Source organism: Poecilia reticulata, chromosome 7 (genome assembly GCF_904066995.2).
Source record: "Poecilia reticulata chromosome 7, P_reticulata-male-v2, whole genome shotgun sequence".
Classification (NCBI taxonomy): Eukaryota; Metazoa; Chordata; class Actinopteri; order Cyprinodontiformes; family Poeciliidae; genus Poecilia; species Poecilia reticulata.
Window position 1 is genome coordinate 31,506,308 of NC_088836.1, and position 72,089 is coordinate 31,578,396.

Here is a 72,089-nt window from a genome sequence, read left to right on the forward strand (position 1 = left end):
GCATCATTCATTCATCGTTAATCCACATTTGCATGCAAACACATAAGCAAACTTACAGAATAAACACATGTTTAGTATTTTTTATGTTTATTGAAGAAAATCTTAAAACTTCCCAGCTGGATCTCTTGGATTGTCGCAATTTCTCAGAAACAGACAAAGTAAAAACAAGAAAAAAAATAAAAACAAATTAAAATCAGGTAATTTTACATTGTTAGACGGAAGCAGGTAGAAGACACCAGATCTTCTGATTTTCTGCACCTCTTATACTTTGGGGTTGTATTTTTACTAAATTATGTCTAAATTGATCCTAATTGCATATATTCTGATCAGATTGTGTATTTCTGTGTGACGGTTTCACCCATGTTTGTCATATATCTTTTAAATTATACAATCTCCTCCTTTTTCACTGACTTTAAATCAAAAACACATCATGAATGCCCTGTCGCTTTAACTTCATTTCTATTTTTAAATCTCTTTCAAATGTCTTCTTTCATTGTTTCTGCTCTTCTGTGAATATATTGTTTCATTCATAGTAAATGGGTCAATTTGTAAGTAATTTCTTTTTCCAGATAAAAATGACAAAGATAAAACATAATGCTTAAAAACCACAGGGATCCAGCAGTGAGTTTTAATTAAGCAAAACGTTGTCAATATTCTACTCATGTCGAAAAACACAATTTAGCGAATGTGGTGTTTCCATTAAATGAGAAACGCAATTAAAATCCAATGTGAATAAGTTTGTTCACCCATTAAAAAACATCCCCCAGTCACTTCCTGTTGTCTTCTTCTTCGTGGTTTCAGTGGCAGCATTCGGTTGTTGATCATGTGACTCCTGTGATGCAAATTAAGTGTTTTCATTGCAGCTGTGTGAAATAAACTAATTTTGACATCACCAAAAAAAAACACACATCATCCAAGCACCAAAACTTTAATTGCCGCTAGAAAATCAGCGTGTTTCCATTAAGCTAATTTAATTTTGAAAAGTCAAATTATGTAATGATGTAGTCGATGGAAATGCAGCTAGTGAAAGAGAAAAAGGAGCTCAAACATTGAGGGAGAGGTGGAAATGACACATGGGACCAGAGGAGCTAATTACAGGTGAGCGGATGCAGCTGGGGAAATAATAAACATAATTGCAGGCTGAAGGGAGAAAGAAATGAAAGATAAATAAAAGACAAAGAAAAGGGAGGAAAGAAACTTGAACCTACAACAAACCTATGAGGAAACTAACTTTGAAATAATAAACACTTAATAATCATAACACTTTATAGGTCCAGTAGACCCCAATGTAATGTGGGCATTTTTAAAAGTTTCATATTAGTAAATATGTAAATATGTGATAATATACAGATTTAGGCCAAGTGGCCTCAATCTGGTTTAAATCGTCTGAACCTTTAACTTTAATTCCCTGTGTTAAACCTCTAAGAACTGTTTTCCTTTCTGTCTTATTACCTTTAATATGGGATTTTATGCAACGATAGACCAAAACAAAGTAGTGCTTTATTGTGAAGTGGAAGGGAAATTAGGTTTTGCATTCACTTTCACTGCAACTACTTATAAGTTCTGATAAATGTCTATTCTTTGAATTTTTGTTGTCATTTACATAAAACCACCAAATTATTCCTGCTGTATTTCTAGACAAAACACATTTGCAAAAAGACAATTGATATATTTTATTCTCTGGAGTATTATATATATTAAAGCAAAAAAAAGAAATGCATTTCAGTTTGTTTTATGAAAAAATAAAAAATTCCAATAGTCTGTCATATTCATCAGTTTCAAGACAAATGACGTGTTAATCTTTAAATAAATATTCAAACCCATAGATTTTACAGCTGCATTGCAAAAAATCTGATGAGATCCAGCCTTTCTGGAAAGATCGGAGAAAAGCCGATATGAGGGAACAAATTTATGCTAAATGGATGCAGATGATGAATTATTAGGCTGAGTTATGACCTGTGACTCCACAGTGGGTGGAAAAAAATATTAAATCCAGCAACATATGAGGGCATTCCTGGAAAAGAATTTGCTGAGCCCAAGGCGGCGTGCTGACATCAGCACGCCGCTTGACCCTGAGACAAGACGTCAGCACCTTCAGAGTGGGAGGCCGCTCTCCGTCTCCAACCAATGACCCACCAGGAGAAGCACAACAAAACCGGCACAAACACAAACATACGGCTGAGATTTCTGATTAAAAAGATGATGAATAAAGCTCTGCTTTCTTTATTCCTGTTTTCTTCTTCTGTGGTACACATCCTGATTCATTATCTCTCTTCCTGTGTCAGTATCAGTGATTTGCTGCATCATATTTTGGTGAATATTTACGCAGTTTGACGGGGATGCGCACGTTAGACGACACCGTATCTGACGACAGTGCCGTAAGCAGCGACTGTTTGTGTTAGCGCTCCTCACCAGACCATCTGCTGACTGGCAGAAACAGAGAGAAGCACGGCAAGCAAACAGAATGCAGAATCAAAGAGGAAAAGAACTGGACCGGGTCCAGCAGGCAGAAATAAACTGGCCAGGCTGCCCTACGTTCACTTCAGAAGCCATAAAAACAGCCTTATTAGGCTTTTACTGCAATGTACCAACAGAAGAACACGTCACATCAATTTCATTTTCTTATTATTATTTTCAGAAGCCAGTTTTAGGTAATTTTCCATTCGTTTGTGCATGTGGAACGTATAATGAAACGTATAATGAGCTTTGTGGGCAAGACTATAAAAACTATGGAAATGAAGAAGTCGTGATCAGCAAAAAGCCCCACATATCTCACTGTCAATATGTTTCTATAATTTGGTGTGAATAAGCAGAAGCTTATAGGGCCAGGGTGTTCAAAGTAAGGCCTGGGGGCCATTTGCGGCCCCTAGACTGACTTTTTGTGGCCACAATTCAGGAATAAATTTATATATTAGGGTAAAACTATGGCTTTTAAATCAAAATCTACTAAAAAATGCTAGACGTAACTCAGTAATCAACTTTTTCTTCTTGCTTCCTTCTGTTTTCATGTTATTTAGAACTACATCGGCTCATTAACATATTCTCTAAAGTTCATGTTGGTGACCCAAATCTGCTTTTAATTGGTGTATTAAAATTTGGCTGAATACAGAAAGTGTTTTCAAATGAAGACTGACATAGATCCTGCTTTTATTGCTGAGAATAGAAGAAATATACCTTGAGTTTGCTTCAAATCAAGTTTGCTTCAATCTGGAGGCCTTTTATTAACAAGGAAAAACCATTCAGTGTTTTGGATCTATGACCCAGTTCCCACAAAAAAGATTCAACTTTTTTGTTTAGAATGGTTGATGCTTAGTTTGTAAGTGGATAAAACACAAATCACAACATTTTCAATGATTTTAGTTTTTAAAGATAAAATTATTTTTGGCCCCTTGACAAAAGGTTTGGACGTCCCTGTTAGAGTTTTTTTGGAAATTGTTGAAACACATCTTGCTTTTTCCTGTTTTTAACGATATTTGTCTACAATAAATCATATCATATGTTTATATTCAGACATGACATTACAGAAGCTGTTTTATTCAACTAAATGTTTATAGATTCAGTATAAAAAGTAAGTTTTTTTCTCTCTTTAATGTCTAGCAGTAAATCAGACTAAATGTTTCCTATTTTGAGTCAAAGACATTTTCAAAAACAATTCATATTTGCTAAATGACAAAATAATAATACCTAGTTTTAGTTAGATTTTATATTACTTTTATTTTGATTTATCTTTTTTTGTGACGAAGGTCACGATGGTCAAACACCTTATTGTTGTTTCATTAGAGTCTTGGCTCCCATGTGGAAGTCCAGATTTTAGTCTGCCTTTTAATTTTATCTTTGGAGTGATGGCGTCTTCGTAATCTGAGTGGTCTTTCAGTCCATGTTCCCTATAAACATAACTCTCTTACCAACTTCAGGAAAGTGTCTCCACAAACTTTTCTTTTTGTTTTTCTTTCAACTGCAAAGAAAAAAAAAACCCGCTGTCTTTTTTGGAGGGGGTCACAGAACCTGTTAAAAATATTCAAATTGGTATTAATACTATTATAAGTGGTAGTAGGCATGTTATATATACTTCCACCATTTTTACCACTAAGTTTGGATTTTTAGACCAATTAACTTTTTGTATTTCCACAATACATTATCAATACTGTTATTATTTATGTATATTATTATTATTATTATTATTATTATTATTATTATTATTATTATTATTATTATGGTTTTTCAAATGTATTGTAAGCTTCATCACAGAATCTCCATGTAAATATCTCATTTTTCTGATAAACATATATTGTAATTCGGCGCCCATAGTATTAGCGTTTTGTGGTAAATACACTTAAGTAAATAAAATGAGTAAAATGTACGGTACCTATATTTATATATTATTATAGTTCTCTGGAATATTTTTCTTTCAGCATCAATGCATTCACTACATTTTAGCTATATTTACATGAATATCCACCTGCTTTATTTATTTGTTTGCCACCAAGATTCCCAGTTAAATGACTCAACCATTCACAGTGAATGAACTTCCGCATTGCCATGCCTCCTAAACGTGACCGATATCACACATGTGACAACATACCGACCAATGGGCTTGTCCGCCTCAGAAACACGCTTGAGTTCAGTTTGGTTGGGCTGGTGTTGCCTTTATTAACATGGGAATTATTAGATGTTTTGAATAAGTCGCAGATATTAATGCTCAAGGAACTAAAAACAGACGGTCAGATGGACAGATAAAACATATTTTGCTCAATTAGTATTCACGATAGTGTTTCTTCATATTTTTTCTTAAAATAACAGCTTTAACCGACAAAATAATGACATTTTTACAAAGCTGTTTAACATTTAAAAGCTAAATTATGTACATAAACTTGATTATTCAATATTGAATGAATACGATTTCATATTTGTTCTTATTTTCTATATTTTATTCTTAAACGTGGTGTGTTGAGTGGAGACAGGATTAGTAAATCCGTTGGTTTACGTAAAAACCCTTGGACAGTGAACGCAACATGAAGCCGGCGTATATATTGCTCCGAACATGCGCAGTGGCTTCATCTGTTATGAAACGCGGTACAATAGTAGGGCACAGGAGGAACACGGAGGGATTCTCAGGCGGAGACTGCTGGCACGTACCCGGTACACATCGCTGATTCGCACTCCTACGGGACCGAAGAAATGCTTCTTTCTCTGGGCTTGACATAAACATCACTCCCGGGGAGCCAGCACAAGGTATGGTGAGGCTTTATTCGCGCCTTGTGTGTTTTATTTTAATCTAAAGTGGTAGAAACAGGTTACATAAACTCCGCTCCGGTGACCCCGTTTTGGTCTTTCCCAGCAGACAAGTAAACTTCCTCCTGCTTAAATGTACATCTGTCTTCAACTACTTGAAGCCAAAATGAGAAATTAAGTATTTATATATGCTTAACGTTATATAAATACTAATTTTTGAGTTCATATGAGGTGTTCTGCAGCATTTCTGGCCCCATTCAGACAGTCGATGTGACCTAATTTCCATCTGGAGGAGTCGCAGTCGCTGACCTCATACTTTAGAAAGAAAGCGTCTGTTTTTATAAGCAGAACTCAGCTTTTTGACTTTTATAGGATATAATAACCATTTAAAGTAATTATAACCAAACTATTACAATAGAATATACTGTATAGGGTTTTACTGCAATACCTTTTGATAGAAATAATCCCTAATATATATTTCAAGATTAGATTTTCAATTAGTATTGAATAGATAATAAAATGTGAATTTTTTTTAAATAACTTTTTATCAGCCACCTGTTTTCAGTATAAAAAACAACAGTTAAGGATAAACAAAATGTTTTTCTTTTTTTATTAGCTTTGAACATAATATTGTGGTAAAATTGTTTGTTATGGTTTATTAAATGTAGTTAAGTGTTTGCTATTAAGGTGCTCCATTGTCTTGTTATTTTAAATTGTAACATAATTGATTAAATTGCATATATTTTATTGAATCTGTATTTATCTAAACTGCATTGGAGTAATGTGGATTTAAAAGAACAAAGTTGCATTTAATTTGATTTGAATCTGAATCTAATTGTGTTGCACTGAAATAAAATGGATGAAATTGGATGTGAACTGGTTATAGTACCGTAAATTGAATTGTGTCCAAAATAAATCTAATTGGATATATTTGCAAAACTATGATTTATTATTGGATTTTGGCCAGATTAGACTGATTTGGAATAAGTTGGATTGATTATTTAGACCTGGATATGAATGTGACTGCGTTGTATTGAATTCAATGGATTCAATACATTTGGTGTGAGGAGAACAAGTTGATTTAAAGTGAATTTAATTTAATTCCCATCCATTTTTCGGCTGCTTTCTCTCACGAAGTGTCTTGGAATTTCTTTTTTGTCAAAAGTGTGGAGTGTGGCTGTGTGGATCCTCACAGAATCCCATGTTTTCCTCTTGTTAGCATACGAACGCATCAATCCGCCATCACTTACTCACTGGAAATGACTGAATGGGTGATAGCAGGAAAGCTAAAACATTATGATTATGATGAGTTATGATTGCTGGTGTATGAATAATAAATGAAAAGGTTAGCTCATGGGTTCATTAGGGGGAATGTCGTGTAAATGTGACTTTCTGCAGTTTTTTTTACCTGAAACTTTCTGAACTAAATTCTGTCGTTTCAGTAATTTTGGAGTTTGTACCTTAACAGTAGGAGTTAACTTAAATAGGAGTATAAGTTTTTATATTTGAGTGTGTTTAGTGACAAACCATGAAGCAAGATGGTAGTTTTTACATTAAAAAAAAGATCATGGATGAATTATTGGATTAAACTCATCAAGCATAGAGTGTGTGTGATCTAGTTTAATAGTTTAGACACCAAATACACCTTAACGTACCTTAAAACGTCGAGTGGAAACCATCTTGACACAGAAGCTAACATGTATGGTTTTCCATATCGCCACGGTTACAGCCAATCGGGGACAAGGAAAATGGATGAGGCTCCTGGTGATTGGTCTCCTAATTTAGACACAGGACAAACAACCATGCAGACTTAAAGTTAATTTAGAATATTTTATAACCCAAAGTCATATTATAGGAAGCTGGAGAAAACACATTCATGCATCCGGAGAACATCTTTATGCACGCTGGGATTTGAACCCACAACTTTTTTGTGCAGCTTAAAAATGGCTCCCATTGTGAAAAAAATAAACAGTCAGTGAATGAATTAACTGTGTATTCTTTATAAAATGGCTTAAAACGGTGATATTTTTGCTACCATAATATGGGAATCTAGTTCTGTAAATCCACTTAACGCTCCGGTTCTTTTTGGCTCCTGCTAGAGTAAAAATAGCAACCAGATCTCAAAGAGCGATGAGCATATGGTTCTTCTTCTAGCTGTCAGTGGGTGATTTTCTGATCCTTCCATTCAGAAAACAAGCCGGTGAAAGAGGCTGGAGGCGCGCCAAGCGGCAGCTTGCTCTGCAGCGGATGAGCCTCCTCTAATTAGCAGCCGTTCGTCTGCCACGGACGCTCTGCTCTGCTCGTCTTCCTTCAGCTGTTCAGCGTCCGGTTTCCACGCTGGAGGCTGGAACCTTTTGGTCAAACAAAAAAAATAACAGCTTGAGTTCTGGCTGTGTTCAGAGATGCATTCAGAAAAAGGCGGAGGTGACCCATCTTTGTGTTTGTATGGAAGCCAGCCGAGTGAATGAACGGCTTTCCTACGCCTGTCGTCCTCCGCCAACAGAAAGTTTTAGGAGAACATTTTGGATCTGCAGCCAAGTTTAAGTTCTTATTTTAGTAACTTATCTTCCACCTAAGCCTGTCATGATCATTTTGCTGGATGATAAATTGTGCCAGACGTTATTGTGATAAACAGTAACATCGTTTTGAGATCATTTTCAAGTAATATACAGGGAATGGCATAAAGATGCAAGAACACATTCTCAAACTTTTCTCAAGTAGAAATGATTAAGTTTTAATTTATAATGTGATTAATTTATTGCTTATTCTGAAAGGCCTACTTGCACTTTTGTTTTCTGGACAAATAATTTCCCAAATTCCCAGCCAATCAGAAGGAGAACTGATGACAGGAAGAGATTTTCTGCGGTTCTTGCAGAACCTCAACGTGTCCCGGACGTTTTCTGGGACGGAGGCGACATTTTTTCTGTCCTGCTCGTCTCTGGCTTTGTGTGCAGCTGCAGCTCTCACAGAACCACCTTATGATCCAGAAAACTGCAGTTTGGACGCAAAATAATGAGTCCTAGTTAAAACCTGCATTCAAATCCAGATTGTATGTCCTGAAAGTACTACTTTCTGTTTACTTTCTGTTTGCCCTTTGCAGAATACGATGGCCCCAAATTCCATCCACTGGTTCCGTAAGGGGCTGCGCCTCCACGACAATCCGGCCCTCCGGGAGGCGGTGCGGGGGGCCGGCACCGTGCGCTGCGTTTACTTCCTGGACCCGTGGTTCGCAGGCTCGTCTAACGTCGGGGTCAACAGGTGGAGGTAAGACGATTTGTCTGAGTTTGGCTCCGAACTATTCACTCTGTAGCTCCTCGCTGAGGAATGAAGGAAAGATGAGCAAGTTTCACTCACTGCGAATGTTTTTATTTGTGCTTTTAAATGTTAAGATAAGAAACGGAAGTGAAGCACCATCAACTCTGGATGGAAAACGGATCAAGTTTCCCTTCCATTGCTAACACGTGATTGGTGTAAATGAGGAAATCGGTCTAGTCAAATCAAAGTTCTGTCCGTTAGGAAAGTTAGAATCAATAATTTCAGTTTTGTTTTGTACGGTCAAGAGAAACGACTGTCCCTCTGGACTCTTTGGGGTCACCTGGTTGGTTCAGGAATATCTGACCAGTGGGAGTTTTCTTCAAATCAGAAACAGGAATAAAATGTTCAGTATTTATAAAGATGTAAAACTTTAAATTGGTTCTTTTGTCATTCTCTGATTTCTGGTTGTTTCAGGTCTGATCTGCTGATTCTGATTTTCTCTTCAAAGGTTACCAACAATTATAAACTCACTAGTGTAAAATGTTCTTAATTCAACTAATTTAATTGATCTAATTCATCAGAGGTAAAAATAAAACCCAAGTGGGGATTTCAGGATTTTTCCAGTTCCAAATCATGATTTTGGTTTCAAAAAACTCAAAGTGAATGAAATTATATTCAGTTTTTACAAACTGAAACAAATAATGTGTAAAAAATATATTTTTTTGTTAGCTGTTGATTTGCAGTCAGAGCATTATTAACACTTTTTATTGTTTTGGTTCATTAAACAAAGATTGTAGCTTCACTCTCAGTTTCGTGTTATTAATGTTATCATTGCTCCTCTTAGCTGGAACCAAACGTTGAGATGACTTTTGCTCTGACTGGGTGCGAAAACAACGACTGATAATCTAAATAATCTGATCTGGGAATCACAAACAGGAGGACTTTCCTCCAGGCAGCTGCAGTTCTGCACTCTGCAGCATGATGTCAGCATTTCTCCGCTTTTAAAGCTTCGTTTCACTCATTTCCAGAGATCTAAAACAAATCTGTGAAGTTTACTTTTTGCCTAAATTACTGAAATTAATATTTTAGATCTGTACTTGCTTTTAGTGATTTAGGTATGGCGGATTTTTTTTAAGATAAGCATGTTTTCAGAACACAGATTTTTCTAGTTTCATCCAATTTTTATTTGCAAAATGTGCAAAAATAATAGTCAAAGTTAAGAGTTGTGAGCTGGAGGAGAGCAGTCAGTGGTTCCACAGCCACAAGGTGCCCTTTGGTTTAAATCTGCTTTCCCATAATCCCCCTGGTGCAGGTCAGTCTGCAGGCGGACATGAGGCTCAGTGTCTGGCTGCGCCTGCCGTTCAGGGTCGATGGGAACTCGCCTGAGTCCAGTTGTTTGAAGAGCTGCGTCTCTTTGGGCCGAGTTCAGGGGTCACTGGCCTGCTTTGGTCCGTTTCCCTCCTCCTGTCTGTTTTTAGCTCATTACAGAAGCAATCAATGCAGAGAGCTTTTCACTCGGCGCTCGTCTGGGTCTAAAAATGCTCAAGTGTCGCCGGCGGTTCCTGCAGGAAACGCAGGTTTTCAATAACACTTAAGATTCAAATGCATTTATTTTAGGTTTCAACTCCAGTAATTATAAAGAAATCAGCAGTTACGTTAAATATGACCTTACATTTTCATATTATTAGCAGCAACGCATGTTTATCCTCTTATGATGGCGTATGAGCCAATATTAATATCTGGATCAGTCCCGATATTGGATAAAACTCTAGATCAGGTATTAGTGACAATTTTTCTGATCCATAAGGGTGGATCTATTCAGTCTAACTCTATACTTTTATTATTCATTTATTTTACATTATATTTAGAGTAATTAATTGCACTTTCTGAACCATTTCAAAGAAGGTTTGTTGCAGTTTATTTTGACATGTTTTTACCAGTTTTTTACTCTCCTTGGTTGCAGTCACTGAGCAAATTAAAGTTGGGCTGTTTTTCCATGTTTGTGAAGAGATTTTGTGTATTTAAGGGGGCTGTACTGGTGCACAGGTGTCAAATACATCAGTATTTCAGTACATTTGTTTAAACAAATAAACATTTACAGCCAGGTCAGCTGTTTTTCGGTATCGGCTGATTCTAAACCTCAGATATCAGAAGTGGAAAAAGTGGATGAGTGCATCCCTAACTTTGTCCCAGTAGAGAACAGATCTTTCCTGACACGTGTTTCAGACTCACAGAGCAGCTTTAAAAGTAAGTACACCCTCTGAAACGTGCACAGCTGCCCTGACACCTGGCAAACCGTCATCCAATTAACTCTGTTTCCAGCTTGAGGGTTAAAGATGGGACCAGGTTTTATCTGGCCACTTTGTTTTGAATGAAAACGTCTTATTTAATGTCATCCTCATGAAATCAGACGTCTTTGACATGGAGGCTTTCCTGATAACCCCGCTGATACCTGCACATGCTTATCCAGCAGCTTCTCAAATGTCGCATTGTTCTGAAAAACAGAACTCAAGCACATAACAGGAAACTGATCTGCAGGGTCATAATGGCCAGATGGAGGTTTTACCCTGCGCTACCTCTCTGGTGACATCTATCATTCTAACATAAGGTCCATTAATTCCACACCTGAAGTGTAAATAATTAGACGTTTTTCCAATAAAAGGAGAAATGTAGGTGAAATCTTTGAAGGTAATTTAGGTCAGTGTGTCAGCGCAGGAAGCCGTTATGTGATCGTGACCTACTTGTGGCGAGATCTTCCTGTGTGGCCGTTACCCAACCGGTATTGCTTGAGGTGGAGGCGCAGAAAAAAGCAGCTATGGCTCAGCGAGCTGCTCCTAGCTAACGCTAGCACAAAGAAAAACATGTCGCCATTCATCATCAGCAGGAACGCAGGGCTGCGTTCTCGGTTTAAAGAGCAACGGGTCGTCTTCGGGAATCAGGTTTCAGTTCATCCAGGGAGCCAGAATCAGAAGTTTAGATAAAATACCTCTACGTTTCTTTCCTTTACACTTTTATCCCCTTTTTTGTGTTATTTAAACTTTTCAGATAATTGTTTTGCTTGTTAAAATTAAAAATCTACCGAACCAAACCAGGCTTGTCTAGTCAAGTTTATTTGTATAACACGTTTCAGCAATAAAGCAGGTCAAAGTGCTTTACGTCATAAAAACGTCATAAACTCACCAATTATGAAACAAAAAATAAATATTACATTGTACTGTTGGGTGGATCATTTCCACAGGAGTTGATTTTGTATGGTCTCTAAAAAAACAAGGTTTTCTTTTTTATAATCAGGTTTTCTTTGCTTTAAATCTCTTTACAATTATTGCAAAAAAAAAAGTTATTTAGATTATTTATTGTTTATTTGAAATATGACCCAAAACTGAGCTTCCCATCCCACAATAGGGCCTCGACCGTTACTTTCACAACCACTGAACGTCTTTCTACTTTTGCTAAATAAATGTTTTTTTTCATGACTTTTAATTTTAATGTTAACTATTTTAAAACAGCTTTAGTCGTTTGGAACTTTCTGTAGACAAAGCTGCTTTATGCTAAGCTTTTCTTTGCTTCTGTTAGTTTAAATGTTTTTGTTTTTCTGAAAGATTTAAGTGATTATAGTTGAAATGACATGAACATGTTGTTAGGAAGCCTGAAACCAAAACCTTCCAGTTACTCAGTCATTGTTCAGTCGGCTCTGAAACACCCGGCAGTGAGAGAGCGATTCAAATCTGACTTTGGCCTTCTCAGGGTGTGTGTGTGTGTGTGTGTGTGTGTGTGTGTGTGTGTGTTTGTGTGTGTGTGTGTGTGTGTGTGTGTGTGTGTGTGTGTGTGTGTGTGTGTGTGTGTGTGTGTGTGTGTGTGTGTGTGTGTGTGTGTGTGTGTGTGTGTGCGTCCGCTGCAACAGATGTAGACCATAGTGGTTATATAAGGTGGAAACAAAACTGCACACACACATTAAAAACACAGAAATCCGTTGAACTGGGAAGCTTAAACGCTCCTGAGCGTCAACATTAACGCCGTATGTTTCTGCAGCCGTGCAAAAACTCTAGAAACCAGGTAGACACAGATGCATCCCTGTAATTCATGATTACATGTCTGCTCACAAGAACTGATTTTTTTGTTGTTTTTTTTAAGAAAAATGCCTAAAATATTTTTATTTCCCTTCATAACACATTTATTTACTTATTTATTTGTTTGTAGAATGAGGTCATGCTTTTCCTGCTCATTCAATGCATCAGACAGAGAAGAATCTGTAAAGTTCTGCTCTTTAAACCGATTTTATTTGCTTTGTTTCGAACAGAATAAAAATTAAAATGAAGGTTTTATTTTTTAGCAGAATTTTAAAATCCCTTCTTTTCTGTCTGGGTCAAAACTACGAACAAAATCTACTTTAATGGTTTCTATTTGGGGAAATTAGATATTGTTAATAACTGTCGTTAGCTACGTTTCCTCAGAGCGTAGATAATGACCCAGTTACTGTGTAGAATAGAAAAAGCTCAACGCCAGTCATGTTTAAATGCTAATGACTTAGCTAGTGCAGCTCATGAAGGTAATTAACGCTTGACAGAAAATGACATGAAATCAAATACCTTTGATTTGCTGAACAGCCTTTTTGAGTTTAAGCGCAGTTTTTAAGAATTTCCCTACTCTTGTTTTTGTCTTGGGCTGCACAGTGGCGCAGTTGGTAGAGCTGTTGCCTTGCAGCAAGAAGGTTCTGGGTTCGATTCCCGGCCCCGGTCTTTCTGCATGGAGTCTCCATGTTCTCCCTGTGCATGGTGGGTTTTCTCCAGGTACTCCGGTTTCCTCCCACAGTCCAAAAACATGACTGTCAGGTTAATTGGCCTCTCCAAATTTCCCCTAGGTGTGAGTGTGTGTGTGTGCATGGTTGTGTGTCTCTGTGTTTCCCTGCGACAGACTGGCGACCTGTCCAGGTGACCCCGCCTCTCGCCCGGAATGTTAGCTGGAGAGGAACCAACAACCCTCCTGACGCCACTGAGGGACAAGGGTGTAAAGAAAATGGATGGATGGATGTTATTGTCCTGTTCTCTTTGTGTTTTTTGATTGACCACCTGGGTTTGGTCTTCTAGGGGCATTTGGGTTTTTTTTAGTACTTTGGAAAACTAAATTGGGTCAAGTGAGTCTCCAGAATGGAGTGAGAGTTTATTTTGACTGCCAGGCTCTCCTGATGAGGTCCCTCAGGGCCCTGTTGTTGAACTTTTTCTTTCTTTCCTCATACATGCTGCAACTTGGAGTTGTTTGTCATAAAAACTGAACATGCAAATGACTGTTTTACTGGCATCTTGTCCTCTGAAGCACATTGCTAGCTTCTTACCTGAGCCTCTTGTTGTTTGCCTGTTCCAGGCACATTCAGCCACTGGTTTTAAACAGTATTACGCTGTTTTTAACCTCTAGTGTTCAACGTTTAATTTGATGGTGTGCTTTTAAACTCGGGGCTGCACAGTGGTGCAGTTGGTAGAGCTGTTGCCTTGCAGCAAGAAGGTTCTGGGTTCGATTCCCGGCCCCGGTCTTTCTGCATGGAGTCTCCATGTTCTCCCTGTGCATGGTGGGTTTTCTCCAGGTACTCCGGTTTCCTCCCACAGTCCAAAAACATGACTGTCAGGTTAATTGGCCTCTCCAAATTTCCCCTAGGTGTGAGTGTGTGTGTGTGCATGGTTGTGTGTCTCTGTGTTTCCCTGCGACAGACTGGCGACCTGTCCAGGTGACCCCGCCTCTCGCCCGGAATGTTAGCTGGAGAGGAACCAACAACCCTCCTGACGCCACTGAGGGACAAGGGTGTAAAGAAAATGGATGGATGGATGTTATTGTCCTGTTCTCTTTGTGTTTTTTGATTGACCACCTGGGTTTGGTCTTCTAGGGGCATTTGGGTTTTTTTTAGTACTTTGGAAAACTAAATTGGGTCAAGTGAGTCTCCAGAATGGAGTGAGAGTTTATTTTGACTGCCAGGCTCTCCTGATGAGGTCCCTCAGGGCCCTGTTGTTGAACTTTTTCTTTCTTTCCTCATACATGCTGCAACTTGGAGTTGTTTGTCATAAAAACTGAACATGCAAATGACTGTTTTACTGGCATCTTGTCCTCTGAAGCACATTGCTAGCTTCTTACCTGAGCCTCTTGTTGTTTGCCTGTTCCAGGCACATTCAGCCACTGGTTTTAAACAGTATTACGCTGTTTTTAACCTCTAGTGTTCAACGTTTAATTTGATGGTGTGCTTTTAAACTCGGGGCTGCACAGTGGTGCAGTTGGTAGAGCTGTTGCCTTGCAGCAAGAAGGTTCTGGGTTCGATTCCCGGCCCCGGTCTTTCTGCATGGAGTCTCCATGTTCTCCCTGTGCATGGTGGGTTTTCTCTGGGTACTCCGGTTTCCTCCCACAGTCCAAAAACATGACTGTCAGGTTAATTGGTCTCTCCAAATTGTTCCTAGGTGTGAGTGTGTGTGTGCATGGTTGTGTGTCTCTGTGTTTCCCTGCGACAGACTGGCGACCTGTCCAGGTGACCTGTCCAGGGTGACCCCGCCTCTCGCCCGGAATGTTAGCTGGAGAGGAACCAGCACCCCTCCTGACCCCACTGAGGGATAAGGGTGTTAAAAAAATGGATGGATGGATGGATGGCTTTTAAATTCAGACTTGTTTTTTAGTCTTGATTTAAAGGAACTCAGGGTTTCGGCTGTTTTGCAGTTTTCTGGAAGTTTGCTCCAGATTTGTGTTGCGTAGAATCTGAATGCTGCTTCTCCATGTTTGAAGACCTGAGAGGTCTGGAAGGTTGATGCATCAACAGCAGATCTTTAAAGTGATTTATAAACTCTTCTGTATCGAGGTTCTTTGTGTGCTTGTTTGCTTTGGTGCAGCCATAAAACCATTTGCTTCAACGCTCTGAATCAACTGATGCAGACAGCGAGTATCCTGTCCTACAAAGCAGAGGTTTCTAGGTTAGCGTCAGAGCAAGGTTTTACTTTTTCACATCACTGTTGCGTCTAAATTACAAAACCTAAAGCTCTTGTATATGAATACGTAATATCAGTTTTATTAGGGTAGATTCTCGACGTGAATGGCCATTTTTGAAAGCTTTGTCTGCTGCCCTAAATGGTGAGCGGACAGGCTGTCTGCCGGCTCATGAACAGGCTGGCACGTGCCTTATTGTGTGCACTGCTTTGTCTCGCAGCTCTGTCTGTCTGCGTGAGGATTGGGAACAAGCGGAGCTTTAGCTGAGAGCTGCGGCTGCTCAGGTTCAGTGATTAGCCAGGAGTTGGACAGAAGCCGCAGAAGTTAGCTGAACGCCCTGCAGCTGCCGGCTCCGTTTGGACCGCAGGTCGGTCCAAACGGCTAACCGGTTTAACCTCAGAGCTGGGTAGTAACCAGTTACATTCACTCAGTTAAATTTACTTCAGTAACTTTCTTGAAACATTGTACTTTGAGGAGTATTTTTACTACACTGTACTTTTTACTTTTCCTTGAGTAAAGATATGTTGAAGTATTGCGAGTACGACGTTTGGGTCCCACCTCTGTGTATAAAATAACTCGAGTACAATAGCTGTAGAGATGGACAACCAGTTGGTCTCACTGTAAAAATAAAATCACTTCTTGTCTAGTTTTTAGTGTAACTGTCTTAGTACTAGTACTTCATCAATAGTAAGGAATTGTTAACTTAAAACAAGCTCTTAAAAGTTAGTTTTGTTTTATTACAAGTGTACTAACATAGAAAGATGAGAAATGCTTGATGAGATTTTGCTTTTTGCCGTTTTCAAGGTTCAGTTTTCCGTGATCTTCTTGACTCTGCCGGCATTTTGTGTTTTAATTTAGTTTAAACTGGAGCAGAGGATGTGAATCTACAGAGAAATGTTTTGGGCCCAGTCAGATTCCTGGAAACCTTCATCCTCCGTCCCAGTAGCCATGACCCCTGTCGCCGTGCGGCGCTGCAGGATGGGAACGGCTTTCACTGATGTGACGCTCCTCTAACCTGAGCAGCAACGTTTGCACACAATGAAATGAGTTGATAATCAGCTGAAATGCTCCACTTTTAAAACGAAAACTCTTTCAGGTCAAACTCAGAAATACTTTAAGGAAAATTAAATGTGCTGTTGGTTTCCATCACTTTAACAACCTTTATTACCATTCAGCAAACTCTAAACAAATCCTTCCTTTTACCTCAAATGTTACTGAGCAGCAGGGGTGTCCAAGCTGTGGCTCGTGGGCCATTTGTGGCCCTTGGATTGGTTTTGTGTGGCCCCTGACTGCAATTCAAGAATGTTATAAATTTGGCCATCCAACACTTTTTGTAATGTTTTTTGGGGATATTTTAGATATAAAGTTTATATCTTCTTAAATGGAAAATGTTAAGTACAAAACAAAAATATTTATTTCGATAGCCTTTTTATTATCATCATGTTAAACATCCAGCAGATTTTAGCACACCTCTCCATCACATTTGGCTAAATGCAAAGGTTGTAAAAGAAAAGTCTTTCTTTTGTGGCTGGAAATAAATTAAGAACATTTTATAGGGTTATAAAATGGAAAATAATGAGTCACATTTTACCGTTTCCACCGTTTTCAGTGAACTTTAGCATCTCAGCCACTAAAAGGTTAAAGGTCAAAGAGAGCAACAAACTTTTGTTGGTTAAAATGTGCTTATTGCTGCTTTTCTTTATTCAAAATAACACTTTTGGTTGCAGAGCAGTCCAGAAGTTTTACCTTGATGTTTACACCTATTTAACTTTTTGGATTTGATCAAAATGAGATTCAAAGCTGTTTTATCTTCTTAGAAATCCCACACCTGTAAAAACACCTGTGACCTAAAAAGCCTCTTCTTTCCCAACCGACATGTGGAGATTGCAGCATTTCTGAGTTTACTCTGACAATTTCATCGAGCGGCAGCAGCTATTTTCTGGTGCTCTGTTGGAGAGCGGTGAATTATTTTTGCAGGTAGAGCGTTTTATTTTTTATTTTTTCAGGTTTCAGAGCTGCAGCTCACGTTGCCCTCCGTCGCGCCGCTCAGCTCTAGATGCTGCTTCCTGGCGCTTTGCGGCGTCCGTGATTTCTCGCACAGTTCCCTGACCTGAAGCTGACGCCGGGAGCGCGCCTCACAGTCAGCCTTCAGCAGCCTTTCACGCAGGTTTAGATCATCCTTCCTGTTGTTAATGAAATGTTTTTCCTCTCCAGGTTTCTGCTGCAATGCTTGGAGGATTTGGACGCAAGTCTCCGAAAACTCAACTCCCGCCTTTTTGTCATCCGGGGCCAACCAGCAAACGTTTTCCCGCGCCTCTTCAAGGTCGGCACAGAGACGCAAACGGCGCTTCTTCACTAATGCCAACACAGACGTTTTGTCACATCGACCAAAATTGTTGAGTCAAAAAAAAAAAAAAAAATCAGGCAAATAAAGTATCCCAATTTTATTTTATTTTTTCTCAAATCTGGTTATTTTGAGACTTTTTTATGCTTGTGTGCTAGGGCCATTGTAGATGTAAAATTATAGTAAAAAATGTTATTTTTACCAAAGAAACTCAGAAATTGAAATTCAGCAAAGAGGTTTTCTGGAAAAAAAAAAAAAAGTCAAATTTTCTATTTTGGGAATTTTTCTGAATTTCAAAAGTTTAATATTTAAAATTTTTGAAACTCATAAATTCCCATGTTTTTTTGTTCAAATGTGCAAAATTATTTCTTTAGGGCTCGATTGAACAAATGTATTTTCAGTAGTAAAGAAAAAGATGTGTTAGTAAATAAATAGAAGCTAATTTGGGTGTTTCATAAACACAATTTTATCTTGATTTTAGCTCGGTTATAAAAAGACAAACCCTTAGTGTTGTACTTTACATTTCATACTGTAAGAAAATTTGAAATTAAAACTCTCCATCTGCATCAACGGGCCAAATTTGGACCAGTCCAAGGGCCATCAATGGCCCTCGGACCGCACTTTGGACACCCCTGCTCTAACACATTCTTGCATGTAAACCCACAGTTTGTTCTGGTTTTGGTTCGACTAACACACACACACACACACACACACACACACACAGAGAGAGAGTTTATTGACATGATTTTCTGTAACTTGTGACCTCAGGAGTGGAAGATTTCCCGGCTGACGTTTGAGTACGACTCGGAGCCGTTCGGGAAGGAGCGGGACGCCGCCATCAAGAAGCTGGCCATGGAGGCGGGGGTGGAGGTCATCGTCAAGATATCGCACACACTCTACGACCTGGACAAGTGAGACCTCGCTAAGAAATTTGTCATTTTTCTAATAAAGCCTCAACCTTTCAGGTTATTTATACATCTGTAATAAAACATTAATGTGGCTAAATATCAAGTGTTCAAATTTAGTCATATTTAAAAAAAATAAGACATCCGATGACGGCCTGTGTTCTTTTTTTATTTTTTTTCACATATGCAGATTTAATATTGAGTTTAACAATAGTGGAAAATGTCGAACAATATAAACAAACAAAATTAAAATGTTCTGTTAAATGCAATAAACTGAAATTGTGGTGCAGAAATTGCACATATTTTAATCCTATTTAAAAGGGGATTAAAATATTTAAATAATCTCAAATATCATTAAATATTTCTTTGAAAAGCCCAAATTTTCTTAGATTTTGAAATGAGCCATTCTACGGACACCCATGAATCGGTTTGTGTGAAATAATCTCTTAAATAAACTTAGTTTGAACCAGACCTTTGTTCTGCAACATGAAAAAAATCAAAAACATCCTGAAAAAAATCCAAATAAAAACAGAAGATCCTTGGCCTAGTCAAATCCTAGATGTTGATGCTATGGAACAAGTTGAAACGTTCTGAACAGAAATCTCCCAGCTGACAGTGAGGAGTCGGGGAACACGTTCCTGTGATTTCTTTTGCTTAATGGATAAAAAACGTTTATTTTAGTTTTTTAAAAGCGGTAAAATGACTGTATTTTTGAATAAATAAAGTCGAATATGTGAGCAGAACTTTTTAAAGCAGGTTTTATAACTCCTGTGCCATAACTGGCTCTAAATCAGTTCATCCTTGTTTTTCTTCGTTTCTACGTCTGAAGGATCATCGAGCTGAACGGCGGTCAGCCTCCTCTCACCTACAAGCGTTTCCAGACGCTGATAAGCCGGCTGGACCCGCCCGAGATGCCGGTGGAGACGCTGTCGGACGCGCTGATGGGCGGCTGCGTCACGCCCGTCGCTGAGGACCACGGCGAAAAGTACGGTGTCCCGTCGCTGGAGGAGCTGGGTGAGGAAACCAACGGTTTCATTCTCCTCATTCATTTTTAATTCCATCAAAGGAATCACATTTATTTACTGACTTCTACCGAGAAATGTTTCAGGAAACCCAAATCTGCCTTTACTGATGAAATTTTGCTTGAAACGGAAAGCAGCTTTAAAGAGACAGTGACCCAAATCTGGTTGTTACTGCTGAGAATCAACAGCATGTTTCTATTTTTTCACCTGAGCCCGAAAGAACTTGCAAACCTCATTTCTTTCTTTTAACACAATTTTGTTGTACTATCAGAATTTTTTTTTCTACCTAATTTGATGATTTTTTTCCATAAAGTTTGAACACTGCTGATTCTCTATGTTGTATATATTTATTTACTAAACATTTAAGAGGAAAAACTGGGAGCAATAACAACAAAACGTCTCTTAATAAAAGCATTAAGCGCTTTCAGTCCCGTTTCTCTATTTCAAGCCTTTTCCTATTGGATTATTTAGGCTCAGCTGCTTAGAGGAACCTTCCAGATGCCTGCTTTCCATTCACAGACCTTCAGTTCATTCATATATTTAGCCGGTCTGCAGCCATCTGCAGTTTACACCTGCTCAACCCGACTCTTTCACTGATCCACCAGCCGCTTAAGCTTCAGCTGGACTGTGTCTCTGTGCAGGTTTCAACCTCATAGGCTGTGATTTATCCCAGAAATGAACCAGAGGCCACGTTTAGCCTGCTTATCCCCACTCCGTCCAGACGTTAAGTTTTCCGTTCAGAGTGCCAGGATCCTGGCACCATCTGATGGCTGCAGCTGCGCTGCGGGGGAAACGGCGCCCTCTGCTGGCTGCAGCTGCGCTGCGGGGGAAACAGCGCCCTCTGCTGCTCAGAACCGTTTGCGGTTTATTTCTAACCCAGAATGTAGCTCCAAACTCCGTTTGTTCTGTAGATGATTCATTTGGGAGTGCAATGTTGCAGCAATAAACGACCAAGCCTTGCTACGCCCGGATGCTTTCACAGAAAGAAGACACTTTATTTCAGTTTTTTTTATTCGTAGTGACGTAGTTCAGTGTTTTCCACAGAATTTATCCATCTATTTCAATGAAAGTTAGAAAAATTGGAATTTCATTGTGGGAAAATGTTTGTATTCTCAGCTGGACTAAAATCTGATTTTCTCAGTTTAAGGTTTGTTTTGCATTGATTTATATCTAAATAACTTCCTTTATCTTTGATTTTTCACACAACATTTTCTGCTTTTGTCCAACTCTTTAAGCGTTTTGGTCTCCAGACAACCTGAGATCAGGCAGTAAAACTCGTTTGTTTCCTAATGGATCCAATTTAAATACCAAACCACACAAAATACAGTCTTCAAAAAACACAAACTGTCATTTAAATGATCAATTGTGTTTAATTTAATGTAGTTTTGTTTATTTAACGAAACGAAATTCTGTTTACTGACATTTGAATGCTGGATTTAAAGGTGATTTAAATGACTATTTTTCAGGTTTCGACACCGAGGGCCTCCCTTCAGCTGTGTGGCCTGGAGGAGAGACTGAAGCTCTGACTAGGATAGAGCGCCACCTGGAGAGAAAAGTCAGTATTACACCCTCATGTTAGGATTACAGAGCCTTTATGATTAATTATCCTTTATTTATTTTAACAAGATAATGTGACATTCTCTCTCCAGGTGATGAAAACACTTCCTGTTAAATATATAAATTGGTTTCTAACAGAAAACTTTTCTTCAAAGAAAAATTTCTACTACTTTTCTATTTCTGTATTGGTTTTGTCCTGTTTTTTTATTATTTCTTTTGCATTTTCGTTTTGGGTTTTTTCAGCACTGCAGGATATTTTTTTGTCATGAAAAGGTTAAACTTTTTCTTGTTGTTTCATAGACATAACAATAAGCTGTCATGCATATACAATGGTGTAAAGTAGAAAAATTTGTGAGAAAAAAAACTTTGATTTTTAAATTAATGTGAAAAATGTCATTTTTTTTCTCACAATTTTTCGAACTCAGAAATTTCCTCTTGAAAGTTTTTGAGATTAGTCTCAACATTACTGAGAATGTACTCCCGTTTTCTGTCTGTAACCGTCACACCTGCTTTATCAGACGTTTGACGTTTTCATGGATTTAATCAAACAGTAAACAGAAATTTCTCAATTTTAGAAACAATCGTTTTAAGAGATTTTGCCAGATGTTGACCAAACATCTTAATGTCTGTTCATCTCGTCTCTGTGAACCAGGCGTGGGTGGCGAACTTCGAGCGTCCCCGGATGAACGCCAACTCGCTGCTGGCCAGCCCCACCGGCCTCAGCCCCTACCTGCGCTTCGGCTGCCTCTCCTGCCGCCTCTTCTACTTCAAACTCACCGACCTCTACCGCAAGGTCGGCCCCTTAAACTCACATCACGACCGATTCAACCTAAATACATCGATAAAACCCACCAGCAAACTGTTAGAATACTGACAAGCAGCTGTCAGCAGTTTGTCTTTAAATTAAATGATATTGAGCATCTTTTCAAATCGATCAGTCCGTCCAGGGTTTCACGATTGTTTTTGTGATTCTTTTGCATTCGGAATAACTAATTTTATATTTGCAAGGAGTTTTTCTTAAAAACGGAATAGAATAGAAAAATCCTTTATTGTCAACACGGTGGGGAAATTTCTTTGCAGCAGCAGCAAATCAATCAATCAATCAATCAATCAATCAAATTTTATTTGTATAGCACATTTCAGCAGCAAGTGCTTTACATAATTAAAATAAAACAGCATGTGACATTGAATAAACGGTGAGAAAGAGAATTAAAAAAAGAAAGTAAAAATAAAAACTAACATTTAAAACTTCTTTACATAAAAAACAGTGACAGCAAATTACTCACAAAAATTTTATATACAATATTTATAAAAACAGAACAAATAAATAAAAATACTGTGTAGTAAGAGGAAAAATTACAATAAATGTCACTTTTGTTAGTGTGCGGATGAATCACAGACTGTAACTTTATTTAAATTAAGGATAAGGCAGCAATAAGAAATACTGCCACCTGCAGGTGGGAGTTAGAATCACTTAAACCCTTTTTTTTTTTTACTATTTTGCAGAAATTAGACAGTGGCTGATGATGCTTTAGTGCTAAAAAAAATTAAATAAATCTCTTGATTTTTTGCATGAATTTTGTTTTGTTTGTTTTTTTAGCAGCAAGAACAATATTTTTTCACTCTTGCTTTATTTTGCCAAGTTTATTAAACGGCCCTTGTATGAATTTTAGTTAGAGCCACTGAATGTTTTTGATCCATATTACTAATAAATTAAATTAGGGAACATTTCCTTATTTTTAAATGTGTATCGCCATCAACAGTAATCAATGGCCACCTAAAATTGTTCCGAGCTGCTTTAAATGGACCTAAAATCAACGTTAAGCTGCAGGAAACAAAGTGGCATTAATAACCTGTTTTCCTCCATGTCTGTGTTCAAACGGCTCCAGGTAAAAAAGAACAGCTCTCCTCCGCTCTCGCTGTACGGACAGCTGCTGTGGCGCGAGTTCTTCTACACCGCGGCTACCAGCAACCCGCGCTTCGACAAGATGGAGGGAAACCCCATCTGCGTCCGCATCCCGTGGGACAAGAACCCCGAGGCTCTCGCCAAGTGGGCCGAGGCCAAGACCGGCTTCCCCTGGATAGACGCCATCATGACGCAGCTGAGGCAGGAGGGCTGGATCCATCACCTGGCCCGGCACGCCGTGGCCTGCTTCCTCACCAGAGGAGACCTGTGGATCAGCTGGGAGGAAGGCATGAAGGTGAGCAAAACGCCAGCTACATTTTCACTGAACTATTTTGATACAGAAGGAAGAGCTTCAGTCCTTAACGTTAGAAATGTAGCAAACATTGAACTTAACTCCGGGAGCCCAAAGTACCAGGAGAAGAAATCAATCCAGACAAATGAAATACATTAATATCGCATATCGACATAACAGATAGAGGAGCACTGATTGCAGTTTACTGGCCGATTACAAGCTTTAAAAAGCTGAATTTGCCGATTCCGATTTAGAAAGAGAGCAATTTTTTTTGTCTGAAATGTTGCTAAACATGGCTGCACAGTGGCGCAGTTGGTAGAGCTGTTGCCTTGCAGCAAGAAGGTTCTGGGTTCGATTCCCTGCCCCGGTCTTTCTGCATGGAGTCTCCATGTTCTCCCTGTGCATGGTGGGTTTTCTCCAGGTACTCCGGTTTCCTCCCACAGTCCAAAAACATGACTGTCAGGTTAATTGGTCTCTCTAAATTGTCCCTAGGTGTGAGTGTGTGTGTGCATGGTTGTGTGTCTCTGTGTTGCCCTGCGACAGACTGGCGACCTGTCCAGGTGACCCTGCCTCTCACCCGGAACGTTAGCTGGAGAGGAACCAGCACCTCCTGACCCACTGAGGGACAAGGGTGTAAAGAAAATGGATGGATGGATGGATGGATGTTGCTAAACATTTAAATAATTTCCCTCACCAAAACTTTTACGCTTCATTGTTTTTGCATGATATTTGTCTTTAGACACCCCCCTCCCCCCATTTTTCACCGTGTGTCACATTTACTTTCTCTCTCAGCCAGATGTGTTGATTTTTATATTTTTAGAGCATTTTCTGGAGTGCTTCCTTTATCGTGATGCCAGAACCATTCAAAAAAACCTTGTAGTTCCTGGGATAAACTCAGAAATGTTAATAAGACATTTTGCTGCCTCAGGTTTTCGAGGAGCTGCTTCTGGACGCAGACTGGAGTGTGAACGCGGGCAGCTGGATGTGGCTGTCCTGCAGTTCATTCTTCCAGCAGTTTTTCCACTGCTACTGCCCCGTGGGCTTCGGCCGGCGCACCGACCCCAACGGGGACTTCATCAGGTGGGTACCTTTCCTGTCATCGCCCATTGGTGCCAACAACCGATTCCCACCGCATGGATGCTGCCCTCCTTCCCTCCGTCCCTCTCTCTCCATAAACCAGATATTATTAGGCTACTGAAAGGACCTTAAACATGATCCAGGAAGTAGCTCATATTAATAGATTTATTTAAAGTTTTCCAGACTTGCTTTTTTATCTTTAGTTTATAAAATGAGGCTCAGATCAGGCAACCATTCAGCTGCACAGGCCAGACTAAAGCAGGTAACGAGAGAGAGATGGGGGGTAAATGCGGCGCCTCCAGATCTCTGGGTAAGTGATGAGATAGAATAAGACTCCTTATACGTTTTCCTATTTTCTTGTTTTGCCATCTTTCCATCTGTTCCAACTTCAGTACTGTAGTCTCTGGGATGTCAGGCATGTCTTTTCTAACAACCTCAGTGTAATCTTTAATTGTCTGTGAATGTTGGTGATTGTGAACACGCATACATCAGTAGGTTTATACCTGTTGCTAGCAGACGACTCACTGCAGAGACGTAGATTATTTCCTCTCTTTTTTTCTGGATGTAGCTCTGTGTTTGTGTTTTTGGCTCATCTGTTTTTTTATGGGGGGGATCGGAGGAAAAGTTCAGCTGTCCCTCTCCCCTGTTTAGATTGTAGCTGATTGCTTTTAAGTTGATTGGCCGTTCTCCAGCCCCCTCCTTCCACCCAGGCGCAGTCTGGGCCGCCCGGCTCCAGACCGCCCGGGGTAGAAGTTGGAAATCCAGCTGAGAAATCGGTGGCCGTTTTGTTCTGATTCTACCTGTGCAACCCTGAGGGACGGGCCTTGCTCACGCCCCAGCGGCGCCATCTGGGCAGGTTTGTGACTCGGTAGCGTCTCATTTCGTCAAAAGGGACTCTGACTGCTTGGTAGGGAAATGCAAACGCCTTGCCTGCGTTCGGTAGGTAGAGCTCTGTGAAGCATTTCCCAGAGGGTAGCGAGGAGAGGCGTTGGACCAGCTGTAGCTCTGCCATCGCGGTGTTGCACGGGTGGCGCTGGTACTCGTTACCTGCGCGGTGCCACGCGAGCCGGTCCGTTGTCCAGGCGCTGGGCAAAGCCCCTCGTCCGGCCCTTTGTGAAATGTTCAGTGGTGCTCTGCTTGGGTGAATGCAGCCTTGTTGGTTCCGGTGGGCCTGGAGCAGCGGCTGGCTTTACGCTGAAAAACAGCCATGGGTTAGCTAGTTCACACTGTGGTACCGCCCCAAATGAAGTAAAAATTAATCATATTTCAAGTACTGGAATTGTTTTTAATGCAATACATGCAGAAAAGTCCTCATTTATACCCAAAAACACAAGAAAAACAAACATTAAGCACCTTAAATAGTAACTTGAACATGAGATAGTTGTTACATTTATATGTAATAATTATAAGAATGTTTCTTTTTCGTATCACGGCTTATTCAGTTATATCCTAAAAACACAAGGAAAACAAACATTAACTGCTTGTAAATTAGGAGATGCTCGATGTGCCAAACGTCTTCAAAGTTTGCAAACATGCTAAAGTGCTAAACAAACAATTAGCTCTGCAGAGCAAATGTGCAGAGTAAAACTACTGCAACATGTTTTTACTAAAGTAAAGGTGAAAGAAATTACTCAAGCACAGAGTAACTGATCAAATTATCAATCATTTAATATTTAAAAACTACATAATCAGGTGGACCAAAATATAAAGTTAAGTTGAAATTTTGGTATTTTAATGATGGAAATGACAATAATTCACATAAATAACTAAATCGGGCTAAAGAAAATGTTTCCAAATCAGTTTCTTTCAATAAAAAAACTTATAAAACTTTAACAAATACTCCAGGTGTGTGTCAGTTATTTGTGAATTTTTGGTAAAAACATGTTTTTCATTCAGTGGTAAAGTAAAAGAAGTTTTAATCAAGTACAATAAAATCACTGTAGAAGTACAGCGTAGCAAAAATACTCCTAAAAGTATTTTATTTAAGTTACTCGTGTAAATAGTTACTACCCTACAGCCATTGTGTTTCTGTTAAAAACTTAAGCTAATTATTGGATACAAAAAGTATTTCAGCTGAAACAGTAGGAGTAAATCTCTCAGCTTTGTGCCACAGTGTGCAGAAGGTTTGGCTCCGCCCCCGACGCCACCCGCTGGTCCCTTCCAGGACTGCTCGCTACTAGCAGGTCGCGGATCTTCCTTTCAAAAGGGTTGTGGTCCTTTTTGGTGAAATGAGGGGGCTCCCTAGTGGGCCGGCCCAGAGTGTGGCGCTGTGGCCGTGGGGAGGAGACAGTCAGCAGGGGGGCTATGGGCCCGCTGACCACTTAAAAGGTAACCGCCACAGTCTGGGGGATGGGGAGCATGTGTGAGCTCTTTTCTCAGTCCACCACTGTCTGATCATGGGGGATGAAGGTTGGAGGGAGGGAGGGCGGGTGGGCGGGGGCCTGGAGCTGCGAGGTATAATGGGAAACTTCTGTCATCAAGTTTGGAGCATATTTCCTCTAACGACAGGCAGAGTTTTAGATGCTTTATTAAAAAAGAATATTAGGGTTGCACCGATTTTATCGGCCAGCCGATTCATCGGAGCCGACTTCCTGAATTTTGGGAGATCGGTGATGGGCCGATACGTACTTGCATGTGAAGCCGATCAGCAAAGGTGTGAAAATCAGCTGCTGTCTTCTTCTTCTCTCCTGTTAGAGAGGTTTTCTGTTAGCCCCGCCCACCAGGTGACATCCGCACGTTTCCAGTTAACAGCAGTCGCCCACTGGTACCAACTCAGCGATTTATCGCCACTTCAGACAAAAAAAATTTGGTATGAGGCTTTTTAAGAGATTGGTAATCGGTGATCGGCCAGGAAACTGCAATCAGTGCACCTCTAAAGCACATTCCTCAGAAACGTGTAGACATGGCAGATGGATAAATCTGAGTTTAAACCCCAAAGGAATCAAGCAAACTTTTATCTTCAGCGAGAAAACAGTTTTCTTTTTTTTCTTTTTTTTGATGGCAGAATTTTCCCAGCATACACCTGCTCCGGTCGGGGTGGGCAGCGGCCAGGGGGGGGGGTCAATGCTCTCTGCTTTCTAACCGCGTGTTACTGTAGACGTCTCCTAGCATCTTCTACTCAATCGGCAGTGGTCTTTCTCTCTCTCTCTCGAGTGATGGTGCGATCTCCGTAGCGAGCGGAGCGTCGTCCGTCACGTGCGTGCGTGTCGGCCCACTGGGCCGGACCACACCAGCCCCCACCCCTCTCTGCGCACTCGCCCCCCCTCCTTCTGTCCTGTCAGTCTCCCCTCCTGGGAATAGGTAAGGTTGGACCGAGTCCAGTAGGTAGGTGGCCTCTCTTTGTCACACTGAGCGACTCCTGGCAGCTCAGTTGTGAGAAGTTGATTTTTTTTTTGGTTTCATCTCTTGGAGGATTATACTTTTCCTATTGTCAGTGGTGTGGCTGTTGTCACGGTAACTTACAGTAAACGTGCTCAGGACCACAGCCCCTCGTTTTCCATCAGGTTTGGAGCTTTAGTTCTCTCTCTGCACTGTCATCGTATCTCACTGCAGTGCCAGAAATGCTCAAAAATGAGTTTCACAATGGAAGGAAAAAGATTTCCTGCTTGAGCTCTCGTACCGTAGCATTACTGCGCAGTGTTGTGGTTGTACCTCACATTTTGTAGCAGCTATTTTCCATAGAGCCTGTAAGCATGGTGGCCAGCCTGCTCCCATTAATTAGAACACAATGATGGGCGGCAACATAAAACACAAATTTTCTGATGAGTAGAAAACTGTATTCATACATTTTCACAGCTATAAAACGTAAATTAAAACACATGTTTGTTAACTATTAAGTAAGATTCTTCCCATTTGGCAAAAGCAAGAGCATCTAATGTCGTCTTGTGCTTCCAGGCGATACTTACCTGTCCTCCGAGGTTTCCCCGCAAAGTTCATCTACGACCCCTGGAACGCCCCCGAGTCCGTTCAGGCGGCAGCCAAGTGCATCATCGGAGTCCATTACCCGAAACCCATGGTGCACCACGCGGAGGCCAGCCGGCTCAACATCGAGAGGATGAAGCAGATCTACCAGCAGCTGAGCCGATACAGAGGCCTGGGTGAGGAAATGAAGTCAAGGCGTTGCTGTCATCGTAAAAACTAAATCAAAAAAGCATCACACACAACAAATAGCACAATATCTTTCACATGCAGATACAAGAACCCAGATTTGTACGGATGTTTTTAGGGGGAAAAAGCCCTGAAAAATTCAAGATGGCGGCCACATTTATTGCAAATTAACTAACACTTTTAGTAACGTATCACTTAATTCAACCTACTGATCATTTTCAAACGGTTGTCATGTAAAATCAATTTTAGAACTAAAATCACCATTTATGAATGTCAAATCCTACATATTTTGAACCACAGAAATCTTTTGTTTTTCTTGATCTTGTTTTCTTTTTCTGGTAGACATTTTTCAAAATGGCCGCCATGTTTGTAATGGAGAATATATGCTTGCTCTAAAATTGGCTGGCAGTAGCTTTTTGGCTAGCTGTGATGAGCACAGCTAGCCAAAAAGCTACAGGACTCTTAGCTCTGCTAAAAAAGTTAGCGGAAGATAACGCTAACCATTATGTACAGCCATCTTAAAGTATCTCACACAACAAACTGTACAATATCCTTTACATACAAGAACTTAATTTGGTACAAATTCTGGGGGGGAGAACCCCTGAAAAATTAAAGATGGCCGCCGTCGTGGTTGTATAGGAACATTTATTTTTGCATTAAAAGTGCCAATGTTTACCACAGAGGAATCCTTGTAGTGTCTAATCGACTTAATTAAATCCATACAAATCATATTTACTGATCATTTTTAGATTTTTTAAGATGCAACAAGAATCTAATATTAAACACATAAAAATAATTAGCGGGCGCTAACGCTAACCATGGTACAAAAAGTATCACCCACAACAAATAACACGATGTTCTGGTATATGGAGAAATGTGTGGATCGGATATTACCAGAAATGCTTGTTTGTAAATTTTGATATGTTAGTTCATCTCAGTTTAATATAAAAATGAAAAACATGGGAATATTTTTGTGTTTTATGTAATTGTGTTATAATTTTCACGCTTTAATAGTTGCCCAATAATTCAACACACACAGATATTCTCCAAAAAAACTAAACTTTTTGAAATATTTCCTAAATATTCCAGATAATCAGGAATGTGTGTTTATGTTGTCCAGGTCTATTAGCTTCTGTCCCGTCCACAAACGGGAACGGAAACGGAGGAATGATGGCCTACTCTCCTGGAGAGCAGCAGTCAGGGACCAACAACAACAATTCACATTGTAAGAGATCAAGGAACAAAACATAACTTGTGCAGAGTTTTTATCTCTGATTAGGGTCCATCTGACGACATTTTCCTCTTATTTTAGTGCCTGGAGTGTCGGGAAGCTCGGTGACCACCGGGAACGGCAGCATTTTATTTAACTTTGGCAACGAAGAACAGACGGGGCCCAGCAGCGTTGGACAACAGCAACAGCAGCGACTTCACACACTGCCACAGAACCAACATCAGCAGCAACATGGTAAGAACACTTCTGACATTAATGTTTCTTCGTAAATATCACAGTTTATCCTTTATTTGTCTGAATGAAGGACTAAAGGTGGCAGAAAATGTGGCAGCTTGCTGAAAATTTCCCAAAATACAGCAGAAAAAATGTGCTGAATTCTGATAAAAGCAAACATTTTGGCAGAAGGTTTGTCTGATACAAAACAATGCAACACAAAACCCGCTGTGAGGCATGGAGGTGGCAGCATTATGATAAGGAGGGGAGTGTGAGTCCAAATCATCAAAACGAGATTTCACCAGAGGAAAAATCAGAGAAACCTACAGATCTAAATAACTGAAGTAAACTGGATCAGATATTCTATAAATCAAGATCTGGGAGGTAGAAACGCACCGATCCACTTTTGGTATCGGCCGAAACTGGAAAAACAGCTGAAGTGAGTTAAAAAGTTTCTCTTTTTAAACACAGACAGTAAATTATACATTTGAAAACTGCAGCACATTTAAACAGCTTCACAAGGTCAAACATGTAGAAACAACTAAATGCACTGACATGTTCAGTCAGTGCATTTAGGAGTAAAACAGCCCGTGAAAAATAAATGATAAAGATGGTCAAACACGTAAAGTACAAACTTTCCTTAAAACGGTTCAGAAAGTGAAATTGTTTCTGTGCAGCTTTTATTTAACCAAACGTGTCTCACTGAGGTCAAAACTCTTTTTCAAGAAATGCCTGGCCAAATTAATAATAAATAATAACAACACATAGAATTAGACTGAATAGATCTGCCCTTAGGGATTATCGCCATCTAGAATTTATTTCAGTATCGGGACCGATTCAGATATTGATATCGGATCGGTGCAGCTCTACTTCTAGCTAGGAAGAAAGGATTGAATCATAAAGTGTTTAAAAGTTTCAGGTGCAAACCTTTTCAAGAATATCTGTTATTTATATCGATAAATAATAGATATTTTGCCTCCTGACAGATTTGTTGGGTTTTTCTGTTAATTTGTGCAGAAGCCACATTTATGGGGGAAAAGTGTCTTTTCATTACACAAGCCTGGATTTTGATGATTGTTTTCACCTTTTATGTCCTAATCTAGATTATTTCTGAATTTATACATCAAAATGAATCAACTTCATGTTGTGAATTAAGCACAAACTGTGTTGTGTCTCCAGCAGGATACCACTCAGTGCCAGACGCCAGCCAGAACATCACCAGCAGCCGACTCTATCATGAGTTTGCTGTGCCTCAACACCCAGGTGAGAGCAGATGCCATTTTCTTCATGTAATAATCAAAAATAAGAAGAAAAACTCATTATTATTCCAATGCAAGTACTCATCTCTGCCACAAGGGGGCGATGCATTTACAGTAGCAGCTTGTTCCTGCGTGTTTTCTGTGTGTTCATGCTTCAACACGCCAAATTTGAATGAGTGGGTCAGTAAAAGGCCTCCGTAGAACCTAATGACTCACTGATCAGCTGTTGAAACTATTTGAAACCTGGAGCTGCTGAAACTCCTGTCTCTGTTTACTCCAGTTCATTCCTCTCATGTCCGTTTCTCTGCTTGCCCTCGGCGACTTTCAGGCCTCCTGCTGCACACCAAGGGCAGCGGCATCACCGGAAAACGAGAGCGCGAGTCAGAACGGGAAGGGTCCGGGGAAGAGGAGCCGGCGTCCTGCTCTGTCAACAAAATGCAGAGACAGAGTGCAGAGGTCAGCCCTCAAAGTGCTGAAGAACTCGGCACTTCTTTTCCTTCAAAATACGAGAAACATCTGCAGGCTGCAATTAATGCATCTAAAATTAAGGCCTTAAAATGTCTTAAAGTCATTTAATAAAAGTAAGTCAGGGGTGCAATTCAAAAATGATCCAAATTTGACCCACTGATGCAGATGGAGACTTTTAATTTGTAATTTTCTTACAAAATAAAATGTAAAGTGTTTATCTTTATATAACTGAGCTTTAGCAAAAGGTGAAATCCTCATGTTTAGTCAGACACTTTTGCACCCAAATCAGCTTTTATTTAATTTATTGAACTTGGCTAAATGTAGCAAGGGGGAAAAAATTTTATAAAATAAATGTGTTCAATCGACCTCAAAAGAAACTGAAAACTAGATGTTTTTCTTTTAATACAGCAAACGTGCAAAACCTACGATGACGTGTTAAGGCCATTGTAGATTAGGAAGAAAAAAAAAGTAGCAAATTTACACCAATGAAACTGAGATCAATCCCAGAAATTTTCTACAAAAATTTGTGAATTTCTGAGTTTCAAATGTTGAAAAAATGTTGAAACTCAGAAAAATTCCAAAAAATCAAAAATTTTAAAATGTTTTTCTAGAACATTTATTTATTTATTTATTTATTTATTTATTTAGTTAGTTCTTCAGTGGAGTTTTACTTTTTTTTTGTCTACAATGCCATAACACACAATCATAAAAATCCCTAAAAAAAAGTTTTGGAACTACAATAAATATCCATTCTGAAAAACATTATTTGGCTACTTTTAGGTTATTTGGGGTTTTTGGACACCCCTGAAATAAGCAGATTCTCATTTTAGTGATTCTTGACACGACGATTTAATCGTGTATTTTTCTTTATCAGGACGTTTCTACCATTTAAAGGTTTGCGTTGCATCAGACGCCTCCACTGCCTGTGACTCACTTTTAACAAGGAATGAACTGGAATTGATTCAGACTTTGACTTTCGTTTTTATGAAGGAACCTGCAGTTAATTCTTTCCTGTACCGTGTTATTGACACAAAATAATTCACATAAACGTCACCTCAAGGCACTTCAGGAGAAAACTGAAAATAAATGGGCTGGTGTGACGTAAACAGAAACCATTTTCAACCAGGAAAAACTTTTTCTGATTGAAAGATGATTAGTTTTCTCAGATACCCAAGCAGTCATTCATAATTTACGTGCTTGTGGCTGGTTTTGTAATTTAGACTTCTTTTAAAACAGGTTCAGGTCTCCTTTTTATGTCATCAGATTTTCCTCGCAAAGGTTGCAAGTTTGGCTGCTGCTAAATTATTTTTAGTAATTGATCATTCTGACGAGTAATCGATTAGTCACATTTAAAAATTTGCCACATTCTCCAGGATTCTCATTTTGCCTCTTGCACCTTTTTATACAATGTTAGTGATAAAAGATGCAAACGCACTAATAACTAAATTTAAGTAAGAAAACATTTTAATCCCTTGAATGCATCAACAACTTTTAGTGAACATTTAATCATTTGTAGCAAATAAAGCATGTGCAGCTAAAAAATAAATTATAACATCAGCATGTGAAAAACTCAGGCCTTTAACATGAATAGTGTACGGCTAATATTTATATTTATATAATATAAGAACATTATATAAATGATTGAATCGGAAAAGAAACTTTATAGGAGATTATTTTGCAGAGGTTGAACCAAGTGAAGGTAAAACTTAAACTTGAGGAGTTTTCTGTGTATTTATATATTAATTAGTGCTTTGAGTGTGTTGTTCTTTCAGCAAATGGCATTTTGAGTCATTGACGATGATTATTTTTAATAATCAATTGATCATGATTAATTGATTAATCATTTCAGTCCTTGTTGAGAGCCTGGATTTCAATAGGAAATACAGGATCAACTTTTCAATTTGTCAAAAACTGAGTAATTGTGCAAAAGCTGTAAACTAAATTCATATGGGGATATAATGATGCCAAATGTCGCTCTTTGATGCAGTTAAAGGTTTTGTCCTGCCGCTCTGTGTGGAGCAGACAGATGAACTTTTGTCCTCACCCAGCCTTGTTTGTTTGCATTATTTTAACGTTTTTAGCATTATGTAAAGCATGTTTTAGTTCTGACTGGACATATTTGATCAGGTTCTGGAGGGAAAACTCTTTGCCTGGAGACATTTCCTGACTCATAAAAATTAACTCTTCTTAAAGTTTTATTTACATTTTTGGCTCATTTGCTGAGGCACATGCAGCCCATGTGGAAATTTCATTTAGCTTAGTGATTACATAGAATATATGTTGTAGTTGTCCTGTCTATGTATATATTAGAAACAAAACACAAATCTGGTTTATAACAGAGTTACAACTTTATTTTGCTTTTGAATTGTAATTCAAGACAGTGAAAAATAGCTTTATTTGCAGGAAAACAGCAATTTCTATGAACCAACTTTTAACTATTTCTATGGTAAAACTGAATTCAAAGAGTTTGATCATAATTTTACTTTTAAAAAATCAAAATTTCTAAATATTTTGCAGCACATTTTAGGAAAACACAATGAAACCTATGTTATGTTTTCTTTTTTTAAACCGACACATGATCATTTACAGCCTTTTTTAATAACAATTTCAGTAGATTTTCCATAAATATTGTCTGAATTATGATTTAGTGCTAAACACATTTACTGATTTCTGAACATTTTTATCCAACAAAAATAAGAAATTGACGACACTTTATCTCAGATCTGTTTATGTTTCGTGGGAAACTAAATATCTGAATATATTTAATAAATTATAAATGTTATCAACTTGCTGTATATGTCAGAGTTAAACATAACCTTTGGAAAAGGCCCTGCGACTGTGAATGTTTTTTTTTGTTTTGTTTTTTTTATCCTTTGCATAACCATCAGTGAGCCAAAGGCACAACAAATAGTGACTGTTTGTATGATGTGAACTTTCCTCTCCCACTTCAAAGCAAATATATTCCATTATTTGCAGTGTGTTCGCAGCGCAGAGTCGTCATCTATGCAAATGTCAGACCTGTCATGAAGCTGCTCACAATAAAAAATACAAAGCAGATGTTTGTATGCAGGAGCTCCAGTATGGAAAACAATGATTCACATAATGGGCGAAAGCCGTGGAAGTGGGAGTGCAGGAAAAAAGTCATTTCGAAAATGAAAGATAAGATAAGATAAGATAAATCTTTATTGTCATTGTCACAAGAACAACGAAATTTAAAAATTGCCGTAAGTCAGTGCATATGCTAAAAAAAAAGAAAACTTGTGTCACACTTTACATATACTGTAAGAAATACATAACAAGTAGGTGATAAAATAAAACTAATAAATAAGAATCACCACATTCTCACACACATCATTCATAATGATTAATGGTTATTTGATTGCATTTAGTTTTGTTATTGCTGTAGGATAAAAACTGTCTCTGAATCGGTTGGTTCTTGTTCTGATTGCTCTGTATCGTCTGCCTGAAGGCATCAGTGTAAACAGAGAATATCCGGGGTGAGAAGTGTCCTTTGATGGTAAAACCATGAAGATTATGTAATGTCCGGTTTGGAGGACAAATCAGTTTGTATTTACATTTCAGCTAAAACAAAAATACCTACAGTCTTCTCCATAATCGGTGCTAAAACCTTTTTTTAGCTATAAAAAGTTTATTTTTTTTGTTCATCTCTTGAGTTGAACACCAAATGTGTGAAAAAGGAATGCCTCCTTGCCATCACCCTAATCTTTAAGCACCCACAGATTCTCTATCAGATTTAAATCGCATTTAGAGCATTAACATTACGTCCAGTCAGAAACATTAAATTAAAGGATTACTGTTAATCGAACTGCAAAAGCACATCACCAACTACTTTTGTTCTAGTTCCTAGTGCAAAGGCAGACTCTGCAGTCAGACTGCAAAAGAGGAAGAGTGTTGTTGGTCTCCAGATAGCAGGTTAGCTGCTTATTAACCAGACTGGACTGGAGAAACTGAGCCTGGAGTAGCTGAGTCTGTATCTATAGTGATATATTTACTGCACTGCAGGAATTCACAGGTTTCTAGAGTCAGATCAAACAGATATGGGATACATTTGGACCCAAACTATTCAGATTTACACTCCAAAAACACAAAACATTACCAGTTAATTTTGGTCTAGTTCCCAGTTCAACGTCTTAGTGCACTTAGAAATAAGATAAAAGTAACTTTTCAACAAGAAATATGAGCTTGTTTTAAGCCAATAACGTCTTAAAAGTGATGAAAAAGTATTATTATTATTTCACTTACAACAAAACATTTTACTCATATTATTGGTAAAATAATCTGCCAATAAAATTAGAACTTTTTCATCAATATTAATGTAAAACAAGCACCTATATTTTGCTGACTTTTTAGTTTGTTTTGTCTTATTTGTATCCTTGCTTGTATTGCAGCACTTTCAGTGTTAAATGATTTAAAATATGTCATCAATAAAGAGAAATAGGTTGGATTTGTGGTCGATTAACATCCTAATCAGCAGATTTACCAATGATCTTTTAGGAGAAACGCCTGACATCCAGTTTATTTGTGTAGAACATTTAACCAATTATTAAACGAGCAATAAACATTACATTTTGTCAAACGCAAAATCTATTGATCAGCGTTTCAGTAATGATTAATCAAAAGCAACTCTAAACTCGTGGGGTTTTAGCTTTGATAACTTTGTCCCCCAAATGGGCAATTTGCTTTCCAGTCAGCTGGACAATTACAGATAAATACATAACATAAAGAAAAAACCAATAATGAAAATACACCACAGCATCCATATGGAACAATAATTTACCACCACAGACGTTTAGGCTTTGAGGTCGACACTCGCCTACATGAACATTTATACCTCCTCTGGAGTTTTTCTGTTTTCTGGAAGTTTGTCCTAGATTTGTGGTGCATAGAAGCTGAATGCTGCTTCTCCTTGCGTGGCTCTGGTTCTGGATGTAGAGCAGACCAGAACCAGAACCTGGCAGGTCTGAAAGGCTGATCCAGCAGCAGCAGCAGATTTTTAATGTGTTTTGGTGCCAAGCAGTGGTTTATAAACTTACAGAAGTATATAGTCTACTCCCAGAGAGCCAGTGGAAGGACTTTGAAAACATGCGTCTTTGGACATGTACAACGTTTTCCGGTCTTAATTAGATCCAATCCTATTGCTATGCTAGCAGTTCTTATCCGTATATATCCTGATGACACCATTTTGTTCGCATCTAGTCCAACTTGAACTGCTGCCTTCTCTAAGCTTCACTTTCTTTTAAATCCAAAGGCATTTACATCTCTGTCTTTACAAATCACCTTTCGCTCAACGCACAACCTTCCTAGCTTAGACTACAGTGGCCTTATCCACAGAAACGCCTCCACAACTTTCCCCGTAAACCGGATGTCTTCTGCTTTACTGCAGTCCAATTTGTCCCGGGTTCTTTCTTCTCCATGGTAATCAGTTACCAACTGAGCACCACCCCATTTGGAGCAGGTTACAAGTTAATTGTTGAAAAACTGATGGGCTGTTAAGCTGATTATTAATTTGGTGTGGAAGTAGTGAATCAGCGTCTTTCTCTGAATGAGAGACATGGTTGCCTCAGTAACAAAATATTTGAGTGATTGTTTGGGACATCTGAAGACAAACTGGACCAAAAGTCCAGACGTTACCATTTCTGAAAAGCCGTGTCAAACAAGTAAATGTCAGCAAACTTCAATTAATCAAAGCTTTATTAAAAGGCTGAACTGGAACTCCTGTTCGTGTGAGTTTTTATTTATTAAACAGGGTCATTTACAGTGTTCCTTCTTGAATATAACCCAAGAACTAAATAATTGTTCTTTTTTTAAAGCAGTGTTTAATATCTCCATGTCGTCTCTGGTCTCTCCTGCAGACATCTTAGGCCTGGTGGAGACGAGGCGGCTTGAAAACACGTCAGCATCGCCGTCCGGTCGGATGTTTGGGGAACCGTCGCCTCCTGAGCTCCATCCGGACACGACGACCTGCCCGTCGATCTCAACGCACCAAAACTGTGTGTCTTTGTTTTGTTTTTCAAAACTCCCAGAGGTATAAACACAAAGGTGAAAATGGGATGATTTGTTTAATCCAACGACAAAATTTGTTTGTTTTTTTTAAAGTTAATTGGTTCTTTCAGGTGGGACAGCATGAAAAGAATGTGCAAAACGCCTCAAACCTACGTCTTGGTTAAAATGTTTGCAAAAAAAATAAGTTTAATTAACAAGAAAAGTAAAAAAAATCACTTGATTGTCTTAAAACTGCTGCCACCAGCCAATATAAACTGTACTGATACTGAATTGCAGCTATAATTGTGGTAATAGATTTTATTTTTTCCCCTCTTACAGTAAAACTACCTAAGACACTAAATCCGACCCATCAGTTTTACATCTTCACAGCAAAATAATGCAGTTTTTATATTTGTTTTATGCACCGGAGCAAAAAATTGTGTATTTTATTTAATGAAAATGTGGACAGATTTCATTATTCTGAGGTTTTTCTTTCCTTGAATCAATAAAAGTAACTCAAAGTGTCGTTTTGACAGTGACAACCAGCCAGGTACTTTCAGGGACTTTATAGAAATAATCCAAGTACTTTCTCAGTTCACCTGTTGCTAGTTTGTGTGTAAATACAGTTTCCATTCATTTGAGGTCCAACTGGTCGTGTTTTTGTTTTGTTTTGTTAAGTCTGCCGCTGCCTGCTGGGGTGTAGGAGGTTGTTTGTTGGCAGCTAGTGACTGAAGGTTTATTTTGTTTGGAGGTTTTACGACACAAAGCACAGGAATCTAATTACACAATGTGTAACAAAGCACCTCAGACCAGCTCCATTCTCCATCTTGGATTGTTTTTACAGTGCGTTACTACAGATGACTTTGAAGATTGCTTTTAACTTGGTTGTTTATGCTGTAAAAAAAGAAAAACTGTCGTTCCTTTACTTTTATTTTTTTATTTATTCTCATAGACGTCATGGTGAGTCCACCCACATCACAAACAATAACTATAATGGATACACTGATACACTGATAATGGATTATTTCAAAGCACTTTAAAAAGCTATTCAAATTAAAAACCTGGCAGCCATTTTAATTATACCTCTAATCAGTTCTCCTTTTCACCATATTATCCTCACATCTGTCTTCATGTTGCCACTTTCTCCAAATCTCTCCTCATAGCAGCTGTAAACTTTCTTTTTCTCCTGCAGCTGTCTCTTGCATCACCTCTGAAACTCTTTCCCTCCACTTCCCCCACCTGCACTCACCGTTCACCAGCTTTGAATCCTCCAGCAGCCTGTTAAAACTCATCCTTTTTTTGTCCCTCTCCTCTCGTCTTCCTCCCATTCGGGCAGATTAATTTTGCCCTGGTGCCACTGGATTTCATTCTCCTTCCTCCTGTTTTCTGAACTCTCCCAAAAAAATCACAATATCATCGGCAAACGCCACAATGTCATACTATTAATATATAAAAATGCACGTCCTCGTCTGTTTTTAGTTTGCTTTCACTGATTTATGTGAGGTTACCAGTGGTGTGGAAAACTATTTTATCTGAAATCTCACCCAACAGTCAACAAAATACATCAGAACCTTCTGCAAACCTTCACTGTATATTCCTGCAGATATTTCTGCAGGAATATGCAGAGATATCTGAATATTCCTGCAGAGAATATGCAGGAATATTCTACATATTCCTGCATATTCTCAACACATCCATTGCCTGCTTCATCTCCCTGACTTTCATTCTTCTTCCTCCTGTTTTCTGGACTCCCCCCAAAAAATTACAACATCATCTGCAAACATAATCATCATATTGAGAATATACAGAAACGTAATTGGGTTCATCTAATTTTTTTGTTTATTTACAGTGATTTACATTAACTTAAAAGTAACGTGGTGAAACACTTTTATCACCTGAAATCACTGTAAATGGAGACCAAAATACATAATGGCTGTCAAACGTCACTTTTCATATCTCTGCCATCCTTCATGTCTGAAATTCTTTAACTAAATTCTTAAACTCTTCCATTTTCTGTGTCTCTGCTCCCATTCATTCAAACACATTAATTCTGTTTGCTTTCGCTGATTTATTATTTTTCACCTGCTTTCTGGACTCTTACAAAAAAACAAATATCATCTGCAAATGTGATAATCATGATGCTGGGAACACACAGGCACCTTGGGAATTCTCTGTTTCCTTACATGTGATCTTACTGGTGACATGGGGAAAATGTTTGCGTCATCTGAAATCAACAAACCGACATAAAACTGAGGTCAGACGACCTGCGACTCGAGTTTCTACAAGTCAAAAAATGCTTGAAGCTGCAGATTAAAGTCAAATTCGATAGGACGTTTCTGTACTTACATTTTCCACAGATCGGTCGACATTGTCCTACAGTTAACATCCTGCTCTCACTTTTGTTTTTGATGTGAAACTATTTTAGGGTTAAATTAGAGTTTATTGCATTTTAGACTTTTTAGCTGTTTAAATAAACAGTTGAATTGTCACTGGTCCTGTTTTCGTAGCGCCGTTCTGAGGAACCTTAGAATAAATCAAACCCTGTCTGTGGTTCATGTGGTTCAGTTGAATATTATCGCCCTGCACTCTGATTTTACCACATTGCAGATTTTCTTTCTTCTATTCTTATTGTTTGTGGTGTGGACGCCCACTAATGGCAGAAAAATGAGTCACAGCTTCTCCACCTTTTGCTTTTTGTTTGTTTTGAAGGAAAGTGTTTGGACTCGGCTGTAAATATTAATCAGCTTTAATCTTTGCTGTCCCAGTTAATCAGACACATGCAGTCTGTTCTGTTTGACCATCTGCATATTTAACATTATTATTCACAAACCCATTGTCTCTGTGGTTTTTCCACCTCTAGGTAATGTTGTTACAGTGTCGGTGATTTAATGTTTCAAAGATTTTTATTTAAACTTACACGACCAAATATGCAATAAAAATTAAGAATTTTATTGAGTCAGTAACATTTTCACCTTTTTGTTTCTCCCTCCAAAATCTCAATTTGTTTAAAAATAACAACTTCAGAGGATTTCGACTTTACAGTTATAAATCAGTCAATCAGAGACGAGCAGTCTCTTCACAGAAATTGCTACTTTTTTTTAAAGATTTGATATAAAACTAAAAACTCGATGAACAAAAAGATTGAAGCAGTAAGCTGAGCTAAAATAAAATAAGTGACTGCGTTTAAATGAGCTTAATTCTGTCAGAAAAGCAGAAACCGACATTCCTTAGAATAAACCAAACGCCGTCTCTGAAGGATTTCTACTACCAGAGAAGAAGTTCAACCACATATGAACACATGGCTGCTTGTCACATTGTGGAACTGAGAATCGTCCAGAATTGTACAAAACTGTTCATTTAAAACATAAAGGCAGAAAATTGTTGTTAAACTTTAGAAAGATGCAGCTGGTCTCATTCAGGTTCTGCATTCGCCATCATTTATTTACGTCTGTTGTTGTAAACAGAAAATGTACCCAACCCATTCTCTGTGAAAGATACCTCTCAATTATAGAAATCCAAACCTATTCACTGTAATCTATAAACAAAACACGAAGGTTTTAAGAATTAAATCTCACTGGAAACATGAAGCTGAGTGGAGAACACGAGCGTCTGGAGAACAAGTTCGGTTTGCGTGCAGCAACATTCAAAATGCATATTATATTACTAACTCTGATGACAACTCTAGTACGTCAGCCCCCATTATTCTGGCAAATGTGCAATGCCCCCTATGACATTTTAAGTTTTCAACCCACACACGTGACTGTAAGCATCTTGGATTACATCACATGATGCCTCCCACACAACTTCAAAGTAAAGAAATAAATGCAGAAAGTTGCATTTTTGTCATGTTTAGACAGGAGAAAACGGATCATGTCCCAACCTGACACCCATACCGGTTTTGTTTAGCACAAAATATGGGACTAATAAAAGCAAAAGAGTCAAGTTACTTTGGATTGGCTCTGTTCAAATAAACCGTGCTCTCCTGGCTCTGAACTGAACCGGATCTGAACCAAAAGCACCAACCAACGTTTGCACATTCCAGGCATCCTGATAAAAACTTAAACGTTTCATTGATGGGTGAAGTGAAGCGTTTGTTGCAGCCAAAGTCTTCATGATGAAGCTCTGGTGGCTCGTGTCTGTACAGTTCTTGATATTTGTTCATCTGTGATCATTCAGGAGTAACATAGAGGGGGGGGGTGTAAAGATGTAGTGTTTCTGTATTATAATTCTGTATGTCCTCAAAAGGATTTAAACATTATTAGGTTTTTGTAGTTTTTATCACAATAGTGAAAGCAAGTTGAACCAAGTTTTTATTCCTGATTTTATTTCCCATTATTATTATTAATGTTGTCTTTTTGTTCCTTTCTGTGACATGAAGGTGAAAAATGCACCTTCTGTCATCTCTGTAAGTACTTTGTTCTCTCTGTTTCTCCTTGTACCGTGAAAGGCTTTTTCTGTGCTTGATCGACTTCATGATGGGGAATTAAAACTGCTACAACTTGACGCTGTCCTCCATGTTTTGTGTTTTATTTGCATCGATGCAGGTAATCTCATCTGAAACTGAGACTGAAGCCTCGTTACTTTCCTACGGAGTTCATCAAAGACAAACGAACCAAACTTATCTTGAACATGACTCGTCTCACACCAGAGTAAACCGAGTTTCAGGTTACGGTGGAACCTGCTCTGTTTTTAAATACAATTTTGCTCATATTGCAAAAAAAAGTTATATTTTGGTGTTTGTAATGTGAGGCACAAATCTGAAAAGTAGCAGCAAGCAGGAAAGATACTGTAGATGTCATTATTTTTAAAAATGTCCATTTTCATTACAAACCCAAAAACCAAACAATTAAATCGCAACATAACGGTGAGCTGAAATCTTAAATCTTTTCTCTACAGTTTCTCTACAGCAATAATAATGGAAATTAAAATAAAGGAAAGATATTCTTCATACTGTTTTTAATAATAAAAATTAAATACCACAGCTGTGACACTTCTGATGAAGACAGAAGCACAAAATCGAAACATGTCGTTTGAATAACTGTATAAAAACAAAAGAATCTTTAAGACAAAATTATTCAATTTGTACTTTTCTATTCTTCTCAAGTTGCTTAAAAATAAGACTCTGTTCCCTTAAACTGAACTGTTTAAACCGCCTGCTGCTCAAGTCCTTGTCACTTATTTCCAAAAACATAAAACATGCATAAAGTAGAGATCTGGCCTAAAAAATCCAACCCCACGATGTCCGTAGGCATTGCATCTGAGCGACTAATTAACTTCAATATTCGACTTGAGCCCAAAGTAAATACAACATATTATTTTAAGATTTACTGCTTTCCTTATTAGACTACCATTTATTTAGCTTTTTGTTTAATGTCTTCCAGCTCCATATTGTTGCTTGTTGTAACTGCAGGGTGAGTCAAGCGCAAATCTTCTGGGATGTGTGACTGACGGGAGCGGAACCGCACACATGCAGTGCGCTGCGCTTGTTACAGTCTGATATTATAAACCTCAACAGGTTAAACCATCTACTCCTCTATTTACATTAAATAATGAGAAGTTTAGTTAATTACTTATCTGTTTTCCAGCCATTTCATAACAGAATCAAGTAGCCTTTATATGACTTAAAATAAATTTGACTTTGTAATTGAATGCTTTGAAATGGGGCCTCTGTCTCTTTAAGAAACTCCACCTTCCGAAAGTCATCACAACATGGCTCCTCTATTAATTAACACTTTAACAACATTTTTACCAGCGTTTCACTGAGAAGTAGCTCCAATAATGAGCTCAGATGTGTAGTTCCACCAGGTGTTTGCTAATTGCTGCTGGCTAGTCTGAAGGAGCAGAGTGGGGGAGTTGCTGTGGAAGGCTGCTATGTGAGGTGGAAGCAACCAACCAGCAGAACCACCTAGCACCAACCAGGACACACACAGCCAGCCCACCGCAGCAACCGTGACTGTAAAGAACCAAGGTAGGGAGGCATATTAAGGTCCCGGTGCTCCTGGAAGATCAAGACAAACGCCAAACCAAAGGATCTCCCCAATGATGCCTTCAGAGAGCCTGGCCCTTCTTTGGCCCCGGGAAGAAGGGCCAGGCTGTGCCTAAAATGAGACGCACTGCATAACACACGAGCCTGTGCTGGTATGACCTTTCCGTCTTCTGGATTATTGTTGTGGGTGTGAGGTGTGGTTTGTTTTCAAGGTAAGTGTGTGGGCAGTACATATGCTTATTTGTCACCTGGAACGGTTGGGGTTATTGTATGAGAGGGGTTTTAACATTGCACCCAAAAACAACAGTAAGGGACAGGTAGCCTCAGCCTGATACTGAGGTAGGGAAATGAAAATCGGTATCCGTCCTGGACTCTGCCGGGTTCCCACAGGTCCTTTAAATACTTCAATGTTTAAGAATTTGAAATACTACTACATGAACTCACTTTGCACGGTCTGTTGCTTTTTGTGTCCATGTGACATACGAGACCCTGGATACGTGCTGGGAAAGGGAAATTTCGTTAAAAAGGCAGGTGGGTAGGGGTGCTGTGGTGGTGCAGGGGCAAAGCACAACCCACGTATTGAGGCCCTAGTCCTCATGGCGGTGGTCGCAGGTTCGATTCCCAGCCTGGCGACATTTGCCGCATGTCTTCCCCTCTCTGATTGCCCTCTTTCCTGTCGAACTACCTTCAAATAAAGGCCACTAAAGCCAACAAAACCTGGAAAAAAAAGGCAGGTGGGTGCAAAACCTAAATTATCTGGATCTGGTTCGGGTTTAACCTCTTCCAGTCTTAGCGTGACGCTCAGGAGGCGTGCAGCAGATGTCACGGTCAGACAGCAGGGAAGCGTCGTTTAAAGGCGCACGAGGGATCGGTGCGCCAGCACGCGCACGTTGTAAAGCTGGCTGGGTCCCACGGACCCCGCTTCTTAATCCTCCTGGCATGATGCTCAGGAGGAACACAGCAGATGTCACGGTTGGGGCGAGGTGACGGCCTTTCTGAAACCACAAAAAGAAAACCTCATAAAAGCGCACATGGGCTCAGTGGAACCCCATCGGACCGTCGTGCACAAAGTAAAAAATCTCAGGGTCTAAATGGCACCATCTCTTATGGAGGTGATGGGGTCAGTAGAGGGTCAAACAGTCAAACCATAAACATAAAAATGTAATCTTCAGAGTATGCGGAAGATGGGAAATACAAGCAATTAGTTTTACCACCTTGAGAGGAAGCATTGGCTTGAATACCAGCAATGCAGTTGGCTAAAAATTCACAACATTGGGAAGAAAACGCAAGTTTTGAGACAGACGTCCATTACATTACCGTCATTGTGTTTCTTTATCAATATACATTTTTCATTTATTTATTAAATTTGACTTTACCAGGTAGTCATCACTGAGATTAAGCTGCTGCCTATCATTGCCAATGAAAGGTAGCAACATTACGTACAAATAACATGCACCAAAACTAGTGTTAAACAAGTTTTAATACATTCAAACAGATACATTTCACTCAATTTGCATGTGATGTACTTTTATTCTATTGCAAGTTTTATCCAAATATCATTACCACCATCCATCAGTTATTTTCATTGGAATGTAAACTCCCAAACCCAGGCAGCTCTACTGAATTGCTACAAAGAAACCGATGATTCACCTCACCAGACAATACAATCCAGAGTCTTCGCTTCACGTGTGACGGCATGATTTGAACGACTGAATCTGACATCTTGGTGACGTACGTCTGAGATGCAGCTGCTTGGGCTTAAGAAGATTGATCAGTCAAGCTTTCCACTTAGTTTTTGTTGAGATAACCTGAAGGTTTATTTTATTTTGCTACAGGAGAACAAAATACCTTATAACGAAATGGAGCCAATCTGCTGTCAACATGTCCATATTTGAAGGGTTGTGCATAAGACTGACATGACACCTGTCATGAACATGAACGAGTCTTTATGAATGTTTATGACAGTTGTCATAAAATGCCATTTGGTAAATAATGACACTTTTAATGCAAAGTTGCTCTAAAAGTTGCATTAAGTACGTCAGCCCCAAAGATTTTTGAATTGCATTAAATTATCATAATTTACAAAATCATGCAAAGTTGGCATTTTTAATGGACTTTTAATGCAACTTTTAGAGCAACTTTGCATTAAAAGTGTCATTATTTACCGAATGACACTTCATGACAACAGCCATAAACATTCATAAAGACATGACAGGTGTCATGTTATGACAGTGTGATGTCAGTCTTTTGCACACCCCTTCAGATAAAGTGTTACCCAATGTTTTTCCAGGAAGAAGTCGACAAGCGTAATGTGAGCAATATATCGATGCATGCAATCTTCTTCCGGATGAGCTTCCAGCCAAGCTGAGTCAACTAATCCTAACCCCGCCCTCAAACAGATTTTGAAAAATTCCACAAAAGTGGGCGGGGCAAAAAAACTTGGGGGCGTGGCTAAATGTGAGGACGAAAGCAGAGGCTGAACAGGGCTGTGCTCCATATTTGATGACTTTGGACCAGGGGTGGGGAATCCTGGTCCTGGAGGGCCGGTGTCCTGCAGATCTTAGACGTCTCCCTGGTCCAACACACTTGAATCCAACAGCTGAATCACCTCCTAAGTGCAGTCAGGTTCTCTAGAGTCCTGCTAACGACCTCATTATTGACTCAGGTGTGTTGAAGTAGAGGCACATCTGTTGCAGAAGACCAGCCCTCGAAGCCTGGAGTTGCCCACCCCTGCTTTAGATCCTCTCTCAACATTTTTCTGTATTATTGGAGACTTTGATCCGACTCGCCACCAGGGCGTGAATATCTGCGTGAGATGGGTTTTACACCCATTGATATAGAGACTTCAACAAAGCTGTACTGTTGTAACCAATAGGAAAATTAAACTGCAGTAGCCGCTGTTCGACTCAGGAAAGGCAGCACTGAGATGGCTTTGGACAAAATATTGCAGAAATACCATTTGTATACAAAAATATCACATTTTCAACAGAAACATAAAGACAGAACCAAATTTAGTCAATTAATCTGCAAAAAGAAGTTGATTTGGGGTTTAGTTACTGAGTATATTGTGCAGGTAGATGTAGGAAATAAAGTCCTGTTTTAGATTATGAGTCGATTCACAATGTTCTGGTGCATCAGATTGTTGATCTGATGCCATCGTTGGTATTTCTTTTCCTCATGTTGATGGTTTCACATCTTTCTGTGAACTAAAACCCGATGCTCTATGAGTGCAAACAGAGCGTTTGCATAGCGTTGCATGAAGTTTAATCGTATTACTATTGGATCATGGATGTAATATTTGAGTAGTTGTCAAACTGCTGCAGCAGTGGCACACATTTGCAGCTTCAGCGCTGCCACCACAGCGTTGGCCAGTGATCAAACTGTGAAAGGTGACGCTGGAGGGTGAAATACTTTGGGCTGTGTGTCAAAACGAAAGGAAAATACAGAATAGTCAACATGTTGGATTTGTTCAAAGCATGATGCAAAAATTGTGGACGCTAAAAAACCTTTTGTGTGGAACGTCCCTTTTTAGCCTGATAATATTAAAAAAAAATCACCATCAGTGGGATTTCATGAACTGATCAGAGTGCCTTGGAAAACATATTTAATATTGGATAAATGTAACTTGATACAAACTTCAAATCATGTTAACTCAAATCTAACCTGCAGTAGGATTAGAGAAAATGTCCTAATGCACACGTCTGTCTGCAGCTTCCTATTTATGGATAATGCTATGCAAACACACACATGAACACACACACTGCCTCCTTTGTAGCTTTTGCTCAACCGCTGCAGATTTTTGTTTGAGTTAGGAGATGCAAAGTCTGCTGCGACCCAAAGGAGGATCAGACCATCACGGTTTTTAAAAATATTACAGCCTTAAAAAGCAGCGCCGCATTATTCCAACCGTCACAGTCCATCCAACGGCTGGATAAAAGAACAAATTTAGATTTATTCCTGCTGAAGGACGAAATCGGTTACATCCTTGCAGAAAATGGAAAAATACGCAGCTGGAGATGGAACTGTTAAGAGACGCAGTAAAAATAGCGACAGACTCTACAGACTCTACTGGCTGCACAGTGGTGCAGTTGGTAGAGCTGTTGCCTTGCCGCAAGAAGGTTCTGGGTTCGATTCCCGGCCCCGGTCTCACTGCATGGAGTCTCCATGTTCTCCCTGTGCATGGTGGGTTTTCTCCAGGTTCTCCAGTTTCCTCCCACCGTCCAAAAACATGACTGTCAGGTTAATTGGCCTCTCCAAATTGCCCCTAGGTGTGAGTGTGTGTGTGCATGGTTGTGTGTCCTGTGTGTCTCTGTGTTGCCCTGCGACAGACTGGCGACCTGTCCAGGTGACCCCGCCTCTCGCCCGGAATGTTAGCTGGAGAGGAACCAGCAACCCTCCCGACCCCACTGAGGGACAAGAAAATGGATGGATGGACGGACTCTACTGTTGGTTTCTCTGGGTCAAAACAAAACGCAAGACTGGAAACACGAACCAAAGAACACGGGAAATATTCCAGCTATGAAACAAAAATATGAAAACAAAACAATTTAAACAGAAATGTCAGAATGCAAAAGGTGATGCAGCAACGATGTGGTGGTTCTTTTTGTTATTTATTCAATTTCATTTTTACACTTCGTCCAAACGGGGAATTTAATGTCAGTTTCTGAATTTCTGTGAAACTCCTTAAATAAATCGATTCTTTTGAGCGTCACAGTGGCAGTATCTGGCAAATCTGGAAATGTTTTCTCTATGATCCTTAAACTGGATTTATCACCATGACTACATGATTACATCTTTTCAAACTTTTTAAGGAAATCCCATAAAGTCACTATTAAACAAATTATAGACATTACACTTTGTCAAATGCCATCGTTTCGGCTGTTTTGCAGCTTTCTGGAAGTTTGTTCCAGATTTGTGGTGCATAGAAGCTGAATGCTGCTTTTCCTAACAGTATTTTAAAGTATGTTCTATACAGGAAGACCTGTTGCAGTAATGAAAAGATGAGTTTCTCAAGTCCACTAATCCTGGAAATGTTCTTCAGGTGATAGAAGGCCGACTTTGTAACTGTCTTTATGCGTCTCTGAAGGCCACAGTTCAGTCTGATCTCTAGTTTCCAGCTGTAATAACTGAAACTGTGCGCTGAATCTGGACGGTTCCTCTTTAGCTCCAAAGATAATAACTTCAGTTTTGTTTCTGCTCACCTGGAAAAGCTTCTGGATGGTTCAGCTGACGACAATCTAAAGTTTTGTATCATTTGCATAATTTTGATGGCAAACCTTATTTTGTTTTATAACCTGAACTAGCAGGATCATATAGATCTTAAATACGAGGGATCCCAGGATTGAACCTTGAGGTGCCCCATATGTGATTCCAATTCACCACATTGACAAAAGTTTGTTTTTTTTATCAGTTAAAAAAAAACTAAATCTCTATTTCACATAGTAGAATTTGGAAATTAGTCTTCCTCTTATGTATGTAGAAGTGTTTTCAGGTCCTGAAGCGTCTACGCCACGCATAACGTTTAGCTTGAAACCCCATTACATGCACTCACCAGCCATTTCCTTTAGTTATTTAATTTCCTGACAGGATTCCTGCATTTTTCCTTCAGAACCGCCTTCTCAACCTTTTGTGGCATAAAGGTTGAAACATTTTGAGTCATATTGACATGATGGCATGAAAGGTTGGCCAAAGTCACGTTAAGCTAATGCCACAAATGTTTTGAGGCGTAAATTATTTTTGGAATTACATGTGTGTGATGGTGATTCACAGTTATCCTCAGGCTACCAACTTTATGAATTGACCTCATATTTCACCGTTATTTCCAGCCCTCAGGGTTTCCACACCTTAGTTTTGGTTTTGTGGCGTCGTGACTCAGGATCACCCAGCGGGTTGCAGCCCATCCATTTATCACGACCTGGACATTTTTAAAGTTTAGAGGCCTGGAGACACTGACAGAGTGTTTTAAACTGAAGTCATAAAAGGTCGACCAGACCCCCCACCGCCTTAAAATCAGACTAAATTGGTGTCAATCATCTCGGCTTTGATTGTGGAGCAAAGAATATTGTTTGTGCTGCTTTTTCGTCAAAGATATTAATGAAAGTTTAAAGGTTGTGCTGCATTTGTGCTGCTTTTCGCAGTAAGAATGTTCACTTGATAAAGATATTAAACACATTTTAACATATTACAAATGGTACAAAAAATATTTCTCAATAGCTATACAGAAGAGGACAATAGACAATAGAATGAAATTATGTTTTCTATGGAAATTCAAACAACCAAAAAAAACATTACATTCCAAGTGGCAAAAGTAAAGAAAAGAATGACAAGTCAAAAACAAACTAAAGCAAACAAATATACCAGTTACACCAACACAAACTGGAATTCTTCCTGCTATGTGATTAATAAAAGCTCAGAGGCAAAATTATTACAAATTAAAGTTTCTCCAGGGCAAAACTTTGCCTCGGCATGTCGAGTGGATGAACTGAAAGGTTGAATCTCATAACCAGTTTCTGTTTTGGGATTTTACGGCGCAGGCTCTGTGAACTGCTGTGTTGCTGAAATGTGCTGAACAATTAAACTTCGCTTGGCTCGGTGGCGCCTGCTCCTGGGTCCAACTTCAAACCGATACATTAAACAAGCTTTACTTGAAGAGATGTGCATAAAACTGACGCGTCGTTAATTTTAGTAACACAAAAATATGGCATTAGCACAAAAACAACTCAGAGCTGTAATTAGCCTAAAACTGTACAGAAAATGTGAAAGCTTTGCATCTGAGGTGGAAAACCTTCACCGATAAATATGTTCAACCCAGAATTCATCAAATGCCATATTTTTAGCTTCACTTGGTTCTGTAAAGTTCTCCTGATAATCACCTTTTTCTGTCCAGCTGTTAATTGGTTAACTGAAGAAAACCGTCAACAAATTAGCCAGACAAGTATTTTTTTGTATTTAACTGCAGTTGCATCCTTTGCTATGTTATTTTATTTTAGGCAACAAAGTGTTTGTTTTCTTTTTCAGGAAAATAAATGTAATTATCTGTTTACTTGAATTTTTTTGTATTGTCTAAAATAGGTGCTGGTGGTCAAATAAAAAATCTACAGAATGTGCCAATTTTTTGTATTGTTACTCAATTAATCACTAAATTAATAACTTCACTTGCAGATTATTTCACATATAACTAGGGAAAAGTGTTTGCTATAAGTTAAATACTTACTTTTTTATCCGTACTAATGAATTATTTACTTAAAACAGGCTCCTATGTCTTGCTTGAAAGCTACTTTGAGGTTAGTTTTGTCTCATTTCAACATATCTGCAATAAAAACGGGACAAAGACATTTAAAATATTGTGTTTTTTGTGAAGGAAGTGTTTTACCGGATCTGGTTCTGGTTCTGGGAGTCATCTGGAGTGGCGCCAATCTTCTCCCTCTCTGCAGACAACAGAAACGGATCGGTAATAATTTATTTGAAGAGGTGTGTGTAAGACTGACGTACACATGAAGGAGTCTTCATAAATGTTTACGACTGTTTCCATTCAGTGTCATTTGCTAAATAATGACACTTTGGATGCAAAGGTGACCTTTTTAAAAATGTCTTTGTTCTGTCAACTTGACATTAATCAAGACAAAAAGTTCAGGTTTTGGTTTTGCCCTTCAGGCTCATCCACTCGACATGTGTTGGCAAAGTTTTGCAACAAATGTCTCTCATTTGACTAATTATGCCTCTGATATTTGGCAAAGGCAAAATGAAATATTGTTAAACTATTTAGGAGAGACTGAGCCAAGATGATCCAAATGACAAGTTGACTCTTGGAAATGGTGAAAAACGGGAGGGAAGCATCAATTAATGCTGTTTGTGTAGGTAAGAACTTCATGGGTAAACTCAAAGTTAGTTTAATCAATCATAATTTTTATAAGAATAATAGATATTTTTAATTTGTTTTATGCACGAGCAACAACATGAGGTCATGAGCCAAAAATAAACGAGCAGCGTTTTAGGTGTGGGTCTGAGTAAAGCTGAAATGTTAGCGCTGGGCTAAGTTGGCTATGATTCTGAAACAAGTTCAAATGTTAATGTTCACGTCCCAAATACACTTTAAAGTATTATCTGCTTTTTTTTCTTAGTAAGCAGCAATTCAGCTGTAATTTGTTAAAAAAAATTATAAAAAGAAGATATTGTGCCAGTTGAATTGTGCAAAAAAGAAAAACGTAAACTACGCTTGATGGAGGGAATGACAGAAGAAGGTAACCTGGACGTTAGAATAGAATATAATTTATTGACCCCCAAGAGGAAATTGCTTATATGCTGACTGCTGCTCCATCCAATGTGTTAAATATTTGTAAAAACAACTATAACATCCATAGGCAAAGTAAAATTTATACATATACATAAGTGTGACATTGTAAGTGATTTAAATATGACCAAATATAAAATAAATATATATAATAACTAAAATAAGAAGAATGCACATGAAACTATATTAATATATAAATAAATATATAAATAGGGCTGCACAGTGGCACAGTTGGTAGAGCTGTTGCCTTGCAGCAAGAAGGTTCTGGGTTCGATTCCCGGCCCCGGTCTTTCTGCATGTAGTCTCCATGTTCTCCCTGTGCATGGTGGGTTTTCTCCAGGTACTCCGGTTTCCTCCCACAGTCCAAAAACATGACTGTCAGGTTAATTGGCCTCTCCAAATTGCCCCTAGGTGTGAGTGTGTGTGTGCATGGTTGTGTGTCTCTGTGTTGCCCTGCGACAGACTGGCGACCTGTCCAGGGTGACCCCGCCTCTCGCCCTGAACGTTAGCTGGAGAGGCAGCAGCACCTCCTGACCCCACTGAGGGACAAGGGTGCAAGAAAATGGATGGATGGATGGATGGAAGGATAAATCTATAAATAAATGAGTCCAGATAAAGTTTAGATTGAGCCATGATGCAACTTTTTTGATATGCAAAATAGTTGCATCTAAACTCATTGTTATCGTCCTGAAATTTATGCAGACATACAAGTTGGTGGCCAAACTAAGGCCACATTGGCGTAAATATGAGAAATGGCTCAGCTTACTCCAGGCTCCCCTAACAGCCGAAACGCAGCGTTTTTAGTAATTTTGAGAAATAAATGCAATGTAAAAGGAACAAAACATAAACACAAACTGAGAAACTAAACATCAAGGGAACGAACAGGAGATACAAAAAGTAAATAAACCCAAAAAACACAACAGCCTTGTTCTGAAAAGATTGTTTTAATAAGGTTTCAACTGTCAAACTGAATTTCTAAGTTTGACCTTTTTGCCTCAGAGGCTTAATAAGAGAATGAGGAAGTACAGCATTGGCAATACCAATCATTGTGTCCTCTTATTTACCGTGATTCACTTAATATTTCACTTATTGTGGGCGTAATCTGTTTGCATAATAGCTAAGCTCCAACAGGGAGTATCACTCTCCCACAAAGACACTCCTGGACGGTTGAGGCAAATACTTCTCAGTTTTTGCCTTTAATCTCAAGCGGATATCATTAACCATGACTGAGTAACATCTAACACCTGTCCAGGCTGCTTGACAGGTGCCTACAGAGATTAAAGTTGGAAAGGTTAACTTTGTATCACAGCAAAAGGCAGGTTAGTAATATCACTGACCTTTAGCATCCAAATGGACTTTGAGTTATATTTCAACGTCCATTTGGATGGATTTTGAAATATAAGTCCATCCAATCAAAAGAATCAAAAGAAGCAAAAACGTTTGGTTCTTTTGATTCGGTACCGTGTGAAAGCGAACCGCAGCAGCTGAAAATGGTTTTTAAACAATTCAGTTTAGGCTTTTAAACTGAACTGTTTTGTGGGGGAAGGGGATTTTATGTGAGATTAATCAACCAAACTTTATGAAACGGGCTGTAGAAATGAAGAGTTTTAACAGGAAGTACCTCATGGATGTTAAAAAACACAAACACAAAGTGAGATGAATTAATCAGAGGATGAAGAGCTGTGGAAATGCAACCATGTAGATAAGTCATCCACAGTAAAACGGACACTAATCTGACATGGAAGAGACGTTAATGTATTTACAGTCACCAAAGCTACAGCTAAGGCTTCACTCACTCCCGCTCGGTTTAATCCGCTTGTCTGTTTGCCTAGAAATTCCGGTTCTCTTGGAGAGGTTTGAACACGCAATAAAACTCTGATCCGGAATGAAAATAGGACTTTAGTCCGCCTACAAACATACGTGAACGTCAATCAAACTGGACGCCGCTCTAAAAGCAGGAAGTGGACTACACCGCGGGGCATTCTGGGTAAATACAACCAAAACAAACAGTCTAGCCTAGCGTTGGAATGAGAAGCGGCTCGTGTCAGTCCATTTTTGTTTACCTTTCGTAAAGAAGGAAGTTGCGCATAGACATAAGGATAGACGCCTCATGGCGGCTCTCGCCTATTGTCGCTGACGAGATTAAGGGCGGCCATCTTGGAGCGGTCCACCACTCCACTCAGCGTTATACGTTTGACAGGTACAATGACGTATCAGCGCATTTAATCAATCATAACACGCTTTGAAACCATATTCAAACATCTGTCAAAGCTACATTTATAAACAATTGTATTTTTTAAGTATTTTTTAATTCCATTTAAATATGCTTAGTGGGGAAAACCACAGAAAAGCAATAGAATATTCTGATATTGATGTATGATGAGCATTTTACAAACCACACAGCCGTTCATAATTTGTTTAATAAATTATTTAGTAATATCAATACATATTTATATAAATATAGAAACACAAATAAACAATGATTAATAATGACAGTAATAATGACAGATTAATAATGATTAATACTGAATAATATATATTATATACATATAACATTTATATGTATACATGTTTATATACATATAAACATGTACAGCCTAATATATATTATCTTTCGGTTGTTTTCCAGTCGACGAGTTCTAGCTTCAGAGATTCAGCAGCTGAGTTTGAGTCCAAAATCCGATGTGAGATTCATCCGTGCTGCAGTGAATCCGTCTCTCTTTATAGATTCTCCCTCTTCTTCCTCACATCGTGTCTTTAGGAAACCTTCAAAACAAAAACAGAAGATTTGGGATGTATATTACTTTTGACAGAGTGAAAGAATTACATATAAATAATAGTCTTTACCACCTGTGTAACTTTGCTGGTCAATGTTATAACAAGTAATATAAGTTTTATAATAAATGTTACATTGTTTCATTTCTAATATAGGCTCTTGTGTCAGATAACCTAAGTCAATGTTAGAAAATAATACTTTTTTTAGATTTACAGAATCTCAGTTAGCCTTCATAGCGGGGCTGAACCTCGTATTACACCAAGCACTGTAGCTAATATTAGCTGGTATCTCACATGTGGACATAAATACTGTAAAGTAATATTCTAATCACAATATATACACAATAATATGTCCATCTTGCTTGTGAAATGTTGTCTGTGGAGCCCTCACATCAATAATCCATAGATCCGAACAACAATATCCCTCAGTGCTGAGGCATCTTCTGTTGTTTTGATTGAGCAAAGTAGGAGGGACGACCGCTCCAAGATGGCCGCCGTATTTCTTGCGCCGGAGCAGCCAATGCGGGGTCTACTCTTATATTATGTATATGGAAGTGGCGCCCCAAGTCTTATTCGGAGATTTTTGAATGTTTCCTTCAGTTGTTCTTGGTGAAGCGCCCCCTCTTTTTAAAAGCAGGTTTTTTAAATGTTTGGTTCTTTTGGTGCCGTGTGAAAGCGAACCGCAGCAGCTGGAAATGTAACAAATGTTGCTGGATGGTCCCTCTAATTAAACCTGGGCATTTAAGGGCGTTTCTACGGAAAGGTTTGTTCTACTTTGTGCTTACACCTCAAGATGGTGACTGGAAAAAAGACAAATTGTAAATAGGTTCAGTACCAATATGTATTCTTGTTGACAATATAGCATTTCAGTGGAAATCTGAGTTAGGGTTATTTATGTTTTTTTTTATGTTAACACATTGAGGCTTTACTGCCTCTCCTATAAAATGATTGATAATTCTCGAGATGATTCAAAATTTTAAATATTGATAAGCAACCATAAGCAATGTGGTTAGTTTTGGAGAAACAATCAAACAAGTTTTGTTTGTTTTTTTTACACTTTTGCAAAGTAAACTTGCCAAACTGTCAAACCGAAGCATGAAGACTTCTCTAGAAAAGCCTCCAGGTGTTGCATGTCAGTTTTTTTTAATTAAGGAATAAATGTCTATTTTTTTTCTGCTCTAATTTTTTTTTAATCTAAGAAAAATAATATTGATTAGTAACAAAAGCATATAATCAAGCTTCCATCATATTCTCTCAAATCCCTTGAAACTTATAGCACTTCCTCGTAACATGTCGGGACAGTTTTGTGTTTGATGTCTCATCTGAGTAGGAAGTTTTCTGACACTTTTGTTCAACAGTAAACCAGCAGAGTTGCGTATTTCAAGCAGTGTTGCCTCATTTCAGTTCTTCTGTAATTGATGGACATTATTAGAGTGGAGTTTGAACAGTTTACAATTAAGTATTTGTCATTTCTGGTTTTGTGACGCCATCACAGAAACAGGTGCTCTAAACGATTCCAAATCATTTGTTGTAAAAGTGACTGAATACAATGTAGATAATGTGTTCAAAACAGCTGATATAAAACATAAAAATACAAAGATGTTTAAAATTAAAGCCTGTATTAGATTATTTTTGTAAATTTGGCTGCATACGTCAGTTTACAGCCTGAAATAAAAGCATATGTGCATCATCTTGGATTCCTAACCTGCTCCAGGAATGTTTCTGGATTTTTATTTAAATGCTTTTTTGCCAGTTCACTTTTCCAGCATAATTTAGAGTCTGTAAATATCCTGAGCATTGCTCTCTCTATGGGACTTGGTATTCAAAGCCGCTGTGGTCTGCTTTCCGTTTACGGTGCTGAGTGTGGAGGGAAACCTAATCTGCATGCCGCACAGTTTCTGCAGAACTCAGGACACAAAACGACAGCATGGGGAATCCTCCGGTTGGTGTTTGAGGTGCTGTTTTCTCTGAGGTCCAGCATTGCATCATATTAATGAATTAACAAAGGTCTTCCCCGGGAATCCGGGAATCACGAGAAGGTTTTACACCTTCTAGGTTTTACACCCAGGCCTGCTTTACATGCAGCCTCCGTAGAAACGATTTGAATTGTCATATGTCAAACTCACTGAAGGTTTCATTTTTGTTTGAGATACTTAAAATGTTTCAGATAATTAAACAAACCTTACTATTAGACAACAACAAGCCAAGAAAATACATTTATTCAGAAAAAAAATCAATCCAAACCAACCAAAAGTTAAATTAGTATTTAAATATTGTTATTCAGGTTTTTTTTTTGACAGCTGACGTTAATTTCATGCATACAAAATTAAAAAAATCACTTTGATAGAACATGTCTGACAGCATGAAGTAGATGCTGTCAGGAAAGTCTTCAGTCTTATGACTTAAAAAGACTTTTTAAGAAAAGAAGTTCGGAATAGAGACAGTCACTGACAGCCGTTTCTAAAATGTTGGGTTTGGTCACACAACTCTGGATTAATTCACTTAACCCAGGGGTGTACAAAGTGTGGGCCGAGGGCCATTAGTGGCCCTTGGACTGACTTTTTGCGGCCCCCAACTGCAATTCAAAAATAATAAAAATTTGGCTCGTAGATGCAGATGGAGACTTTTAAGTTGTAATTTTCTTGCAATGGAAAATGCAAAGTACAACCCAAAGTGTTTATCTTTTAAAAATAAGGTAAAATCCTGTTTATTCAGAGACTTTTACTGAAATTATGCACCAGAATCAGCTTTTATAAAAGTTATTAGACTTGGCTAAATGTAGCAAACGTTTTGAAAGAAAGTGACCCAAGTCCTGCTGCTCAAAATCAGTTTGTTCAAACGAGCCAAAGAGAAACAGAAACTAGATGCTTTTCTGTTAAAATGTGCAAAATCTGCTGTCAACTTTTGAAACAACAAAAAATTCCAAAAATCAAAAAAAAAAAAATTTTAGACATCTTCTGAGATCTCAATTTCTGAGATTTTTGATTTAAATTTACTTTTTGTGTTATTATTTCAAATTTTGGAACTACAATAAACAAAAAGTTTGAACACAGTGACCTAATCAATGGATTTGATGAGTAGATTAGTTTATAATGATAAACTGGAGTCTGTTTTTGCCACTTGAGTCTAGATACAAATATTTTAGGATCTTAAGAAAATCAGTGTCATGACCTTAAAGGACAGATGCTGTAATATGTTTCTGGTTTTCCTCATCAGCTCTTACCTGTGAACGTCTGCTGGTTTCATGTGATCTAAAAAAAAAGCTGCATTGCAACACAGAAACTCGCTCATCATTTCAAGTGAATCCCAAAGTTCAGCAATGAACTCCCAAATGCCAACTTTCTCATAAAATCTGCTGTGTAGATGATGCTTAAAATAACTCTTGACATCTACATTACCAATCTTTGCGAGTTCAGGCCTGTTTTTGCAGGCAGTTGTACGGAGTGACGAAAGCAGCAGCGCCTGACTCACGCTGCCTCTGGTGTATAATTACAGACACTCCTACCAGGCGGCTTAACTGGAAGTTATCAGTTAAATTTCAAATATACATTCAGTTTCTGAAAGTTATCTTCTAATTATTGATGTTTTGCAATGTGACGTATAATGAACTTTGAGAATATCTCTCCCTGCATGCAGCAAACGTCATGCTGCATGCAGCCAGAATGGCTCTTCATAATTCTGGCTAAAATTATTGTTTTACGTTTTTAAATGCAGACATTTTGACAATAGCATACAGGTTTTGAATGTGCTGCAAGATGCTATTTTTATTCTCATTAGATTGGAAATTATGTGTTTTTTAAATAACATTTTTGACAAATCTTAACAAACATGTTGATAATTTAAAAATATTAATTCTGGCTAAAAATGAGTTTAAAAAACTTTGTGAATGCAGATATAATAATAGTTTTATGGTTTTGAATGTGCTGCAAGATTACATTTTTCTTCACATTATATTGGAAATGATGTTTTATAATATTTTTTTAGAAACAGAAGGAAATGTAAACATTTGTTTTTGTTGTTTTTTTTGCAAACATTTTATGGTTTTATTTAAAACTTAAAAAATGCTGAAAACATGACTCAGCGTGTGATAAATAGATCAGATTTTTTACCTTTTCACCTGATTTAATGAGATAAACAATTTTGTTGCAGTTTATTTATTTAAAAAGAGACAAAGATAGAGATAGCCGTAAAGGTTTGTTTTTATCTGTAGTCTCTCAGGGTACAAGATAAATATTAAAAATGACAAATACAGTGCAATACAGACCAATAAAGAGAACAATAATAAAAGAAAATTAAATAAATAAGCATTTCTACATATTTCCACATAAAATAAAAACAGAGTGCTGCACAGTGGCGCAGTTGGTAGCCCCGGTCTTTCTGCATGGAGTTCACATGTTCTCCCTGTGCATGGTGGGCTTTCTCTGGGTACTCCACAGTCCAAAACATGACTCTCCAAATGTGTGTGTGCATGGTTGTGTGTCTCTGTGTTGCCCTGCGACAGACTGGTGACCTGTCCAGGTGACCCCGCCCCTCGCCCCAAACGCCAGCTGGAGAGACAGCAGCACCTCCCGACCCCACTGAGGAACAAGGGTGTAAAGAAAATGGATGGATAAAAACAGAATGAAAATAAGAGTCATTTCACATTTTCAATAATATTCAAATTTATTTGTGTTTGATTTAAATATATATATATATATATATATATATATATATATATATTGCTGACGGAAGTTTAGCCCAGCATGTTGCACAACTTTAAAAACAAACATAAATGCATAAATTGATTTTTCTATTCTATTTTTAAAACGTCACTTGAATCCAGTTTACATTCCTGAAGTTCAGTGAAAGCGTCATGATAACCAGGATCAACAACAAGGGAAAAGTGAGGCCGCGTGGGCAGGAGGCGTGTCGCGGCAGGATTTCTCCGCTCTGTGATCCTGAGTGGGCTTCCCCGAACTATTTCACACGAAGCTGGGCAGGTTCTGCGTGACGTGTGGGGTGGTATCCCGGTGTCCTCTGTCACACCCACGGAAGAGCCGCCGCCATGTTCTGCAGCCCACGCGAACACAGAATATTAACCACGGACTGCATTCTTAATGTACTCTCAGGATTATTTTTAGTCATTTATTATGAAATCGTTCTTCTTTTATTTGAGTAAATTTCTGGATTTTCTGCCCACTGAATGAGAAACAAACATGTTTTAACCAAAAATCCACCAGACTCACACCTGCAGTTTCTATTAAGATTTTATAAGTTTTTATTGAAATAAACTAACTTTGATTTTTTTTTCTTTCGCCAGATTTTATTATTTTTTTGTTGTTAATTATTGTCATTTTAGTCCTTAAAGCAGCAACATTTGCTCTTAACTTTACATGTTGGTCCATCTGATTATGTATTTTTTAAAGATTAAATTATTGATATTTTGGTTGACTTTTTACCAAATACTGTTTTACTCTTACTGTAGTAATTTTTTTTGCACGGCTGTTTTACTTTAACTTGATTAAAAATATGAGGACGTAGTGGTACTCTACCCCCAAAATTCACACTCTATGATTTTTTAAAAAGAGATTTTCACATATAAATCAGATTTTTTTTCATTAGTAGTATTATTAATATTAATTAAAATATATCAAACTAGAGAATTGATTGCTATCACGTTTTGTTCATTTCATGAAAAGTTGATCCAAGATGTCAAGTTTCAGAAATCCCCCTTTTTCTTTTCTTCCTTTCAGGCTGTAAATAAAACACACATTCAATCGCGTCCACCAGCTCATGTCAATACTAACAAAAATAACCCAGGCAGGCTCCTCCCATTGTTCGCCCCCGCGGTAGTTCCTCACATCCAAATGCGCTCTTACATCACCGCTGTGGGGATAAAAAGCTCGCTGCAGCGCGCAGAGCGGCACTCCAGCAGCATCCTCTCCCTGAAAACAGCACGAACAGACGGACATGATGGCTTCCTCTGCCGCTTCCATCCTCACATCTTTCCTGGTGAGTACTGCAACCCGGGGGACTTTTGGGAACATATACGAGCTTGTTTAACTCAATAACTACCTAATATTCATGGACAAGTACTAGTTCTGTGTCTCTTACAACATGGGGAAAATGTCTTCCTGTAATTGAAACAATCTGCCAATGAATTTATTTTTTAATCAATATTAAGGAAACATTGAATTAAAACAAGCTCATCTTTCCTGCTGAAAATGACATTTCAGTTAGTTTTGTTTAGGCAAAAATAATTGGTAAGATTTTGAGTTTTTGCGGTGCAAAAATGGTAATCAAGTAAAACTTCAACATATTTTTACTCAAATGAAGTATCTGTCTAAGAAATCACTAAAATTGCAGAATAAGTTGGACCAAATTATAAAGTAAAGTGGAAATTTAGGTATTTTAAAGACCAAAGTGATTCATATAAAGAGCATAATTACAAAATAAAATATATATCCACATTTTTTATTTTTATTCAATAAAACCTTAAAGAACTTTCATAAAATCTGCAGGTGTGCATCTGGTGAAGTTTTGGTTAAAACGTGTTTGTTTTTCTTTCAGCTTGTAAAAAATACAGAAATTTCACTCAGGAAAGAGCAGAAATACTTTACCGTGAAAATTAGTCCAGTAAAAGTAAAAAGTACAACTGGAAGTATATTTTTTCAAGAAAGTTACTGAAGTCAGCATAACTCCCAGCTTTAACTGCTGCACCTGAAAAACAAACTTCTTTTTGCTTCATAAGTGATGAGTTTCCAGCAGTTTTTGACGCTGAATGTTTTGTTTTTCCTTCCAGGTGGTTCTGGTTCTGATGGGATCAGCCAACAGCAACCCTGTCTGCGGTGGAAACTGCATCCATGCAGGGCATTTTCATGGGCCGTGCTTCCGCCACGTGTCTGAGCTGAAGGACTCGTCCATCTCACCCTGGACTCTTCATGAAAGGTGAAAACACTTTGAAAAACACATTTCACAGTTAGAGAAAGAGAAAAAATCCAGGAACTGATCTGAACTGATGTCACAATACGATGAAGCCGGGACGTTATTGCCATAAACGATAATATTGTTGTTTTGAGACCATTTTCAAGTAATATAATCGTAATGCAGAAATGTTTATTCAACTGAGAGATGAATAAACATTTAACACTGGAACTGGAAGACATTTTAAATATCCAACATAAAAAAAACAAAACTGAACAGAAACAGTTTCAGTTGCTACAGGTAGAAACTAGAGATCAGGCCTGAACCTTCAGAAACACATAAACACAGTTACAAATCCGGCCTTCTGCCACCTTAAGAACATTTCCAGGATTGAAGGACGAGTGAACATTTTTATGTGTATTTGCTTCATGATTTTGTTGACAGCATTTGATCAAATGTAATGTTTATTGCTTTTTTTTATAATTAAGATGTTTTTGTGATAAAGCGCTTTGAACTGCCGTCTTTCTGAAATGTGCTGCCCTGACTCAGCTTGACCATCCTGGACTGATTCTCTGTATTCATGGACCTGTTCCTTGTTTTTGATTCCTCTCCAGGCCAGGATCTTCACTCTCACCCATCGAAGACGCTAACTGCACCACCTCCACCTGCGGCAGTGACAGCTTGGTCGCTAAGCCCATCTACATCATGGTTTATGTTTTCGAACGGGCTCGCAACAACACCGAGTTCCCCTGGTGCGCCTGTCCTAAAGAGGTGCCTGTCGGATGCACATGCGTCAAACAGTGAAATATCACCTCCTACCTCTTCACTATTTATCTATTTATTTGTCTCTTTAATGTGTACACCACATACAATACTTGAGTTAAGAAAACTGAATGTTATTTTTATTGAAAAACGTCATTAAAATAGAAACATGTCAGTGACATGAGATGCATCTACATGTTTTCACATGTGATAAAATCATCAGATATTGCTGTATTTTTGTAGCATTTTGGTACATTTCAGAAAATGTTTTATAAGATATTCGTTTTTGGAATATCATCTTTTTACGTGGATAGTATTTTTCTATATCTCTGGTGTTCTGCAGAAAACTGAATGTTTGACTTGCTTGTCTCAGGTTGTTACTGCTCGGTCTTTCAAGAAAAAAGCAATAAACTGTGAGAATTATCAGAAAGTTTTGCCTTTTTGTTTTATTTTTAATATGATGCATATCACAGTAAATCACGTAGATGGCCTCGTTCTGAAGGGATGCATGTTTCAACATAACCACACAAGATAATTTAATTAGGATAAAGGTAAAATAGTTTAATAAAACAACAAAATAATGACCAATGTCAACAACTTTTACCATTTTTTCTTAAAATTTGTTGAAAATCATTTGGTGATTTAAACAGAAAATGTTGGTCAATGTTTGTTAATGTTGGAAAAAGTTATTTTTTAATTAAATCATATGAAAAATATTCTGTAAAACCTCAGAATATATTTTTATAATGTTTAGCAATGAACAATAATAAAGACATATAGATAAATAATAATAATAAATAACACTGAAAACCTTTATTTTATTTATAATAAATGTTTTAAATACATATAACTGTGAATGTGGGTCAGAATCGTTATAATTTGCTATCATGATGATGAAATTTGGTTTCATCATCAGAATCATTCAGTCGTCATAAAAATGTAACAAAATAAAAAAATTGGTGACACTTTATTTGAAGGGGTGTGAATATGAACATAAAGGAGTCTTTATGAATGTTTATGTTGTCATGAAGTGTCATTCAGTAAATAATGACACTTTTAATGCAAAGTTGCTCTAAAAGTTGCATTGAAAGTCCATTAAAAGTGCCAACTTTGCATGATGTTGTAAATTATGATAATTTAATGCAAATAAACACCCCTTCAAATAAAGTTGATAGGTATTTTCCTAGAACCTACATAAAAGAACCACAGACAACGTATATGAATTTTTAGCCGACTTCTGCAGAAGGAGAAAAACTCTGTCAGCTCCTCCGAGCTGTTCACAGAGCGTTCTGAAAACCTTCAGTTTGTTTGTCTCTTTTATTAGCAGAAGAGAGAAAGGTGTGAACAGGAATGGAGGGGGTGAAACCCACATCCTATATTCACAGTAGGATGTGAATTCAGACAGACAGAGGGGAGACACAGAAACTAAATTAACACATACTAGGTTTTACAGCTCAGGACTTTCCCAGGAAGATCTAAGTCACCATCTGTACAAACATGCTTGATTAAGGAAGATTTACCTTTTGTCTCCCAAGTTTCAACAAGTTTGAACACTAAACCTCTAAATATAAACTAGTAACATAAACTTATAAATATAAGAATGATAACAAACATAATAACTCTAACAAAAGTGTTACCAAAAATGTAGTTCTTGTTAGAAATTACCAAACATTTACTCACTTATTGGTGCAATAATAAATTTCATAAATTATATTTCTTTAATTATTACACACCATATTGTGTAATTATTAATTAAATGACACTAAGTGATTTGCATAGTTTTACTGTCAACAACAGCCTATTTGGTATAATGAGTAATTTTGATCATATGTATATTTTATTTATATAATAATCATTTTGCGTGTCGGATAACCGCCCCTTTAAAAATCCTCTGATCTTACTCCCAATTTATTTTCACAATTGCTTTAAATAAAAATGTTTGACAATTTCACCTGATATCTTTGCTAGATTTTATTTAGAAAAAAGTGCTATTCTCGCGTTTAATAAAATAAAAATCAAAGAGTTTGCCATAATTTTATTCATATCTGAACATGATTCCCATTTCCTAGAACAAACACCAGTAAAAGGAGCTGAAGAACTTTCCAAAACTTTAAAGTTATAGTATATTTATTCTGCATTGTGTGGAGATATCCCACCTTTTGTCATGTTATGACCATGAAGTGGTTTTTCATTTATTTATTTATTACAGCGCAAGTAAAATAAAAACCTGGTTTACATTAATTTTTCCAAATAACTACATCAAAACTTTGACGTGTATTTATATTCAAAGTTGACAAAAACTTTTGAGCATTTCGTTATTGTTTTTTATAAAGAATTACATTTATGCTTCTTGCATTCTTTACCATCAGGAACCTGCATTGTAAGGTTCTTGCATTGAACCTAACAATGACAAACCTTATCAGGTTTGTCTTAAAAAGAAACAAAAAAGGAATAATTGATGTTAAAGCTGCAGTCGATGTGGTTTTATTATGGCTTAATGAAATACTTTCTGCTCCCTAACAGTAATACCTCCCTCAGTATTTGTAACCTTTTTTTTTTTTGCTTGGTAAGGTTGTGTTTCTACAATGCAAATAAAATTTGAATGCTGCATTTTGGAAATCATTGGAATGATTTGATCCATAACAGGAGTAAAACAAGAGGCACTGAACTCAGAAATGTTTTCATGAATGGAAAGGTGAGGCACAGAATGTGACACCCTTTCATTTTTGACTGTTAGAAAATAACATTTGAAGTATTCAACCACTGAAACTTCAAATGAAAACCAAGCAGCACTGAAACTGAAAACCGTTCTCAATTAAACATATTTCAAGAGCAAAGCTTCAATGTCTGCAATCCAGATGATGAAAGTAAAACTAAAAATGACATAACTTTGTTTTTATAGAAACAGCGTTGCCCAAGAATTTGAAACTGTCATGATTCATATCTGCCAAAGATAAGTGACAAAACAAAGATGGACTGATGAATCGCGCTTTGCTTTTTGATTCAGATTGTTCTTCACAACGGACCAAAACAACCAAAACAGACTAAAGCTATGGCGTCATAATCATTCCAAAAGTTGAGATGGTAAAAGCGAGCATATGGGTCGATGCACGCGCAGAATTTCTCCATGAGTGTAATGGAGATACCCGGGAGCGTAAAAAGAGATCCAAACGTGCGCGTGCGAAGAATTTCTCTGCTTGCAGAGCTGGCTGGAGAAAGTTTCTGCTCTCTGCTCGGGTGTAATGGTTGCCAAAATGCACTTGTATGATATCATACAAGTTTTTGTATGGCATCATAATCGTCATTAACGTTCGAAATACCAGAACGGACCAAAACAGCTAAAAGACAAAGTATCAATGTAAAAAAAAATTTATATGGTATGTTTTTAGTAAACATACCAAAAAGGACGTGAAATACAAGTCAGTGGATAATGGGAAGAGAACAGCAGTTTATATCATGTTAGACCAACAGTTGATACAAACCCTAACAATCAGGTGCGAGTCCTCCAACCTTGTCCTGCATTAAAAAGAGAAATTGCTGTAGGAACAAAATAGTGCTTGTACCTGTTACAATTTTATTTATTTATTTATTATTTTTCGAGACATTGAATATGAAGGTGATGCTCCATGACCACACATTTTCTCCCTCACAAAGCAAAATTCATGGTTCAGATCTTAAAGCAGCAAAGCCACCCCACATCATCACACCCCCACCTCCATGTTTGACTGTGGGTTTACTAATATTAGAGTTATGCTAGAGGGGACAAAACACCTTCCAGAAACATCTGGGGTTTTTTTTTATCTCAAACAGAGATCACATTTACTGGTTTTCAGTAACTGTAAGACGAGGCTTTGTGTTTCTTTTTTGCTGGAAACATTTGGCCTTAAAGTTCTTCCGTAGAGGCAATTATTCCAGTGTTTTTCTTATTGTTTAGCATATAAACTATGACCTTGAGTGAGGCCTGTTGTTTTCCTTAATGAAGGAATCATAATTTGTTTTTTTGTTTTTTTTAAATGTTTTCAATCTGGTTCTCTCTGTCTAATTATACATTCTGGTTGATTATATAAAAAATTTAAGAGTAACAAGAAAAATAAGAAATGTGTAATAGTGTGGATTCTTTTCACAACATTAAAAATTAGTCCAGACTGTTGTCTTTGTTTTTATTATAAAAATTTATTTTGAAAATAGTTTTTTTATAGTTTTTTGCATTATTTGTCTGACAAACAAATACTTAATTTCTAATTTAAAACATTTTTTCTCTGTATACAATAAACAAAATGTGGAAGCAATTCAGAAGGTGTGCTTGCTATAGATTTTCCTAAATTTTATTATTTTAAAGAAATAACCCAAGTTATTAAAAAAAACATTTTATTCACATTCTGCCACTATATACATATTTTAAGCTGCTTTCTGTTGCTATTTTCAATGTTTAAGATAAAAATAGAAAAATAAAAGCAATCTCCGATACTTTCTTAAACTCTGTCTTCCTTGTTTTGTTTTGTTTTGTTTTGTTTTGGTTCTGTTTGTGTAAAGTTGTATTTTCTGCAAAACGTTGTTTAAAGCATCGTTTTTTAATTAGGAAAACATGTAGACACAAATTTATGTGCACTTGTCCATGCACTTGGTGTTTGTGATTGTTGTTACAGGTAAAAACCAGCAGGTGGCGATAAAAAAAACATTGAGGGATTTTTTTTTTTTCCATTTCCGGAACTACAGCTCTTCCTTTTCCTGTCGGCCATTTGTCGCAAGCGGTGGGTATCTCCTCGGCTCTGGTTTCTAAACGTTTTAAAACATCACTTTCAGTTTATCACGGCAGTGTTTTATGGTATTTGTTGTAGTTCATGTTATATTAAACTATCTAGTTGTTATTTGTTGTCGCTAGCTGCTGTTATGTTGCGTGAATAAAGGATGTTCGTGTGTGTAAAGCAGCCACATGCGGCCGTGCTGTCCGCATGCTAACGGGGCTAGCCGCTAGCTGCTGTGTTGGTCCCTGGTTTCCGTGATAACATCCATGTCTGCATTATGCTTCTTACCTTTCTAAAATCACATTTCCCTGAAACCATGCGGCTATAGAGCCCTCTGTTTACGTTTTTTGTTTGTTTTCCAGGTTTGTAGTCGACAACCTGCACAACTTTCAAAATGCAAAACGACGCTGGTGAATTTGTGGACCTGTACGTCCCTCGCAAATGGTGAGTTTTTATAGTTATTCATCTTAACTGTAGCTATAGCTGTAGGTTAGAACTAAAGAAGCTGCATAATTATAAACATTCTCACGTTTCTGACTCAAAAGAAAATGTAAATATTAATTAAGAACTGCATGTTTTGTCAGTATGTTTCTTATATAAATGGCTCGCGTTTTTCATTGCTTCTAAAAGGCCGATTTTTGAGTAGAGCGTTTTGGCAACGAGGCAATTAAAGTTATTTTATGTGATAAAAATCTAAAGAAATTGAAGTGGCAGGGGATAAAAGGAAAGGGTTCAATAATTGATCAACATAATTTTATTTTAAGGGGATAAAACTGTAAATCTCTTATAAAACATAATTGCATAATCTTTAAACAAGATCAAATGTTTACTTCCCTTAAATAAAACTAAAAGGAGGTAAAACGGAGCTCAGGTTGACCTTGAATGGGACATTTTTTGTAATTTAGGGGTATATGTATATATTTTTCTTTTTTTTTCTTTAAAATAAAATGCACATTGTAAAAAATAGACTTTGATCAAAAATAAAATAAAATTCATAAAGTGACAAATACAGTATAACGCACCTCCAAATCTATAGTAAATGTTTACAGGTAGTGATTTGCTTCATCTGCTTGAATAAAAACTTTTTAAATGCATAATTCTCTTTTAAAGTAATACTTAATGCTTTTTTTCTAATGTTCAAGCCTTTGACTTCTCTATAATCGAAGTGTGATAGAACTGTACTGAATAAAATACTGTTATGTCAAGTGTCCTATTTTCTCTTCAAGTACTTGGAATAAATAAGCTTTTGTTTTTATTTCTTTATTGCTAAACTCACATTTGAAAGCATGTTTTTATTTAAATCCTCAGGAAAATGAAGCATTTCTTTAGTCAGATGTAGTTTTGGAGATCGACCATAGAAACATACTTCAGCTTAAAATCATCTAAACGGCGCGTGTTCAGATGTGCTGTAGTTTATTTTGCATTCACAAACAGATAATTAGGTTTCAGTTATCTTTAAGCCATAAATGACTCGTACCGCTGGCAGATTCAGATTTAAAATGACGTTTCTTTTAGAAGAGTTTCTGGTTCAACGCTTGTAAATTGAATTTTATACCACAGATTTAATCCGGTTCTAACCCTGCAGGCCTAGTTGGTCTGCTGCGTTTGCAAAGAGAGGAGAGGTCAGATCTGAGCCACAGCAGCTCGTCGTCATTTCTTCTGCTGCTTTACCTGCTGGGCAGCTTGTTACCTCTAATAGGGCAAGCTGTTTAACACTTAATAGCCATAGGGAACCTTAAATGTAAATCTGTATGCGAGTTTTTCTAAATTATGTCATTCTCACCAGCTAAGTCTGGATTTTTAAAACTAAGGTCGACAATTTGGGGCGACAATTTCCCCACAGTGTTACTTTTGGATAACTTAAATGTACAAAATCTAAAAACTAAACATTGCAACATCTCTACCAGAATACTCCGGGATTCAGCCGCCTGTTTGTCTAGTTCCACTAACATCTGAGCCTGTTAAGTTCCTGCTCTGTCACTGACAGATCAACTAAATCTGTTGTTGTTGCAGCTCTGCGAGCAACAGAATCATCGGCGCCAAGGACCACGCCTCCATCCAGATCAACATCGCTGAGGTAAAGTCAGACACCTACAAGAATATTAAAGCGTTTCGGTTCGTCTGGCCTGTTTGTGCCATTCCATATTTTGAAAGCCAACAATATTCATAAAATTGTCAATTTAATATCATTTATTTGGCTCAGACGTCGGCATGGATTTGTGATTAAATTAAAAAGAAATCATTCCAAATATCGTCGTCTGGAGGTTTTGACGATCAGACGCCAGAGCTGTGTTGGACGTTGCAAAACTTTATTTTTATTGCTTTGTGTTGAGTAAATGAAAGAAAATGTATCTGCTGCTCAGCTCAGTCACCAACTCCATAAAAATAAAATGTATAGCTACATTTTAAAATAGTATTGACCAGGTGTGACATGATATATTTTACTGGACGATAAATTGTCCCAGAAGTTATTGCGATAAATTAGAATGTTGCTCTTTTAAGACCTTATAATGTTTATTGCATAATATTGCAAGAACTCATTCTCAGAGATATATAAATTTTAATTTCTAATTGACATTTAACACTGGAAACTGGAAGACATTTTAAATATCCAAAATAAATAACTAAAACAACAAATAAAATAGATTATGAAGAAACAAACTTTTCCTTCAAAAAGAAAAGGAAAAACAGCAGACTGAAGATTTTTATCATCCAGTTTTTGGTAGAAAGAGAGAAAAGAAAAGAAAAAACAATAAATTATGCAAATGGGAATTATTGAGCTCGTTTTAATTTATCTTACGATTGATTTAGGCAGCATCATTTAATCTTGCATATCCTCTGTAATTGTTTTCTCGCTGGACTTTTCTGCCAGTCAAAAATAAAAAATTTGAGTTGCACGCACATCTTTGTGTTTTGTCTGGCAACAAGTTGCTATTACAGGGTTTCTGCAGGTTTTACCAACTCAAATTAAAGACTTTTAAGACCTTAAAACCTTTATAAATGAATTTAAAACCTGTATCATGACTAAAAAAACATAGTTAGCTGCCAACGGCATATAGCAGCTAGACGGCAAGAAAAAAACTAAACCATTATTAAAGGCTTTTTTTGTGTAGGGTGTCTGCATATTCTTAAATGTGCTAGCTAATGAAGAAAAAAATTAAAGGGAATGGTAAATAAACTAAAGGAAAAATCTGACAAGATTTCTTGTTAATCTCACAAGTAGCACCATTTCATTCATGAAGCTCTTAAAAAGTCTTAAATTTGAGTTATTGAAACCCTGACAAACCGACGCTCGATTCCTTTTATTTAGTTTTCTTTGGCAGATTTGGAAAAATTTCATTCTCCCCATAAAGTATCAACCAGAAACAGGATGTTAGAAGTTAGAGCTGCTTTCCTCCCTCTGGTGGTGACTTTGTGGCACTACAAGCTGGAAAGCCGTGCAGTAAAAACATCCGAACATCCATCGAATGTTTAACGAAGCTGATGAGCATGAAGGAGCATGAAGGCTGCGTTTTAGGGGTAATTTGCATAAATTTGGTTTCAACATTAAACAGCAGAATCTCCAGGCAGCCAAGGAGGAAAAAACCTGCGTTGCTGTCGAGTCCCAGTTGCTGGACGTTGATCATCAACCAGACAGAAACAGATTGATGAGTTTTGTTTAGTTTTGCTGTAAACAGAGATGTTGTTGTTGTTGTTGTTGGTGGGACTCTGTGTCAGCTGACCAGGTCAGGCACTTCTGCTTATTTTAAACGCTTGCATGCAAATCAGACCTTTCTGTTTCCACTCAATGAGACGTTTTTCCCTTCCTAAAGGGTAAATATGAGTAGAAATGAGTCCCTCTGTTTGGTTTTCTCCCTTTAGGTCGACAAAGTGACCGGCCGCTTCAACGGTCAGACCAAGACCTACGCCATCTGTGGAGCCATTCGCAGGATGGTACGTCTGCATGCGCAGGAGCTTATTTAAACTAAACTGTTCAAATATTTTTAGTTTTTAGCTGATAAATGAACCTATTTCAAACTTAAAAGAAGATGAGAGCAAAAAAACTGCAACACTTTTGCAGATTTTTCTTTTCATACAATATTAGAAATGCATTAAAAACACAAATAACTAATTTTTAAAATAAGAAAATAAACGTTTTATTGCCTAAAATACAATACCAGCTTTCCTTTGGTGATCATTTGTAGCAAAGGAAAAATATTTCAAACATCATCATTTCTGCTTGATTTAACTTCAGTACATTGCAGAACTAATCACTTTATTCTTTCAGAAAAACAAATTAAGAGTTTTTGTATTTTTTTAACAGAATTTGAATCAGGCGAAGCTAAAACTGCCACTAAAGGAGTATTTACATATTTACAAATAAAGGATTTTTTACATCTTAAATGTAGATGTTTATAATTTTGTTCAGTTTTTTCTAAACTTTTTCTCTCTTTTTGAGTTTTCATATTCCAGTTAGCGATTAATCAATAGCTAAATTAGTTGGCAATTATTTCTATAATCATTTAATCACGATTAATTTGATTAACTATTTCAGCTCTAATGCTTTTAAGCTGATCTTTTCAGACGTTTTTGTTAGTTTGATGCATTTGATTTTTATTTTATTCTAGAAATAAATTCCCATCAACACCTTTCTTTTTAATTTGCTTTAGTTATTAGTCAATGTTTTTCATTTGGTCTAGTTGGGTCAGATTTACGCATAAAGTGTGAAAAACATTCACATATTTATCTTTAATAGATTCTTCTGAAGGCTTAAGATCATCCAGTTCTAGTTTATTTTGTGATGGTTTTTTAGGACATTTCTCTTTA

The 72,089-nt window shown here is 37.8% G+C and overlaps 3 protein-coding genes across 4 annotated transcripts in view; all 3 read left to right on the plus strand.

Moving 5' to 3' along the window:
* Positions 1 to 5,050: 5,050 nt before the first annotated feature.
* On the plus strand, positions 5,051 to 42,325 carry LOC103461922 (cryptochrome-1-like). 2 transcript variants are annotated; one of them, XM_081609327.1, is made up of 15 exons: positions 5,051 to 5,232; positions 8,333 to 8,496; positions 17,653 to 17,761; positions 18,551 to 18,693; positions 19,517 to 19,701; positions 21,176 to 21,264; positions 21,919 to 22,059; positions 23,156 to 23,467; positions 24,393 to 24,544; positions 28,436 to 28,638; positions 29,769 to 29,873; positions 29,961 to 30,113; positions 31,272 to 31,355; positions 31,680 to 31,807; positions 37,693 to 42,325. In XM_081609327.1, exons 2-15 carry the CDS (start codon positions 8,339 to 8,341, stop codon positions 37,699 to 37,701), a joined length of 1,971 nt encoding a protein of 656 aa, XP_081465453.1. In that variant the 5' UTR covers positions 5,051 to 5,232; positions 8,333 to 8,338; the 3' UTR covers positions 37,702 to 42,325. The 2 variants fall into 2 exon arrangements, with proteins under 2 accessions (XP_081465453.1, XP_081465454.1); XM_081609328.1 differs by having other exon boundaries at positions 31,275 to 31,355.
* Positions 42,326 to 59,604: 17,279 nt separating this feature from the next.
* On the plus strand, positions 59,605 to 63,147 carry LOC145552307 (uncharacterized). Its single transcript, XM_081609329.1, has 3 exons — positions 59,605 to 60,864; positions 61,655 to 61,800; positions 62,391 to 63,147. The coding sequence occupies exons 1-3, from the start codon at positions 60,823 to 60,825 to the stop codon at positions 62,578 to 62,580; spliced, it is 378 nt and encodes a 125-aa protein (XP_081465455.1). The 5' UTR covers positions 59,605 to 60,822; the 3' UTR covers positions 62,581 to 63,147.
* Positions 63,148 to 67,184: 4,037 nt separating this feature from the next.
* The window catches only part of rps21 (ribosomal protein S21), a 6,552-nt gene continuing 1,647 nt past the window's right edge, over positions 67,185 to 72,089 (plus strand). Inside the window, exons 1-4 of the mRNA XM_008404290.3 lie at positions 67,185 to 67,289; positions 67,646 to 67,727; positions 69,297 to 69,360; positions 71,145 to 71,216. Coding sequence (XP_008402512.1) covers positions 67,678 to 67,727; positions 69,297 to 69,360; positions 71,145 to 71,216 — 186 coding nt within the window. The 5' untranslated portion in view covers positions 67,185 to 67,289; positions 67,646 to 67,677. The remainder of the gene's footprint in view (positions 67,290 to 67,645; positions 67,728 to 69,296; positions 69,361 to 71,144; positions 71,217 to 72,089) is intronic.

Bases quoted from the DNA above. Each gene is read 5' to 3' on its own strand.
- LOC103461922 (XM_081609327.1), top strand. From the start codon at position 8,339: ATGGCCCCAAATTCCATCCACTGGTTCCGTAAGGGGCTGCGCCTCCAC. The intron at 22,060-23,155 runs GTCGGCCCCTTA...AAACGGCTCCAG, and splicing joins TCACCGACCTCTACCGCAAG to GTAAAAAAGAACAGCTCTCC. The intron at 30,114-31,271 runs GTAAGAACACTT...TTGTGTCTCCAG, and splicing joins CCAACATCAGCAGCAACATG to CAGGATACCACTCAGTGCCA.
- LOC145552307 (XM_081609329.1), top strand. From the start codon at position 60,823: ATGATGGCTTCCTCTGCCGCTTCCATCCTCACATCTTTCCTG. The intron at 60,865-61,654 runs GTGAGTACTGCA...TTTTCCTTCCAG, and splicing joins CCATCCTCACATCTTTCCTG to GTGGTTCTGGTTCTGATGGG. The intron at 61,801-62,390 runs GTGAAAACACTT...ATTCCTCTCCAG, and splicing joins CCCTGGACTCTTCATGAAAG to GCCAGGATCTTCACTCTCAC.